The 72,089-nt window shown below is 42.8% G+C and overlaps 3 protein-coding genes across 5 annotated transcripts in view; all 3 read right to left on the reverse strand.

Moving 5' to 3' along the window:
• Positions 1-328, reverse strand: part of LOC306832385 (inactive dipeptidyl peptidase 10-like) — a 162,039-nt gene extending 161,711 nt beyond the window's left edge. Inside the window, exon 1 of the mRNA XM_079357035.1 lies at positions 1-328. This exon is cut by the window's left edge and continues 124 nt beyond it. The gene's annotated coding sequence lies outside the window, so the exon portion shown is untranslated.
• A 4,996-nt stretch (positions 329-5,324) lies between these two features.
• LOC306832396 (uncharacterized protein) lies at positions 5,325-40,732 on the reverse strand. 3 transcript variants are annotated; one of them, XR_013780221.1, is made up of 5 exons: positions 40,589-40,732; positions 39,491-39,605; positions 13,353-13,630; positions 6,968-7,277; positions 5,325-6,870 (listed from the first exon to the last, which is right to left on the reverse strand). XR_013780221.1 is itself a non-coding variant. In XM_079357050.1 (4 exons), exons 2-4 carry the CDS (start codon positions 39,495-39,497, stop codon positions 7,173-7,175), a joined length of 393 nt encoding a protein of 130 aa, XP_079213176.1. In that variant the 5' UTR covers positions 39,498-39,605; positions 40,589-40,732; the 3' UTR covers positions 5,325-7,172. The 3 variants fall into 3 exon arrangements, 1 of the variants encoding a protein (XP_079213176.1); XR_013780222.1 differs by having other exon boundaries at positions 13,353-13,633; XM_079357050.1 differs by having other exon boundaries at positions 5,325-7,277; positions 13,353-13,633.
• Positions 40,733-60,658: 19,926 nt separating this feature from the next.
• LOC306832391 (actin-related protein 3-like) overlaps positions 60,659-72,089 on the reverse strand; it is an 11,618-nt gene continuing 187 nt past the window's right edge. Inside the window, exons 1-12 of the mRNA XM_079357045.1 lie at positions 72,013-72,089; positions 68,034-68,089; positions 67,441-67,565; positions 66,457-66,567; positions 66,254-66,349; positions 66,041-66,148; positions 64,921-65,064; positions 63,021-63,194; positions 62,663-62,755; positions 61,722-61,847; positions 61,077-61,160; positions 60,659-60,919 (exon numbers count right to left, since the gene is read on the reverse strand). The exon at positions 72,013-72,089 is cut by the window's right edge and continues 187 nt beyond it. Of these exons, the coding sequence (XP_079213171.1) occupies positions 60,824-60,919; positions 61,077-61,160; positions 61,722-61,847; positions 62,663-62,755; positions 63,021-63,194; positions 64,921-65,064; positions 66,041-66,148; positions 66,254-66,349; positions 66,457-66,567; positions 67,441-67,565; positions 68,034-68,089; positions 72,013-72,056 (1,257 nt within the window). The 5' untranslated portion in view covers positions 72,057-72,089 and the 3' untranslated portion in view covers positions 60,659-60,823. The remainder of the gene's footprint in view (positions 60,920-61,076; positions 61,161-61,721; positions 61,848-62,662; positions 62,756-63,020; positions 63,195-64,920; positions 65,065-66,040; positions 66,149-66,253; positions 66,350-66,456; positions 66,568-67,440; positions 67,566-68,033; positions 68,090-72,012) is intronic.

The raw sequence follows: 72,089 nt of genomic DNA on the forward strand, positions 1-72,089 counted from the left end.
AAGCGGTTCCCCTCTACAACCTTACAGCATGGGATGATGAGTTTCTTTTTTCAGCCTTTGTTCGAGTGAAGCGCGCAAACGCATCTGACAGCCACTGTGTGTGCCTCGCGCCGCGCAGCGCGATAGGCATGTGCGAAAATGAGAGGTGACGATTGGTCGCCAGGGGTGCGCGGAGAATTTTCTGAAACGGGTGGCCAGGTCTGATGATGGGAAAGCTTCAAAGAGTGTCACAACTTAATGTCTGGAGAGTAAATGAGCTATACTTATATATAAGCATGAACACTAAAATGAAGAAGCCATCACCACCTTCCTAAAGCTAAAACAAACCGCTTCCTTAGACTATTATATGTCTCCCTGCTCCAACGCAGCTGAATCCAATGAGCGACTCGTTATCAGACTTCTGCAGAGCTTGATGACAACACACTGGTTTAAAGCAGGTGTGTTGGAGCAGGGAGACGTCTAAAAGTCTCAGGTACTGTATCTGGCCCTCAAGGACTGGAGCTCGACACCACTGTCCTAAAGTACTGGACCTATAAAGACCCTCGCCTCAATGCGACATTTCAGACAACAAAAAATAACAACAACTCTAATAGTAACTTTATTTATATAGTTCTTTTAAAAGGGGATACAAGTTTGACAGACAAAGCAAAGGCAGGAAGTCAGGAAAAAAAAAATCAACATTGAGGGACAGAGGAGAAAAAGTAATCATAAGAATAGAAGAAGACGTCACATGAACATTTGTAAAAGTGAGTTTTAAGAAGGGTTTTAAAAGAAGTCAAAGATTCTCCATGCCCCACTGTTAGAGCAAGAAGCTCTGGGTAAATCCTCTGCATAATAATATGAATGTATTTATACTTTTGTTAAACACAAGTCGCAGATCAAACCACGATGGCACAGTACCAAGTGAGCAGAGGGTGTTCTACGTAGCTCTGCAATACTCCACCAGAACATATCTGGCAATGCAGTTACTATATTTCGGATAAATTTCATTCTCGTCTTTCCCTTCATGCTAAATGTTGTAAATGTCAGAAGCACACTGATAACCAGCAGGACCTGTGGCATAGTTACATGACGATAACGATGTACTGTAGAAGAATAAATCAGGTCTAATGGCTCTTGTGCTGTTATTTATACTTATACAATGCTTAGTTCCGACCAAGCAATCTGATTGGACTAGATCCATTCCACGCATGTATTCCGAAACTGATTAAAAGCCAGCCAATGTGATGGCTCCCCTGAGCGTCTAGCAAGTGACCATGCTCCATGTCTTGATTTGAAAAGGGTTGACAGTTCAGGGGAAAACCAAAGGTGAGACCTGTCGTTTATTCTGAGCATTTTGATTTGAGACATTTGAGAGAACTTTTCTTTTTTTTTTTTCAACAATCTCTTATAGAAGCTTCTTCATTAAAATGTTTGAGATTTCTTTTTTTCAGACATCACTGCTGTGATGATCTTGGAGTAAATCACAGCTCTCACTCTCATGTGGTGTAATTCTACTTCAGGCTCTATTCTTATCTGTCTTGAGAGCTTGTCACATACAGGAGCAAATCTGCTACACCTACTGTATATTCTTCGGTGTATCATTAACTAGATTGAGTTTCTGTCACATCTCCCACTGCGGTCCAGTGCAAATCCCTGTCCATTTATAAAAATGCTTTGATTCCACAAGCGTGCACACACAATGACTAATGAGGCACTTAAGAAGAGTTGACAGTTATATACATGCAGGAGAATGGACAGTAATTACAAGCCTTAGGTGCAGGTTTAGCTCTGTTTGTAATTTAAGCTTCCCACATTTCATGTAGCGTCGCCGGATAATGGAGACAAAATGGATTCTATGTTGATAATATCAGCAATTCAAATTCATGATGGTTGCTATTTAGTCTCACAGCAGACGTGACGGAGGACCCTGTTACAGATGTTGACCATGAATCTCAGTTTGAAGTAATCATGCGGCACATAATGGAGAGTCAGGTTAAAGATTATGCTTCATACCATCGTGGATGATTTAAATCTCCGCAGCCATACACCAATGATGCACATCTCATTTGCATCTTCTTGTCAGTTTGAATTGTACTTTTAGTCTTTAAGTGGCGTGTTTTAGTGCTGCCCAAAGGCAAACTGCAGTGACTACATTTGTCCTTAAAATTGAGTTATAACTCTAAATGATTTCTTCATCGCTTGTTTGTGTTCTGAGCCCGTTTTACAGTTCGATTCTGATTTGTTTGGGAGAAAAAGAATACTACTCTGAGATCGCAATAACGTAACTGTCTCGTAAATAACACAGTGCTCTCCTTTGAATCCCTTTTAGCCATTCTTTCAATTTCACTCTTCAAAGTTAAGCTCCAGTAAGTAAACAAGTTCACTGACATTTAAATGCTGACTGTTTCACTTTAAATGAGTGGAGCCAGAAATGCAGAAGTATCTGATCGCACATGTTTATGAAGTCACAGATATTCTTCTTTGTTTCTGCATGTGTAGTTTTTGGCTTGAAGCTTTTTTTTTTTTAACTCTGTTATCAGCTGTTCCACTGAAAGACCAGAAAAAGGAAAATTGGCAAATGGTTCTCGCGATTAGAAATGTAATGTCCAGCTGTTGGATATCAGTGACCCATGAAACCATGTTGCTTTTCTGCACAGCAGTATCGTCTCTAAATGTGTGAAACAGAGAAACAGAGTGAATGGAAGTCATATCTCCTTGATAAGAGCCTTCAGAGAGACACACCTTAGGAACATTACAGTCAGATGGAAATCTCACCGCTCACATAATTCGCCATTCTCAACACTATGGGCATCCGTAATGGAATTTAACATTGAAAAATACCTTAATCAGAGACGGTAAGGCATACTGGGACACAATCTTATTACAGCGCAGAGGGAAAGTCTCAGCTACAGAGGAGAGGTGCTGATACGAGGTGATTCCACAGGCAGGGGGGAAATATGTTTCTTCATGACACACTGAGTAAATGTGTCTGCAGTGGCCTTCAGAAGCTGACAAATTACCCTCGCACGGCCCTCCGGTGTCAGGGCGTTTCAGCGTTGCTTCTTTGTCTTAGAGAACAGAGGGGGAGAAAAAAAAATGTCTCTCATCCCGTTTTTGTTTTGTCTTTTGTCTCATCGCTGTTGTCCACACGTCTCCCGGGGTTCTGCTTTGCAGATAGTAGCGTCTGAGTGTGTTGGATATGCAGAGGCGCTCCATTATCAGAGGACTCAGGGTGAGCTGAACAATTTGCAGTGCATGTTTTTTCCCATAATGTTTGTTATCTGGGATGTTTAACATAGAACCCTGTCTGTTTCTTTTACACCATTTTTTCTTTTCCTTACAAGTTCAAAACACGCAACAGACAGCCTTATCATTCATGTTTGCGTTCGTGTTATCTGGTAGTATGTTAATTAGCACTGAGCTGAACGTCATTTCAAAGCCTTTGAGTGAGAATAGAAACCAGTGGTTTGATGCTAACACTGCGAGGAGGCATCACTCAGTGGTTACACGTGGCCAAAGAGCATAACGTGTACACGCAGGTGTGAATGACTGTAAGTGGCTGCATGAACAGTGCATGTTCAGACTTCCTGCTAATCACTCCCCATGTGCTCGTGTGTATTGGCAGATAAATTAATAGGCTGTGTCGTGAGCTTGTTTTATAGAAGTGGGCGTGAATCTCCATCCTCGGGGCCACTTTCATGCATGAATAGGTGATGAGCGTATGGATGGATCATGTTTTCACATCGATCTCACCGTTTGTCACTCTATGATAGATACATAGATACAGATATATAACGCCAACATTTATTGCATGTCTTTCAAGTTAAGAGACTCATTTTAGAGTTCGATATCGCAGTTTTAGTTCCAAAGTTCCTTCAGCCTTCACGTTTAGAAAACATGAAAAGGTCAGAAATGGTCCCACCACCAGAAAAAAAAAACTGTGATCAGCTGTACTTTGCTTTTTCAAACAAATTCTTTTAACAGGAACAAACTGCCTGTTGAGACATTTACTTGTTGTAGCAGGTTAACTTAGCTGCTATATTAACACACTCTCTAAACTCTTTGTGCTCGTTTAAAAACGAGAAAGAGCTTGTGAGTGGATCAAAACTTCAACCTACAGCGCTGAGATGTACCGTTGTCACTCGTCAGTATTTCTTTCTTCAGATGCCTATAAGCAGAGAGCTGCAGGCGATGTGCATGAGTGAGCATCCATGCATCGTGTAAAAAGGTCCTTTCAGTGACTTCCAGCTTTTGTTCCATCATTACAAAGCAGCATTGTGTGCGCAGAGCCCGATGCACAGCGTGTGCTGGATGGGGCTAATAGATCTGCAGTACCTGCAGGCGAAACTGGAGTCAACCGATTAAATGAATGGCTGCCAGCCTTCACTTTAGACTGAGCATTAAAGCAGGCCATGAAAGCTCCAGAAATAAAGAAGACACATTGGGAAAGCTCGGACTAATGGATGTATATCACGATAAGAAGGCAATATTTCCTTCATAGTTGTCCATTAAGTGAAGAGTTACTATTTCTATCCTTGTTCAGGTCCGTCAAAGAACAAATATCTGATGAGCTATAGGAGACCAGCAAAAAGAGTCGTGTGCTTCTTTGAAGTATTGTAAAAAGGACCGTCATGTCCAGTTCTCAAATGGAAAACCTCCATTATGGAGCAATGTTCAACTCTTTCCAGAAAGGATTTAATAGCCTTTTGTGCACGACTTCAATTACAGTGAAAAGACATTTCAAGGCTGTTATAAACCATTTGAGCAGTATCATTATGTCCACACACCTGGAAATGCTGCCAATTATCTTCTTGTATCTTTGTCATTTTGATAAATTGCATACCTGCCAATCAAAAATGGTGTTCAAAGAATAAATCCTTATTTTCTCAGAAGAGAAGAAAGATAGAAGAAACGAGGGGTTTCCCACGCTGAGTCCACTGAATGGATTTAACGTCATCGCCCTCGCTGTTACCCGTTAGAGAGAGTACGAGCTGCTGCTCTCTGGTGAGAGGGGTCAGAGTTCCCTGATGTAGGCTGAACAGGTTTCTATCAAACTTTGAAATAGCAGTAAAAAAGACTGAATGTCTTTGCAGAGAAATTTACAGAACTGGCTCATGATTGGCTCATGTCAGGATAAACATTACTGCTAACCCATCAGCGCCATGCTTTTCCTCTGTCCGACAAATGAAGACGTCTTTATTGGTGGTCATACATGGTGTCCAATGAAGGTGACAAACACAGACCACCCTAAAAAATACAGAACATTCAAAAAGAGTTTCATACAATAGGATTTTTTAATTAAGAAAAGGAAATGAGAATAATGTGAATAAAATGTCCATGCATGTAAGAGACAGAAATTAATTCATCTACAGGCAACAAAAATCTTTTTCTGACGTCTGAAAACATTTCAGTCAAGTTTAATTTCAACTGTAAAGGTTAAGAAATAAATGTGCAAAAACCCCCCCCCCCAAAACATTAAGAATTCAATTTCTGCATGCAGGGAACTCTTTTCAGAAAATTGATGAATCTGCCCCCTTTGATCCCATTTTGTGTTTCTTTTAAATCTGTAGCTTTTTACATTCAAGTTTTTTGTAGCTGCACCTTGAAAATTCAATTTTCATGGTTATGAACATGTGAAACCTAAAAAAAACTACTAAAAAAAAATCACTGCACAGTTTGAAATTACAGCACTTTGAGATAATCTTTTTTTCTTGACTCCTGCTGACTGGCAGGGTGTTTGATATTTAAATTAAGATGATTACATTTTTAGATTTCAGTGAGTAAAATCAAAAATCTGTATGATGACGAACATTAATGTTTAATAAAGAAACCCACAGAAAGCAGTTTATAAATCATCATGTAAGACCAAATCAGATTGATGAGGGATGAAAGGGTTGACTTTGTCTGGTGATAAAAATGTCTGCTCATGAACACAGTGGGCAATCAATGTGAGCAATCGTTAGCTTTAGTGGGAAATTGAACTCATCCGAATTCAAACAAGCCCAAAGGATTTGATTGAACAGACTAATTGTCTTTCAGAGGAATGAATTAACTCGGTGCTCGCTGGGGACTGGATCACACACACAACAAGGGGGATTCAGTTGACTTCAGTGAGACGTTCAGTGGCGACGCGGCCTCGGAGAAACAGTCTCTTTGAAGCTGCACTCTCACAGAGGAAGGGACCCAATCGATTCTGTTCAATTTGCTTTGAAGGAGAAATAGCTTCCTCATCTCAAAAAGTCCATCACAGCTCAGCCGGACACAAAGACATGTCCCTATTTACTCTTTGTCATGAAACTCAAAGCTCACTATCTGCATTTTTTAAGCAGGCTGAACCACGTCTGATTTTCTGAATGTTGTTTTGTGTGCATGCAGACACTAAGTGTGCACTCAGGGTTTGTTAGACTTTAGTGAGTGCCTCGGTTCATGGGCTTGATCTCCCTGTTCAGTTGGAAGAGGAGTGCTTGGGTAACGTACAGTTGCACCTGCATGCAGGTACGCAAAGTTGACATAAGTTTGGTCCTAATCAGTGCAGCTGTTCCTTTAAGGCTACAGTGGGTAAGGTAAGTTGCGGTAAGTTTATTTATATAGCACCTTTCAGACACGAGGCAATGCAAAGGTCTTCCCACAGGCACAAAGAGCATTTCGACATTTCACAAGATAATGATAAAAATAACACACACATTTTGTATTCTTGTACAAGTTGAGATAAAACAAAATGTAGATCCAAATTGGTTTTATAAAGAGTGAGTGATCGAGACAAAAACACTAAAAGGGAAACGTAGAGGTCTGTGAAGTAGCCATGCTCGGGCCCGGTTGAGTCCAGAGCAATGTGACTGCAGGCCAGCAAGGTTCTGGGGGGGCAAGTTACCCTGTATCCTGCATCGGCTGGATGAAAACCAGTGAGTGGGATGATGTTTCTCTGCATCGTGCCACAGAATATAACAAACGTGTTTTTCTTAGCTGGAAAGGCTGTTTTGCTCACCTGCTTTTTTCGAAGGATTTGTACATTTTGTTCACATTTCCAAGGTTGAATTGAACATCTCCTCGGTCTTGCAGCCTGTGTGACCTCTCCCTTCCTGTTTTGGAGGACGAGCCTGGTGGACGCACCTTGATTTCATGGGTCATCGTTTCCTGGGTTTTCTCACCTTCTCCCGTGCAGCCGACTCCAAATGAGATTTTAACTCTTGTCATCGTTTCACCGACAGCATGGTGGTAACGGGGGGCCTGGAAACTGGATTACCTGTCTGAGTGTTCAAGGCCGTGAGCAGGAGTGTGTGATGCTCGTTGTAATCCTGCTGACAGGAGCGTGACAAAAGCACTATCAGGTGAAAGTAATAACAGACATGCTTGACACGGGATTAACTGGCAGCAAGAACGTGCATGTTTTTTTTTCTTCTCACTTTTCTCATTTGCAGAAGAGGAAAGAATGCAGATGGTGAGGAAGATATTAAAACATAAATCACATGCTTAAGTCTCATGTGCTGCCGTCGCCACATTAATGAGCCACGGTGAAATGAGCTTAATGACACATCCAAGAAGAAGAAGACAAGAGATTAAGAAGGCAGATTAAGAAAGCGTGACACAGCATGAAGCACAGATGGGTTTGCTTCGTTAACAGCCAATAAGACGACATGTTGAACAACATATGGAGCCCATTTTTATTTCTTACAAAGTGAATAAATAAGCATGTAAAGGTCTCATAAGAAAGAAGGGAAGTTTTAACCCTGCAAAACATGATCAACAGGAAGAAGGATGAGGCTCCGTGTGTGTGACTTTATTTATCATAGTTGGTACAAGCTTGTTATTTTGTAAAGTAGATCGCCTTGCCTCGGTCGAGTTGTGCCCAGGAGCATTTTTGAATCCAGGCTCATTCATTGGATATTAAATATATGATCATAAGTATTACTGGGAGGGGAGGTAGAAACAGAGTTCTAACCCAACTTTTTGAGCTATTCTCGCTTTAACAGCTTGCTAATAGTGATATCTGCCCGCACCAGCCGCTGTCTTTAGTCCTTTATGCATCCAAGCACACACAAACACAGACTCCAATAACACAACAGCTCCTGAGGCCCTGTAGCTCTTACCCTACATCCCCAACAGCCAATACAAGGAGCCAATTGTGAGAGATAAATTACCCTGTAAGCTCATCAACTGTGTGACTCACACTTCACACTAGAAGACTATGAGACCCCCCCTCTCTTTGGCTCTGTTCAGCCTTCACTGATCCCCTCTCCTAATTACAATAATACCCACAACACTGTCATCTCACAGAGCCATAATTTGCTCCGACAGGCCGGCAGCATCGGGCTTGCTTTCTTTCAAAAATAAGATATTTGCTCCCGATGATGGAACCCGTGTGGTGCAGAGCCCGTGAGGTAACGTGAGAGATGTGAAATCACGTTTGGCAATTAAACCGAGAGCCAACAGGGCCCTCCTGATATTAACACACTCAGAGAAACATCATTACATTTAATGTGTGTGAGTGGAGCAAACGAAGGAAGGAAATACACTGGATGAGACAAACTGCTGCTGCTGCAGACTGCACAGATAAAAACATCACTTGCATGTATCTGTGGACGGGGTCACAAAAAAGACAAAGTATGTAGTAATAAATACAGACGCAGAAGAACACCATATCACGTGTGGTTTACTTGCTGCTGTTTCAAACATGCACTTCCAAAACTTTTTCTGCAGCCTGCCCGTGAAATCTTCCTGAGTGTCAGGCGGAGCGCGATGTTAAAAAAAAAGAAGTGTCAAGATGGTGGAAGAGAAACCGAGTCTGACGCTCTGACAGGTTTTTTTATTCACATCAATTCTATGTGTAGTTGGAGGCAGTGACGCCCGCAGGATTGCATTTCATGGTACATACAAGAACCTTTCCAGTGCTTGTGAGTCACCTTCACCACTTTTCCTCAGTTTGACTTGGAAGGTTTTTTGTTTGAACATTTTTTAAATCACGTGTTTATCTGCCCTTTTGTGTTGATGCTTTGATGCCTTGTGTGAGGCAGAATAGAGAGAGAGAGAGTTATAGTGTTTTCACACTTGCAGAAAACTCCTGAAAAAACTCCTGATGTTTCCAGGAAGAGCTGCAGGCTATATGTGAACGCAAACGGGATAGCCTCCCGCTGACAGAGAGAGAGAGAGAGAGAGAGAGAGAGAGGCCATTAACGCAGCCAAAACTCAACCTCAAGTATCCAGACAGCTGACCTTGACTCATCCACCAGCTGAATGTTGGGAGCACTGATACATTAAAGAGTATCAGTTAGTATTGTGCTGTGTTTAGTCTGACATTCAGCGGATGCATCGTTATAAAGCCGGTGTCACCTGGAGGAGCTGAGCTAGCTCATGTATGGAGATAATATCTGAGTCTTCAGGGTTTGGATATGATGGGGATGTCTGCCATCTTAGATTTCTCCTGGACTTCTTCACAGACTAGCTGACTGCTGCTTTCTCTCCTACCAAGTGTTGATTTACCTTTTTTTTTTTTTTTTTTTTTTAAATTGAGGGTTTTTGTGATTTTTGTTTCATTTTCCTTAAGTATGTGTTCGAGGTTCAGGTGGCTCAGGCGTGACAAAAAGGATAGATTTTATTGACTGAAGGTTAAAGGTCATTGTAATTACCTGAGACACAAATCGATGTTTGACTGAGGGAGACGCACTCAGCAGTTCCTATGTGTGGTCACATCACAGATCTTTAAGGTCTGCTCCGATTCTTTTTGACGCTCTTATTTTCTGCTTCTTCGAAATGTATTTCTACTTCCTCCCAAGCCCTGAGCATTGTTCAGGTCCTGTCAGTGTGCGAGCTCAGAATAAACTCATCATCATTACACTGTCTGCTGAGGTGCACAACTTATAAACAGCCTCAGGCCCAGTTTGAAGCATGTGGAGGGATTTCATTCAAAGCCTGATTTTATCTCCTCTATGTTCATCTCCAATTGTTGTTTTCTCCTAATGATGCAGAAAAGTACCGTGAAAATAATAAATCCAGAGTTGGAACTAATTAGAATTAGTGCTAACGCGTTAAATTAATGTCACAATATCCACCATTTACCATTTTCTTATTAGCTTTCTGGCTGCTGAGTTGTCATTATTAAGTATTCGTCCTTATTCTATATGAGCTTAGTCTTTAGCTCATAGGTCATTAACGGAGACTTTACCCTGATCCATCAATCCATTATCTTTACCGCTTTTCCCACCCTGGGTCAGGGGGGGCTGGATCTAATCCCAGCTGTCATTGGGCGAGAGGTGGGGTTACTCCCTGCTCTCCTATAAAAATCTTTTTTTTTTTTTAAATACTTTTTTTAAGAGCTTTTGCTGTGAGGAAACTAAAAGAGGTAAAAGTCCTAATACAGCCGAGGTGAGCAACATGACGTTGTGTTGTCATGGTTACAAAGAAATCAAAAGTGCTGGCCTATTCCTAGTTAACCATTTCAAGCCCTCGCAGCCTCCTGCACTCATCACTTTCTGGTTGATGTCAATTAAGTACTCAAGGGCTCAGAGCGCATGGGTTAGGAAGGAAATCCAGACTCAGCTTCTGATGAACACACGTACATGTGTGTTATTATGCAATGAACACGAAGAACAAGACAGTGAAACACAGAGACAATCACGGAGGACTTCCTGAGTCCAGAAGACGTTTTAGTACTTCAACCCACGCTCACAATGAAATGCAGGATTCTTTAAACACTGTGTTTTGCAGAAACGTCTGCTCCTTTGAAAAAAGAAAAAATGTTTTTGGAGCAGCTGACACTGGAGTTTTTATCGTCAACATTATAATGAATGTAGCCTAATAATGCTTATTACACCTGCTGCAGCGTCCTCTGCTCTATTTCATGCTGCTCTTTTTGTTTAATTGTTGGAGTGTTGTCCTCCTTTCTGCTCAGGCTGCACCGAGGACGCTGGTCTGTCTTTATAAATGACTAAATGTATCCAGAGGCTGTAAATGTGTTTATCTCCTAGAGGTGACCTACATCACAAGGCGTGGTGAGGACGCTTACACATTTGGACTCTTCCACTCGTCGGTAAAGCTCGACATGGGACGGCTGGGGATCGGTGCTAGAGTCGGCTGTCCCTGAACTGAAACTGAGTTCGATTCCCAGCTCCTGCAGTTACATCTCATGTGTCCTTGATTAAGACATTTAACCCCGAGCTGCTTTGTCAGATGTTTTTCAGTCTCTCTAAAGTAACTGAAAAACATTTACAACATTTAATTATTGTCACAAATATCAGCTGGGCTGTGATCCATAAAAAACAATCAAACCTTCTCCATGTTCGATACAAGTTCAAACCTTCTGAGATAAAGCTGTGCATCTATTATAGTCTTTGACATATTATCATGTAACCTTTGGAGCAGTCTGCATTATCATCAGGGATTAAATATCTTCTATAGCTCGTCTACATTCAAATCAATGATCCGTTGTACATCTGAAAGAAATTCACATTAAACAGGCGTGTTCACATCTACACCCTGCTGAGCCTTTAATTCAGGTCCCTGATAGGCCGCGCCAATAAGGGAGGAGACACCCCACTGTGCCTCCAGGGGGCGTTAATGATGACCTGTTGAGCTGAAGACGTGGTCACTGGATACACGAGCCAGACGTGGTCACTAAATACACGAGCCAGACGTGGTCACTGAATACACGGGCCAGATGTGGTCACTGGATACACGGGCCAGACGTGTTCACTGGATACACGGGTCAGATGTGGTCACTGGATACACGGGCCAGACGTGTTCACTGGATACACGGGTCAGACGTGGTCACTGGATACACGAGCCAGACGTGGTCACTAAATACACGAGCCAGACGTGGTCACTAAATACACGAGCCAGATGTGGTCACTGAATACACGGGCCAGACGTGGTCACTGGATACACGGGCCAGATGTGGTCACTGGATACACGGGCCAGACGTGGTCACTGAATACACGGGCCAGACGTGGTCACTGAATACACGGGCCAGACGTGGTCACTGGGTACACGGGCCAGACGTGGTCACTGGATACACGGGCCAGACGTGGTCACTGAATACACGGGCCAGACGTGGTCACTGGATACACGGGCCAGATGTGGTCACTGGATACACGGGTCAGACGTGTTCACTGGGTACACGGGCCAGACGTGGTCACTGGATACACGGGCCAGACGTGGTCACTGAATACACGGGCCAGACGTGGTCACTGGATACACGGGCCAGATGTGGTCACTGGATACACGGGTCAGACGTGGTCACTGGATACACGGGTCAGACGTGGTCACTGGATACACGGGCCAGACGTGTTCACTGGGTACACGGGCCAGACGTGGTCACTAAATACACGGGCCAGACGTGGTCACTGGATACACGGGCCAGACGTGGTCACTCGATGCACGGGGAGTCTGCTGGTTCAGCTGGTTCAGCACTGTCATCATATCCTGTAAATGACGTTTTCATCCATTTGTGCTCAAAGACTCAGGCTGAAGTTTAAACAGAACCTTTTCAGTTATCAGACGGCGTTGGGCGACAATAAATCATCACTTTTTGATAAACAACAACATAATTAACCTTTTGCTTCGTCACAGATCCCCACTGTTTGATTTCTTTAAGCTGTGTGAAGAGTCCAAACAGAAGTAAACAGGAAGTCGTCCGAAGATTAGCGTCTATAAACGTGCATGAATTATTCTTTTTTTAATTTGTTTTGGAGAGCAGTCACACGAAGCTAATCTTCATGATCTCCATGAAAGGTTTATTTAATCTTTCAGAGCTGCTGATTAAACGCTTGAAGTGGAGAGTGTCAGAAATACAGCTTTTAAAGGAGCCCTTCATCAAACATGCATTTCCTTTATTTTTTAAGTGAATTAATCCAGAGTTTCTTTGATCTCTAACAGAGTCTGTTCAGATCAGAAGAAGCAGCAAGTCGGTGGGCAAAGAAACCAAAATCACATCGATGAAAAGATATTTAGACGGAGGGATTTTGGAGTTGGTAGGTAAATAAAAGGTGAGTTCTGGTCATCAATCAGTCAAGCGTTCTTTAGAACACCTTTCATATAAATCCAATGCAACTCAAAGTGTTTGACAGCCACTCAAAACAAGAAGAAACATTAAAGAGAGAGACCAATAGGAACACCAATAGGAATAACAAATGTGTTGTTAAAACATTAAAATAAAAGAAGGTAAAGAATTAAAAAAATAAGACGTAAAAGATTCACAAAAATATTAAGAATTGACATGATAAAAGGGAAAAAGTTAAATGAATAAAATATAAATAAAAGCATCGACTGATCAATATAAAGTAAAATTATAAGATGAGCAATGGAACTGTTTTTTCAGATGTTTGGTAGTTTAAAGGAATGGTTTGGTAGTTTTCTAAAATCTGGTAAAAATTACTAACCGTGCGTTTGTTTAATCCCGGCTGAGTTGGTCTGAGGCTCTGGTCTGGCTGCTGTCCGTGGTGCTGATCTGAGGCAGGCTGTAACATGCTCTGGTCTGGCTGCTGTCCGTGGTGCTGATCTGAGGCCGGCTGTGACGTGCTCTGCTCTGGCTGCTGTCCGTGGTGCTGATCTGAGGCCAGCTGTGACGTGCTCTGCTCTGGCTGCTGTCCGTGGTGCTGATCTGAGGCCAGCTGTGACGTGCTCTGCTCTGGCTGCTGTCCGTGGTGCTGATCTGAGGCTACTTTGGACGACAGGGCTACATGTCGAGTTTTAAGATTTACCAGGTGAGTCGTAGACATATTCACCCTCTCCATATTATAAACATGTTTTACTGTGTAGTTAAGCATTTTAATATGAAGCTCTGTGGGAATCAGCTCATTTTTGGAGGCGGCCTCAAGTGGCTTTAAGAGGAAGTGCAGTTATTATCAGCACTGCTGCTTGGTGAGGCAGGATGGTGAAAGAGACGGACAGTTTGGTAAATGTTTGGACTTTTTCCAATGATTGACAGTTTTTTATTTCAACTTTTCTCTTCAGACACTTTAAAAAAAAAAAAAAGACACTTTGAGAGAAAGTTTTATGAGACAACAAAAATGTTGAAGAGTTTTATTTTATAAGACATTTATTTCAAATCGAACTTCCAAAGAAGCTGTCAGAAACAGAGCAGATGTTATCGTACACAGAGGGCTGTTAGATGTGAGAATTATAGAAGAACATTTTTATTTTATAAGAGATTTTATTTTAAAGAAAGTTTGTTTAATGTCAGGATGGGGGGGCAGACGAAGCTGCAGATGGTATCAGTTATTTCTTTTGTTCCTCCAGATAAGCGAGGCTGCAGGTTCCTTCATCTGAACATTATTATACCTGATGTGAAAACTAAGTGAGAATAAAGATGCAGCGTTCTGCCTCCATTATTAAGCCAGTTTATAAAGATGATCTTATGGTTTTACCTCATTATAAGACGCATGTATCAAATTATACAATAATCCTTGAGTTATAATCCTTGAAGGAGTGTTCAGTATTGTAATTCAATGGTTTTGATTTATGTTTATTTTCTTAATTTAAACACTAGATGGCGATAATTGGTCATTACGGTTGAGTATCGTCGGGTGTTTACAGATAAAGGGTGAACAGGAAGTTGTCACGGTTTGTCCGCTTTATGTTTTACAGGAACATCATGGGTCGGCATCCGAGTACACACGACCCCAAAGTCTGTGTGAACACAGACTGTACCGTGCTCGGGTGCTGTTCCCCAGTCCTCCTGAAGGGGTCGTCTCGGGCACGATTCGTGAGTACTCGAGTACAGTCCGAGGGAGATGTTATCGCCTCCGTGCTTAAACAAGGAATGAATGCTGTCGCTTTAAAAAACCGTCCTGACCTTTTTGTCCCCTGAGCTGCACGGTAGATGTGTGTGTAGGAAGAAGCAGGAGACTCGTACTCTTTAAATATCTACATCATACTGCAGTTCAGAATCCTTCCTGTTTACTTTTTTCAAGAAACCAATCTTGACTACTTCATGCACACACTAACACACACACATCATCTGTGAGCAGTGGAGTGCTTATTTCTTCTGGGATTCCCTGTGAGCTCGGTGTCATCTATGTAAGAGGATGGATTAGGATATAGATTATTAATCTAAAGATGGATAGGGATGAAGAGCTGGTGAAGCCTCCAGGTTTCTGTCTCTGCCTCTGTGAATGCTGGGAAATTGATCTGCAGGTCGATGCCTGGTTCACCATGGTCCATCATGGAGGAGACATCCCTGTATGTGTCGGGGGAGCATTTATTCATGTCCCGGTCAGCTGAAGAAGAACTGCCATGTAGCGTGTGCACTGTTGGTTTAATAACCCCGCCTGAAGAGAGCGAGGGGGGAGCGAGGACTGCAGAGCGTTAAACACCAACTTCTAATTGCCACAAAGTGAAAGATGAGGCGTCAGGCGCTGATCTCTTTTTCATCTTGTTAGTCAGCATCCCCGCAGTAAGCAACTTTATTGGCTTTTTGGTTCGCTCGGTCGGCAGCGCTCAGCGTGTTACAGAACCACATAAAACAGTTTTTTTTTTTCATGAGCATTCCTCACCTTCCTGCTATACGCTCTTTCCTCATTGTGGCAGCTTTATTGTCTGTGGTAAGAAAAGCCAGAGAGTGGTTTCATTTGCAGAGGTTGGTTGAGAGAGAGTGGCCTGGCATTTGAATGAATATGTTTCTTTGACGAAACTCAGGAGAGTTGTGTTTCAGAGAAGAACAGGCCCACTATATCGTTAACAGAGAGTTTAAAGAGCACACATTTTCATAATGAAAGTGGAGGGGGGTGCTTATGAACAAGCCATTACAATTGGCTCAGGGACAAAGTGTGCTAACAGGATTTAAAAAGATCAGCACTCATGTTTTATGTTGCAGCAGTTAGAAGTCTGTGAGAGAAGCTTTGTTTGCAGCAGGTGCTCCGAGCTCCTTCCTGTCAAATACTGCAGTTTGATTTTCCTGCCTAATTATTCTGCAGGTACATTCAGGGGATGTTGTTTCATATGCATGAAAGTCTGCGTCTGGTGTCCTGTTGGGGCTGAAGGATGGGTCATCAACACAGAAGAAGTTCTCCACTTTTCAAGAACTAAAGTATATATTGGATACTTGTTTGTTTTTTTAAAATGATTGTTTCTATCTGTTGTTCCATCCATCCATTATCTGTGCTCCTTTTTCCAGTTCGGGTTCAATCCCAGCTGTCATTGGCTGAGAGGCGGGGTACACCCTGGACTGTACGCCTGTCAGTCACAGGGCTGACACACAGAGACAGGAAACCAGCCACACTCACGTTCACACCTCGACAATTCAGAGTAAGCAGGTAACCTAACGAGCATGTGATTGGACTGTGGCAGGAAGCTGGAGAGAACCCACGCCATGCACGCGCAAACTCCACACTCTCTGTGTGGCTCCTGTCAGACAGGGATTCAAACCAGGAACCTCCTCGTTAACCACTGCACCGGGCAGCCCAAGTTTACCCTTAATACACTGCTTATTGATAGGACGGGGTTGTACATGTATTCCTGGCTTAGTATGGCCCTGATAAGATCAAGAGAAACTAAAACATCAGTGATTGAGCTAAAATTAGAGCTCAAATAAGTGCGTGCTGCTTCATCTTGCTAACGCCAAAATGCTCATGGTGAATGATTCTAGCGGCAGCGTTTGTTTTGTTGAGTTGTTTAAATTGACTTTTAAAAAAATGACATTGATGACCTTGAGTGAGGTCGAGTTTAACATGACGTTTGTAACTAACAATGTCAAGTCTTTTAATGATTAACACCAGTAGTTAGGGGTAACTTGTCCACTGGTCCATGTATTGAATGGACGGTAAAAACATTTGTAAGAACAAATGAAACGTGAGTTAAAATAAAAAAAAAAACTCTTAATTGACTTTTTGAATTTCTTTTCAGGCACACTTTGACGACCCAGTGAAAACGGTCCTGCGACCCACTTCTAGGTTCCCGACCCACAGGTTGAAAACCATTAGAGACATTTCATTAGTTGCTACCGTTGGATAAGGAAAAAGGTTTTTGAAAAAGTAATGTATTGTGACTTTTTTTTTTGAGCTGCTTCTTTTAGTCAAAAAAAAAAAGTTAACAATAAAAACAAAAGTGATTGATGGTGTAATTTTTTTCATGCCAATAAGTGTCATTCTTTGCTCCTGTGTAGCAGCTGGAAATGAAACCCTGCTGCCTCTCTCTGGGAGTGTTGATATGTCAGTGACACTTGTAGCTCAGACAACAACAGCATTCCTGCAGAGAGCATTGCTCTTAGAGATTAATATGCAAAACAACAACAACTGAACTGATGCAAAAAAAAAAAAAAAAGGCAAACATACAAATGGTAATGATGAGGGTCATTAGGTTGCCTGAGAGTCATAGGAAATCCACTTATAATGCAGCTGTTTAAACATATTAAGCTGCTCGGTCTCAGTTCTTAATTTTACCATTAATGACTTCATAAATATGCAAATGACATCACGTAGTTCGACAACACATCCATCTTTGCAGATGTTTCTGCTGTATTTTCAACTCTGAGGAGTCATGATGGTGAAACTTCCTGGCTGACTTGGGATCATTAAAAATACATCACTGAGTTTGTCTGACTTTAGGAAAGTGAAAGATAAACCTGAGCGAGGCTCACTGACAACACGTCGCAGCTTTCTCCACACGTTTGTTCCTGCCGCGGCTTGTTTACAGCGTGATCACACGTGTTCAGTGTTAACACCAGTGTCAGGTGTTCTGTGATCACCTGTGGCACTCACACCTGTAGCCTCCTCTGATCACGTCTCCCTGCACCACTCAGGTTTCAATGAATTTTTCAGCAGCATTCAAGTAAAAGAACACTTCATGTGGAGACGGCTGCATTATTAATCAGAGTAAAGTCGCACCAAACCGCAGAGGAAAGCTCCTGCAGCGATTAAAAACAGGCTGCATGCAGCGTGCTCAGGGGGCTTAAACGTGAGATAAGTGCACATTTATATCATATAATATGTTAATCCAAGTCAAAGACACTTATTCTGTTTGTTTCTGAAGAACAGTCTTTGTCTGGGAGTTTTTCATTATCGGAATATTGTGAAATAAACAAAAGACAATTTCCTGAAACCCTTCTCTCATGAAGAATTGTGAAATCTCAGCGTGCAAACTACACTGCAGCGCTGGTTTAGCCCTCCAAGCATCGGCCCAGGTTCGAGTCCGATCTGTGGATCCGATCCTGCAACTCGTCTCTCTGACTCTCTGTCCTGTCTCTAAAAATAAACCTTTAAAAAAAGGAAGGTTTCATTTAGCCTGTGGAAACACATTTCCAGATGTGATTTCCAGATGTGACGTGTACAAGCAGGACATTTGGACCTCTTTTAGTTCTGTTCTTCTTCTTCTGAGTTGATCATCTGCTTCACTTCTATTTGGAGAATTTTACCGTAGTGTTACTGTTCACAAGTGGAGATTTTTTTTAATGAACCATGCATGGTTTTTAAAAGCTTTATCCTCGACACCGCTGACTTGCTGTATTCTTTGTAAAGTTGAGCATCGATAATAAAAATGTTCACAGGTGTTTCTCCACCAAAGCTCTTTGTCAGGTTTCGAACACCTCCGAGTGATCTGGTTGAAATCTGGATATGGAAGACGTACTCAAAAGAAATACTTTTGGTGTAAGCTGTAGGAGGATGATGAGGGGTAGATTTTGTTGTCAGTATAGATGTCAGACATTTCAGCTCGTTTATGTCCAATAGTCTTCCGCTGACTTGGGGAGGAAACTGGCTGCACTTGTGGAAGTATTCTTCCCTGTAGCTGTCATTTTCTTCAGGCATAAAAAGTCTTATCATCCCCGACAGAAACAATTCATCAGTCGGTCGAGACTGCCTCTGCAGTTCAGTGACAGAGGATCCTATTTCAGTCGTGGTCAAAGCTGTGGTGCTTTCAAAGCCCCCCCCCCTCCCCTCCCGCCCTCACTCCCACACATTGTGCATTATTTATTCAAGGTAGCCCAGCAGTGGATTCAGTGGCAGGACTATCTCTCACTGAGGCAGGCTGATGAATAGACCTGATCCAGTGCTCCATCAGACACCAGGTGAGCTCCTGCTTCTCTACGATTTTTTCTTTTTTCACGGGAGACCCCCCCCTCCCCTACACACACACATCCACACCCACCCCCTTGAGTTTGGTTCATTTATCTTTGCCGTAGCTCAGACTTCAACTTCTGCATATTTCTCACAGTAATGACGCTGATTATTAATTTATGAGTTTTCATTTCGTGGAGTTATGAAAGATGTTGCAAATGTGGTGTAAAAATGGTGCAAGTCTTACAACGCCTCGCCTGTCTTATAAATGTAGATGTATGTCCCGCATTAAAAAAGACGAAATGGAGTCGAACTGCACTGTGTACTTTGGAAATGTAAAGCTAATGGGGGTTTCTTGGTGCAGAAAAGAAACAGAGATATATAAACGCTTTGCAGCAATAGAATTCAAACAGCATTTAATTTTTCACTTGAATGAAAGTGAATGAAGACATTAAGTGCTCATCTTTTCTTAAAGATGAATTTCACTTTATTTCTCAATGTTTATCTTAAATGTGGAGTCAGTAGCATTGTTTGATGCAGCTTGTAAACACAACATTTAAACACAAGCTAGCACAAGCTAAACCCCCGTGTTTTTCTCAGTCATGATTTTTTCAGCCTGACTATGATTATACTTAATCTGTTGTTGTTTGTTTGGGGATTTTTTTTGTTTGTTTTTAACTCTGGGAATACAAGATAAATATGTTGAGATCTCGAGGAAACAGAAACCAGAAATGACTCGATCGTAGGGAAAATTTGAGAAAGTAAAATGCTTTAATTTTAGAGACAGGACAGTGAGTACAGTCAGAAACTGGTGAGCACGAGAGAGAGGAACAACATGCGGGAAAGAAGCCAGAAGTCAGATTCAAACCGGGGCTGCGTGCTCTGGAGGATTATCAGTCAGAACCTTAAGGGGTCCGGGGGGAGGAGGGGAGGTGGCGCTCTGAGGGAGACTGAAGAAATGTTTGTTTTGGTCTCAGACACTCACGGTGCTGAAGTGTGACTTCTACAGGGAATTCACAAGTCGAATATTACACCTCTAATAAGACACATGCAGGCACGGAGCCCAGAGATCACTCTTAAAGTCGCAGCGTCCAGGGTGACTATAAAAACAGGTATTAAACCTCTCAGCCTCTGAAGTCCCTCCTTCTCTGTGTGTCAGCGGCTTTACTGTCATCCTGTCCTGCCTGAGTAGCTTTGACACGGCGTGCTGTTGCTCTGTCACGGAGACAGGTCAGAGGACGGGCTCTCTGAGCTCAGGATGAGAGGACTTCAGCGCTGCCTCCTTCTTTTTTTGATTTCATCCTGAATGTACCGACTCAAATTGAATTTTTGGATGAGAAAAAGCTTCATGGAACTTGTAAGGCATCGGATGGATCCATGACTGATTTCCCCCTTTTCTCTCTCAGCATATTAAATGTTTGTCATTTGAAGATGTGAAAACGGCATGCTGCGGTAAGGTTTTAAGAAAGACAATTATAAATCAAGCATAAAGCCATTACAGAAGTTAATTAAAGCAATAAACTTTTCTCTTTTTTTTACGACAGCACACATCGATTGTTACGAGCTTCGACTTTATGACGGATTTGTTACAGAGCGAGGTGAGGTTTAATGGATCACCATGAACGGGTCCCAGCTTATCACAGTTCATCTGTTGACATTAAGCACAACACATCTTGAGCCATGAGTCACGCCGCAGCCTTCTGGCATCTTCAGGTCTCCTCCAGGCCACATGGTGTTTCATATCGGATGTGTTCCCTGACAGCGTCTCAGTCTGCTGTTCTTATTTAAACCCATTACTTCTCCTCCGCTCAGTCGCTAAGCAGAGTCTACATGTGCAGTGTAAACACACAGGCTTTTACATTTACAGCAGGTGAAGCCCAAACTACAGCTCAGAGATGTCTTATCATAAGATAAGTGTGAGGAAGTGTACAAGCAGTCAAAGCACACTGCTGATGTGGGATCCAAAGACTGACTGTGTGGATTTAATGAAGTGTTTCTTGCAAAAAAATCATTTGAATTTTACATAATATTTGTGCAACAGTTACATTATATTTATTTATTGGTTTGACAGAGACAAGGCATCTTCATAAACAGCCAAGAGGCAGACATGATGTGTATTTCTGTCTGGGAGCCGATTAAGAATCAAATCAAATGAAATCATTTGATTACTCAAGCACCTTTAAAAACAACCAGACCAAAGTCGGCTCAGTTGGTTGAGTCGGTCGTATCTCAGCAGGAAGATACTGCAGCTACATGTCCGATGTGTCCTTAGGCTGCTTCATCAATTCTGTATGAGTGTGTGAGTGTGTGTGTGTGTGTGTGTGAGTGAGTGTCTGCTGATCTGAATGAAACTGAAATGATTGAGGAATAATACGAAGGGGAAGACTAAATCAGAGCTTTGGGGCGGCTACAGCCTCGACCGAGGCAGAGCCAGGAGCAGCTGTCCGATGACCCTGAGAGGTCTTCGTGGTGCGAGGCGGTGGAGGAGTTTAGAGATGCACTTGCATGCCATGTGAAGCCTTAAAGAGCCTGTACTTAACTGGGAGCCACTGCATAGATTTAAGTTGAGCAGAGACGCTTTCTGTTCTGCTGGTTGGGGAACAAAACGAAACAATACAAGTGACGATAAACAGACAAAAATATGGAATAAATAAGTTGATATCACAATATCATTAAGATGGGTAGGCTGAAGATATATTTGCTTTTGATCAGGCATGCATTGGATGGTTGTCTCACGTCTCCTGCTGTTTGGAGAGCTGCCTGTGTGCATTAACTAAAGAGTACACTCTGCGGCTACAAGACGACAGAGACAGCGTACAGGTGCAGGGGATGTGGAAGTCAACACAGCAAAGTATTGAAGCTGAACCAATGAAGAACTGTTCACATCTGTTCGATGTGCCATTGCTGCTAAAAACGAACTGGTGACAGATACGTGAGAGTTTAGAAGTCGACGTGGACACCTGCAAAACTAGTGGAAACAAGTGTGGGGTCATTACTTGCACGAATGAAGATAAACGCTGGTGCAGACGGTGCTGTTATCTGTCCGCCTGAGCTGATGTTACTGCAGATTATTCATGTAAATATCGTCATCATGCTGCACGTAGAACTCCTTCATGTTGTTCACATCCCCACGTGAGTTCCTGTGAACACAAACACACCATCCAGGATTCTAAACTCAGGAGGAGCACTTCCTGGCTGATTGTTGGCAGAGAATTCAGCACTAATACAGCAGCATTCAGGGACATGTAAGGCCTGCAGCTGAATCTATAACTTTTATAAAGACAGAAAAAACACCTGAGTGTGTGATCATGTTGAAAGGTCAGCAGTCCTCGCTTTATGTTTTAGAACAATTTATGTTGTTCACCCTCGTGGAGTTTGTTGTGTTGTGACATATAGAGCTGACTAAAGGTCGGTGAAGTCGTCTGCTGCCCGTCGACACTGGGTGACATGTTGATGACTGAGTGATCAATAACGGTGATTCACTGAGAATCATTGCAGCCGAAGAAACTCCTTCCTTGGATTATGAACAAGTTGAGCAACCAAACACAGTATAAGATATAATCAATGGACTTTTAATGGAAACCTCAGCATCCTCGAAGGTTGAAAAGACGGTTTCTCTTTTTTACATTCTGAATCCATGAAGGACAAGGCTGTCATCTACAACATGCCTTTTCACAGCGCCAGATGTCAACAAGTATGAAACACACACTGAAGGCCAAATGTGTCTTTATGTGGCACGGATAGAAAAGGTGTTTTGTATTGTGGAACTTCACCCGTTTGACATTTTCATTAACAGACACAAACAAATAAATAATTTCAGGGCTGTAATGCTCATCTTGCCTCTTGTGTCAAGATACAATGGTTTGTATATCTTTTGAAAATGTATGCAACATTTTTCACACGTGAAAAGTATGGACCGTGGTAGAAAGGTCGTTTCAGCCTTGACATGTCCTGGAGCTTGCATGTCGAAGGTGACAATGCTGTTTGAACTGTGATGGCCATGTGGTCAAGTATAGAAGCTCTGCATGTGGTGGGCCATGAGAGCCAGAAGTGTCTCTGGGACACCAGGTGTCGAGGGACCAACTGGGCGAAACACCAGTGGACCCGACAACCCTGATAACATCCTGGATCTTGTTGCCTTTAAGTCTGAATGGTTGAGGGTGCCAGAAGCAGCATTATCACTACTGCTATGTTTGAAGCATTTGAAGACCAAATGTAGGCTGTCCACTTTATCTACCAGGTGGATAAAAACAGCAGGTTAGACTACAAGTGTGCTGTCACTATTAAGGAATTCATATGCAGATTTATTAGAGTCCCCTCAGCCCATTAGGAGCTCCTCATGCACTCTCTGTTTGAGACAGCTCAAGGCAACGAAGGCAACGAAGCACGAGTTGTCATTGTTGGAGAGAGAGAGAGTGTGTGTGTGTGCGTGTGCATGTGTGTGTGTAGAAGCAGAGAATCTGAGGGAAAAACATGGCGAAGGGATGTGAATGTGCAAAATGATAAATGGTAGAAACCAAATTTTCTTCTTAAAGCCAGAGGCAAGTGTTAGCTCAGTTAAGAGAAGGTCACATATTCCCCCCCCCCCCCCCCCCCCCCCCCCCCCCGTGTGTGTGTGTGTAGGTGTGTGTGTATCGCACACACATACACTGATAGTCTCACCTTTCTACCACCCCCCTCTTTAAAGCAGGTCTCCACGTGTGACTGAACTGGGTGAGACACATAGTGCTGTTAGACCTCATTCATCTGTTACCATCATGTGGTTATTGTCACACATGCTCGGGTAGAACACAGGGAGGAGGACCAGATTGCAGGTAAACACAAAAGATTTTATTTAAATTTAATCTGACAGATGAGAAAACAGGGAAGCCACCAAGAATCACTGAGAACACACAACAGCAAAATCCAACAACAGACTGGTACAAAAAAAACAAAGAACTGACAAGACGAGGGAAGGAACACAGAGACTAGGAGTAATCAGACACAGGTGAGACTAATCAGACAGGTGAGGACAATCAGGGTCATCAAGACAGGAGGGAAACCAGACAACACTGAGAACTACAAGGTAAAACATGGAACTAAAGGATGTAAGAAAACACAGAGACGGGGAGAAGACATCACAAAATAAAACTGGAAACACCAAAGACTAAACAAGTAAAACAGGAAACAATGTTAGAGACAACAGAGAAGGACACAAAGATACAAATAAACATTGAAGACAAGAATCTAAATCAGAAAACACACAGGGAAACATCAGGGGGAAAAATGAAAACAAAACAACAAAACAGGAAATCAAAACTAAATCACGACAGTTATTTGGTTTTTGCTTTGTCCGAAAAACTTCATTTTTGGAAGCCAGGAAGTTCAACATCATACTTTAATAGATGAAAAACTACATTTTGTATTCACTTGTGTGTGTGTGTGTGTGTGTGTGTGTGTGTGTGTGTGTGTGTGTGAGTGAGTGAGTGAGTGAGTGAGAGAGAGAGAGAGAGAGAGAGAGAGAGAGAGAGAGAAATGGAACATAAAAAGAGGGGTAGGACCAAAAACGGTGTTTTACTTCCTTCTATCCTTATTGAACATAAACTACATTATTTGATGTATTTATTTGGTGCTGAGGATCCTGTTTGTTTTTTCCCCCTTCTTATCTGTCTGTATTTATCATGTTCAATATAAAGGAAAAAAAAGAAGCACAGAACGTGGGTGTTTGCAGCTTGTTGTTAAACTGTTAGCATGTGGCGTATGTGTGTTTGTGTATTCAGGCTGTGGCTGAATGGCTACGAGCTAACCTGAAGGTCGACGAACCTGACGCATCACTCGGGTGAGACAGCTGTCTTCACCCAGTGAAGCTGCTCAACATGAAACGGTGACACCCATAACGATACAGCCGAACGTTACGTCTGGATCTGTTCTGAATAATGTCTGCAGGGAGGTTCATCATTCTCTGCTTCGTGCTCAATCACTCTCTTTTTCTCTTAGCTTCACCCGTCCTCTTCCTCGAGATCGAGATGACCCCGAATTTATAGTAAATAGGCATGGACATGGGAGTAGACATACATTTAAACTGTTTTTACTGTACAAATAAAGAGTCAGCTATGAAGACCAACATGTACTGTCATGTTTATTTCTGCTGAATAATAAGCATTTTAATAAGGGACCTAATTTGGATTCTTTGGCTGTTTGCGCTTCATTTTTCACAGCCTCATGTCCTCTCTCTCCCTGCTGTATCTCTGACCTCTAAGAACTGTGCGGACAGTTCCTCCCTGTTATGGAGGTCTCCTGTCTGTTTCCAAGTCCTGGCTGAGGAGCGTGTCAGGGTCCTCGAGTCTCTGGAATTATCCGCCTGAGGAAATCAGGTCGGCTCCTTAAGTTCTTTCCTGACACACTCTCACTGGTGAGCTTCTCCTGACTTTTCTTAACTTTGAATTTTCTTTTCACTGAATCGTATTATTTTCAAACATGATTTTCTTTTCCTTCCTTCACTTGTAACTTAATAACTTAATAGGTCGGGTCGTGGTGGCAGCAACCATGACTTTCCTCTCAGAAGCAATGTTTTCCAGGTCCTACAGGATGATTCTGAAGCATTCCCAGGCTCAACAGGATATATAATCCCTCCAGCAAATTCTGGATCTACCCTGGGGTCTTCTCCTCGTTGGGCATTCTTGGAAAAAGTCTAAAGAGAGGCGTCCAGGAGGCAACTTAATCAGGTGCCCAAACCACCCTGAGCTGGCTCTACGCGATGCAAAGGAATAGCAACTCTCCCCCCAAACGTCTGAACTCCTCATCTTATCTCTGAGCTCAGCTCCCCTCCGGAGGAAACTCATTTTCAGCCGCTTGTATCCTCGATCCCACAGCTTATTAGCACAGTTGAGGGTCGGTTTACTTTGCTGCCGCTTTGTGAATCACTGCAGTATGGATTGGGTTTTTTTTTTGGTTAAAGTGCTCTAAAATATTTGTTTTAGTGAGTTTTAGTGAGGCGTGACCACACGACCCTCGTTATAATTAGTACAGGAATGACATGACTCAAAATACAAGAAAGCCCATTCAGGTTTATTCTCCACAATCGTGTGCAGGATGTGGTGTTTAATGATAATGTGTCCTAAATGAACTAGTTTAGGGGACGGCGGTGGTGCAGAGGTTAGAGCACGCGTCTCCATGTATAGAGGCTATAGACCTCACTCGGGCAGCCCGGGTTCGACCCTGCATGGCCTGTGGCCCCTTTCCCGCAGGTCACTCCCCTCTCTCTCCTTATTTCTGACCCTGTCTCTCTCTAATAAAGGCATAAAAGGCCAAAAATAAATCTTTAAATGAACTAGTTTATGGAAAACTGTGGTGTTAAGTGAATGTCTTATGTTTATTTTTGCCTGGAGTCTCATGGATGAAAGTGATTTTCTATAATGTCGTCTTCAGAGTAAGATACAGTTTTAGATAAACAACTTTCAAGAGGATGCTGAGGGGAAGTAATAGCTTTGCAGCAGAAAGCTCATTATAGAATACTGAATGTTATTGTGGTATTAGGTTTATAGATGTGGGTAGTATGAGGTCTCATTCGTAATCAAAGACGATAAAAAAGAGAAAAGTACCCAGCACTAAGTTCTCTCTCCAAAGTGAGCCAGTCTGAAACAAAATAATGTTCTGCTGACGAGCCCTGACCGTTGGACACCCTGCTGAGGAGGAGCTGGTACATTTTTTTTTATGACAGCGTTCTGCTTTGTCACTCTGCTCAATTTAATAAATGACATTGAATTCTGTCCAGCACCATCCATCTATTTTCTTTTGCCAGACCAGAGAAGGTAGACGGTTTTAAGGCGCCCCCTGGGTTTGTCAGATATGAGAGCAGTTATCAGGTGAACAGGTGTTGCAGCGATGGAAGTGGGCAGTGGAACTGCTTCAGATAGAAGTGATTGTGCCCGAGCTAAAAAGCCTCTGCATGTTTCTAATAAGCTCCAGCAGCAGAAAGCTGCTCAAACTAGGATCAATGTTGGAGATGCTTTTGAAACATGGAGAGGCTTTTTAGGTCGGGTACAATCACCATAACAATAGAACGCTGAAGCTTCAGGATGCACCACATGGTGACCTGCGTGAGCATCCCCTCTCTCTCTCTCTCTCTGCAGTACCCATTTTAAACACTGGGTGTCAGAGTTACATACTCCTCCTTTAAAGTGAAATATGATAAGTCTACATTAAAGCATGAAAGAGCTAAAATGAGGTGACATATTTTCACCATGAGTCACCTTGAATTTCCCTCAGGATCAATAAAGTATCTATCTATCTATCTATCTATCTATCTTGAATTACTTTACAGCCTGAGAGCGTTCATTTCATCTCCTATTCATTCATTCATTTATTCCCCGTGCACCCTTTGTACAACATGAAACAGGTTTCATCTCTTAAATACTGAGGTAGGTGGTCATTATGATTCACATCAAGATGTTTATTTGCCTTTTCAGTGAAGGAACTGGAGATCATTTTCATGCAGAGATTTGTGTAAACAGATCCCAAACAAATTTCATTAATTCAATTTCTCCGACTTAAAATTCATTTATTCAAATTTCAAGGCAAAGTGAGTGATTACTGGTATTATGCTTTGCCTCGACTAATTTTCACGATAATTTATTGAATTAGATTCCATGAATAGGCGGATAAATTATGAATGGAAGGGCAACCTTGTAGAGTGTGAAGCTAGATGATGAATTGCCAATCAGCCGAATGCACCTAAATGTCAAACAAGCATGTCTTTGACTCTCTGCAGGCTGTTTACGGGAGCTAATAAAATGTTTATTAAGTACGTCCCCAGGCGCCACAACATTTATCAGTGTGTGTCAGAGTGTCAATGCTTCTCCTTTAACAAACTGCCAATGCAAAGCAGTGTGGAGATTTCTCGAGGGAGCTGCTTGATTGTAAAGCCACTGTGCTGCTGTCCCAGCTGGATCGATAGTGCGAGTGCATCCACCTCTTTAGGACTGCTTCGACTGCTCATTTTACCTCTCCTGCTTACACCTCGACCAACTCTAAGTACTCCTCCTCAGCTCATGGAACTATCATGGAAGTTAATTAGTCATTTTAATGTTTCTTCCATCTGTGTTTCTGTGTTTTTACACTGTAGGACAGCTGAAGAGAGACTGGACATGTTGGGAGTAGAGAGTTGGGAAATGACTTACAGCAAAGGAACCACTTTGGATTTGAACCCACTGAGTTCAGGATTATTACCTCCGTACATGGGGCGTCATAACCGCTTGAAGTATCTTCGATCCAGAGGTTTACTACCTTAGTTTAAAGCTAAGAAGCTTAAAAGGTGTATATGATGCATCAACGTTAAAACAAGCATTAGAATTGTGTAAATAATAGTAAAAAAATATATATACTTTTATTTTTGAACAGATTTCCCAAATTGATCATTCTTAATCAAGAAAATGTGCAGCAGTCAAAAGTGTTCATGTCAAACTCGTGACTCTTTCATTGTCACTTGTTGTCCTCTTCTCTTTATTCACACTAACTAAAACATGCAGGTTTATAAGTGTGTTTATTTGTGAATGACTGTGTGAGTTTGTGTTCCTTACACTGCAGAAGAAGAAGAAGAAGAAAAAGCAGTGAAATCAACAACAAAGGGTTGGTTTGAAGATATTCTGCACAGTTTTGGGTTGACCTTGGGAGAGGAAATCTGAAACGATTCCTCCAGCGCCCCTCAAGGGAAGCTCCCAGGAAAAGTAAAAGTGCATTGTTTCAACAGAAGCCGGCAGCAGCGCATTCTGAGTCAGACTGGTGAATAGAAGAGTTGGTTTGATATCTAATGAGAACGTATGCATTATTGTTTTGTGTGTTTTGTCTCAAATGTCCAGATTGATTTCAAATGAGTGACGTTCTGTGCTTAGACGGCTTTTAGGATCATGTTAAGAATATAACAGACTGGTACAATCACCTAGCTTACTTTACAGATGATGTCGAGAGTGTCGGGGAATCGTGGGAGTGATTCTCACCGCTACTCACCCTGCAGTGTGCAGTAGGTCAAAATGACCCCAAAGGACGCCAACTTGCCAGCTCCCCAGATAAATTGTCTATTCTACAGTCTATTTGGCCCCTCCAATCATGATAGATAGACAGACAGACAGACAGACAGACAGACAGACAGACAGACAGACAGACATCATTGCTTCTCCATCTCTCCTGCCCCGTCACCACTGTATCCGTCCTCTTTTAAACTGTAGAATAAGAAGTAAAGCCCGGTCTTTTTAGGCTCATTCACTTTGAATTTCACTTTCCCATATTTGTATAAAAACCTGAAAAATGACAACGAAAATCTTCCAAATAATTTTTTCAATCAAAAGTCTGCTGGTTGTTCAAATGTCTCATGTCAAGGTTTTTTTTTTTAATATATACTAAATGAATTTGTGTGAGAGAGAAAAACCCACAGCGACCGAGATGTGCAGAGAAATCCTTTATTTATGAAGCATGTTTTGATATTTGTGTATTTCAGTCATATTGAATCTAATGTGCGAATAAAACAGAGTGAAAATATTGCAATATCACAGCCTGATAGCGTGGTGTTATATATGTAACCAGAGGTCAAAAGCCACAGCATAGACAGAGCAGGCTCAGATTGATGAATTGTACATCAATTCATCAATCTGAGCCTTTCATCAATCTCCTGCAATAACATGAATCCTTTATGCTCTAGTTTTCTGATCTGCGCACAGATAAGACATTCTCCAACATCCTTTCGGAATAAGGTTCAACCCACAAGCCCAGCATGAACTCAAAGCTTTCCATGTGAATTTTATTTAAGGCATCTAATATTTAAAAATCCTCGACCTTCAGATGAATAATTTAATCCTGGTCTGTGTGTGTTAAAAGCTCACGTAAAGCCCCGTTCAGGGTCATCACTAAAAGCACTCAACACAGAGGAAGTCGCCCACATTTTTCTCCCACATATTTATTTAGCTACAGCCAAATACCTGATGCTTTTTTCCCCACCTTTTAATCTCTTTGCTTACATTACACAGAGTACAACATTTTCTCTGGGGGGGTGGGGGGGGTCTCCACCCAGAAAAAAAAAAGGTGTTTCACAAATGCTCGGCATCATCCGTGCTGTTTGCAGAATTTCTCTAATCACTTGGGAATCAGGGAAGCAGGAAGCTGACAATGACAGTAACACAGCATGATGGCTCACGCTGAGAGATCATCAGATCTTTTGTAAATGAGCAGATGGTGAACATCCATCAGAGAAGTGAAGAAAACGACCAATCAGAATCCATTTAGCCGACAAACTGTGATGTAAACAGTATTAGAAAAGACCAGAACTAAAGAAATGGTGGCTGGGGGGCCTCTTAGTTCCTAAAGTGAGGCCACGGAAGAAGTTCCTTAAACTCGTATCACTTCAGATGGCCAGTAGGGGGCAACTTCAAATCAAGGTCGACTAAACTATACAAGTCTACGGAAGAATGAGTCTACTTCTCACTTCAGTTTTTAACTTTGAAAATCATTTCTGTGCAGCTTTAACTTATGTACCGCAATCCTGAAAATTATTTCCAAATTACCCAGTAATTAAGTCGGGTGTATAGTCCATTGAATCAGTCAACAGCTGCCTGCTATGACTATGTGTGTCAGTGAAATCAGTAATCATCAGGTTGATAACATTCTTTGATATTTCCTGCTCACCTCAGTGGCTTGTAATGCCAGACTCTCACCGATATGCTCTCAGGCTGATTTAGGCACAACTCACGAGACTCTCCTCATTTTAAAGTCGGACCTAATTTAAGCCCAATCGGCCGGCGTCAGCTGTGCAGTGTGCACTGAGGCGGGACGGCAGATCAGCGCTCAAACAGCCGCTCCCGATCAGTCGGAGGAATTTCTGACACGTTGGACGGTTTGGTCTAACGTCTGCACACCGTCGCGCAGTGTGAGTGGAGAGCCAAGAGGGGACTCCAGGACTTTTTCCTCCTGATTCTGCCTGCACATGACAGGCAGCATCTGAAATCACCATGGCAACAGCAGGCATGCCATCATTATCTGCCCCCCCCCCCCATGAAATAAACAATGGAATAAATATCTGCAGACCTCCAGGTGACAGGGGACATGATTTACCTGCTTGTTAGCTTGTGTGTGTGTGTGTAGGTGTGTGTGTGTGTGTGTGTGTGTGTGAGAGTGTGAGCATGTTTTTGGGTACTACTAAAACTCTGTCCTGATTTCACTCATAGGTCTACAGTGTGAGCTCATTAACTGTGTGTCTGATCATGCATTCATTATGTCGTACAGTATGAGCTCTCCTGCTTTGTATTTATAAAAGTGTCAAACTGTCAGGACCTGAATGTTTGGAAACTGTTCGTACTTCTTTTAACATCCAGTTATCGTCACTAATGGCTCTCAAATCAAGATGACATCCGGCAAGATGCATCAAAGCTGCCCTCCACAAATCAGTGGGCGGAGTTAAACTGGCAACACGTACGTCCCCTTCTTAAATAAAGTTTCCTAATCTAATCTTGTCAATTCTGTGGAATAGATTATTGAAAACAGACTTTACATAACTCCCTCCAATCCTTGATCTATCCACATGTTCACATAGGCGTCCATATGGAGGAGCGTCTGCAGCTTCACATCGTGTTCCTCAGTCCCCGGAGCGTTTCACCCCTGAGGACAGCAGCAAAGGTCTCACCATCTATACTGCAGGCTCTTCACCACACAGTTTGTAAAGTAGGCCAGATCACTGCAGCAAATTAAGCGCCATCTCAAGCCCCCCCACACATCCTATATTGAAATCTATGTAAATTCATAATAAATCTGGAAAAGCGCCATCAGTGCTGCTGTTGCTCTCCGTGTCTGCAGCTCCCCGGGGGAATCTCGTGCTCGGTGACTGTGAAGCGGTTAAGGAACTCCCCGAGGGATCCCGGGAACTCTGACTCGCACGTAATTACCACAGTGACCGGCACTGAGGAGGAGGCTGTCAGGATGAGGAAGGGCTGCGTAAGTGAGGTTGTTTTAGACCCGTAGAGGAAGGGAAAAAAGTCGACTTAACAGCAGTTGTTTTTCACTTAAGAGTTTTAGGCAAAAAAAACAACTTGTGAACTAATGAATATTTACACAACTTCTGCAAGAACATGCACTGAAGCATTATCCGAACATACCTATACCCCGTTTTCTCGACTTATTAAAGCCGTTATCCTGAGGGAGCAATGCTGCTTATCCCAGGAAAACCAGACCATTCCTGGTGATCATGAAAAAATGACTGAGATGAGCTTATCACAGGAAAACCAGCGTTGTAATACCAAGACAACGTTCCTCGTTTGATCCATGTTCCATATTTTTGGCTTCACTTTTGGTGAGCTGTCATGTTGTGTATCTTTTTATACAGTCTATGGTTTTCTTTTTCATAAAACAGCAAGCCTTAATTTAACATTACTTTGTTTAGGAGTGATGTAATTCTCTTTCCCTCCTTTGCAGCTACACGTTTCTTTTTTTTCTGGAACACAAAAATACCACTGTGAAAATTAAGGCTGCAAGACATTCTGTTGGAAATCTAATTTCCTCTTTTATGTCTCTCCTTAGCGTCTCTGTGAACAGTGAGGCAGAGACGCACATCCCGCCTGCTTCACTTTGAGCTTCACCACAGACACAGATGGGCTCTGCAGGGGGGGGACGTCCAACAGCGAGGGAGAGCGCTCGACAGAGCAGGTGTGACATGAGCACCTCCACCTCTCTGCCTTCGGGCTGCGGCTCTGATTGAAACACGCTCTTGTAGTACCATGGAGCGGTGAGACACAGGTACCGCTTAGTCTGAAGAATTAGTGCCATCAGTGTCCCAGCATCCCGATTAATGAGAACCCGCGGTGCTGAGCCAGGCCGAGGCTGCTCATTTGTTTGCGTACCCATCTCCATTAAAGAGCAATAAGAAGGATTCATGGAGCTCCGTCAGAGCGTGGGGGTGCGCTGGAGAAATCCCCAAAGTAGCTCATCATGCTGTGTAACCTCCGACGAGGTTAAAAAGCCGTGGACATACAGTAAGCAATGAACAAGAAACACTCACACAAGCCTTTTGCTTCTCCTTTAAATCTCTTCACCGCCTTCCTTTTTTCCCCACTTTCCACGTTCCTTTCATCCCGCCGGGAGTGTTTGGAGGCACTGTCTCCTGGCTCTGCTCCTGTTGTGTGTATGTGCCAACGAGGCAAGTAATAAAAGATCATGTCACACACTGCGCTGGGATATGGACGAGATATAATGTGCCATATGGTGCTGAGCTGTTCTGTAGGAGTAATTATAATCATAAACTGAAATACAAAGGGAACAACTGTTACTGCGTTTCATGTTCACATTCATTCATTGTCCTCCTCTTCATGTGCCCAGGTTATGGAAGAAACAAATAACCGAGCAGGCTGTTCTTTTTGGCGTGCACTGTGACGCCGGCGTTATGTTCCTGCAGTTCATTGGAAGGCTGTGAAGAATGCACCAATGTTAGATGTTTCTTTGTTTTTAAAGACTTCAAGCTTGAAAAAGAAACAAAGGCCCAAAGCGCCTTGAGTAACTCTGCAATTGTATTTGGATTTATCGATTCGTACAGCTGACCGGCCTCTGTGTGAATTTGGGGATTTTCATGGTCCAGCAGATATAATAGAATCTGAGGGAGTAGAGGTGCACCAGCACACAAAAAAAAATCCCATTTAGAAACAATTAGCATGTATCATTAGGCAAGCTGAGAGAACAACACCTGAAAGAGGAGCAGGAGGAGGAGAGGTATGAGCAGAAGTGGAGAGAGACAATGAGGGTGATAGTTACGTCGAAAGACATTTGTGTCAAAGAGCCCCGCTCCCCTGCTGCTCTGATGATCTCTGCACGCCGCTGAAGGAAATCACCTCGTGTTTTAATGGTGTTAAATGACTTTATGATCCACTGTCATTACTGTCACGCTATAATTAGTTCCATTTTCTGTCCCAGGTGGCGATAAAAAGTACATAAAAATGCAGACAACACCGATGTGCAGTTTTAAACCGAGTAAAACTTGCATTTAAAATCAGATTAGAATAAAAGCAACGACTGTCATCCAGATTTACGTGTGGCCGAGTAAAGAGCGTCACTCACTTGGAAGCCGTGCAGCACATTTCCAAGTCATCCAAATCAGCCCCTCCCACCTGCCCAGTAGATTCTCCTCACCTGTTCATTACCAGTACACACCTGTTCCCTGTTGCACTGATTAACACCCAGCTCATGTAACCAGTTCACTTTCACTCACCCCTGCCAGATTGTCTCAGTGTGTTCACCGTTATCTCTCTCTTGCTTCTGTCTTAGAAAGTTTATTAATCTTTTGACCTTAGCCTGGATATCAGATGTCACCTCGGCTCCTTTAACTGTTTCTTCTTTTTGTCCTTGTACTTTCTTTGTCAGTAAAGGCTGCTGGGGTTTGTCTCACCGAGTTGTACGATTGGATTTATGACGCCTTGGAACTGTGACAATATGGCCATGCACTTAAAAAAAACTACAATCTTGCTATCCCTGGTGTCCGTTTTGCTCTTGCAGAGTTTTTGCAGTCAAGAAAGCAAGAATAAAAAATCCTGAAAACAAGTTGCACGCTCAACAAGAGGCCTCTGGGGGAACAAAGGTTTTCATCAAAAACATGTCTACGAGTTATTTCAACACGTTTAATACTTTCAGAACACAAGAATTATTGTATAGCATCTTGACTTTCCAACCTGTTTGTGTTCTGTGACGATATCAACCCGTCCAACCTGCTGTTTCTGTGCAGCTGGTAACCCTTTTTTTTTTATTATCTTCAGATTTTTGCATGTTGTGTTTGTAATGCTGCTAGTCTCCGGCACAACAGCTACGTCATGAGAGTGCAGCCTCACAGACACAAATGACTCAGCGTACCTGTGGTGAAGGCTTTTTTGCACCAACTTTGGAGAAACATGACAAAATACCTCTCTTTGCATTGTTTACTGTTAAATATTGCTCAAACCTGTATGGGATTCAGAACTAGACGTGGCTTTCTTATCTGTTATTCAACAGCAAATATGTAAAGTCCACTTACACAGTCAAATTACAGCATAAGGAGATAAGGTAGAGTAATAGGCTCAGTTAGGATTTACTTTCAGTCATCTTTCATTTTGCTCAGCTGAGGAATAATTTTGGTTTCCAGACGACTTTTTGTTTGAACTAATCTACTTTTGTTCTTTGCCTTTATTTGTTAAGATTACTGACGGGGATTGTGGGGAAGAGAGAAAGGAGGTGAGAAGTATGAAATGTTTGCTGATCACGAGGGAGTTGAACCCATCATCAGGCAGAGGACTGAAGCCTCTGTATACCAGGCGCCTGATCTACTGACTGAGTTATACCAGAGACCTGCAGCCGCAGTATTTGATGAAATGGGAGGGAAAAGTGATTTATTATAGCCATAATAAACCTTCTCACCGAGTTCAATACCAAGAAATAACTTTACACCAGTTCTCTGTACCTAAAACATACCCGTGTCAAATAATCCAGCACGGCCACTTTTTGTTTGTTTGTCGTGTTCACCTCAGACGTCATGAGATGGGTGAGGGCCAAAATGAATTACTGCATTTGTAAAGCAATGTGTCCATAACCTGCATTCGTTGTGGAGTTATGCACATGTGCACAAACCTCATTTCAACTCCAACAGTTAGCCGTTAATAGATGTGGAAACAGTCGAAGCAATCATTACAGCTGTCAATGAGACAAAGGATGCAATTCCACCGATAGCGTTGCATCAGCGAGGTTCTCCAGCAGCATCAGAGCAGCTGCCATCACTCACTGCAGGGGCCGAGCAGAGCATCCACGCCAATACACCACCCCGTGGATCTGTGGACCGTCACCCTGGTATCACAGGAACTCTCAGTCTCACAGATTTGTCAGAAATAATTCAACAACAGAGAGTTATTTTTATAAAATTTACTTTAAGTGCTTCACAATTCAGGAGCATTTCTTAAAGCTTTTTTTTCCCCTCAAAATCAACAAAATGAAGTCCGGTGAGGATGTCCTGAAAAGACCCAAAGGATAAGATTTGAGGCTTAATGCAGACACAAAGAAATCCCCATAAGGGCCGACGTTAAAATCTCACCTTCCACAGCGTGGTTAAATATGTTGACAGCCAAGTATATCTGAACAGCTCATTTCTTTATGGTTACATTTCTTTGGAAGTGAGGGAAAGTCAGAACGGTGACTGTCAGAGCTTTTAGAAATACCAAGCTGTGTTCTGTTAAACACTGATTGGGCAGAATTATGAACCAGAGGTCTGCTGCTTCACAAAAAAAAATAATAATAGGTCAGTAGGACTTATTTTTATGAAACTCTAATTTTAATAGATGTTTTGGGGTTGTTTTAAGGTTAACCACATCTTTTACTGTAATGATTCTGTGTTAGTCATACTAATTAGAGCGTTTGTTTACATCCAGTCCACGTTGTGTGGAATAAGATCTACTCTGATAAGTCACCTATATAAAAACCCCAGACTGTAAATAAAGATGGACGACACCTCACTGACATCGTCACCCATTGCTTTCTGGAAGCTTATCCATGGTGGGCGGCCATATTGGAAACAAAATGATTCCTTCAAGCTATCAGTCAACCAAACACCGGGCAGAAAGCTGCAGACGAGGAGACCTTAAGCCTCCTGACAGACCACTACAACACGGCCGCATGCAATCAGTCACACCCCTAACTATGTATAGCTCATATCATTCATAAAATCAAAACCAGCGAGTTATGAAAACATTAACCTCCCATACAGTTTTCACCAACAAACACATTAACTAACCAGACCAGAATCCTTATCTGCACCAGGCATGGACATTTTAATACAGGCTGTATGGGACTTTAAGGTCTTTGGAGCCAGCCTCTAGTGGACACTCAAGGAACTGCAGGTTTTTTTTGCACTTCCTCATTAGCCTAATTTCTCAACACTGCAGGATGCAACCAGATGGAAGCACTAAATAGGTCTATATTTTCTGACTTAAGTCCTATTCAGTAAAATATGCCCTAAATAAGCCACTTCATTAATATAAATGTAGTTTACATTATTAAGTTTATGGATTTTTAATGTATGAACAGACACATTGAATCATTAATCAGGCACAGCAGCGCAAAGAACGCTAAAAATACCTTTTCCAAACTTTTGCCTTTGCCCAGTCTAATGAAACAACTTTAATTATATGTTTGTATGGTGCTTTTGCAAATCTGGAGATGTATAATAAAAGTGTCAAGATCTAGAGAAAAACAAGCGGAAATCGCTTGTTATTAAAGGAAAACAGGGAGAAAAAAAATGTATGGATGCTTGTCCACTCAGGGCTGTAAACGTGTATTTATTGTGGTGGTCAGTATCTAACTGCTACCTTACACTGGTCACGACCTGATGCAACTGTTCGTGGTTCGGAATCACAAGAAGAAAAGCAGAGCTGGTGAAACTTTGGAAATGTTGTCGGGGGTAAAAGAGGAGAAGCATCAATCAGCTGTGCACAAACTCGTTCTCCCCTGGCTGCTTTTACTGTCAGTGTGTCTGATGGCTGTGATTATAAAATATGAACCGAGCTGAGTTCATCATGAGAGGTCCATTTGGATGCGTTCCTCCCACATAGGTCCTAAGAGACACCTTTGTTTAGCTATAACCACATACACAGAGGCAGAGAATAATAAATGACTTATTTGTGAAATATTATCGTGGGGAACACACACACACACACACACACACACACACACACACACACACACACACACACACACACAGTATGATTAATTATGAGTCTTTAATGAGAAGTTCACCAGGACACACACCACTGGAGTGTCAAATTAAACGTATAATGAAAAGCTCTGTGGATTTTATGAAATTCTGAACCTTGATAAGGTCAATTCGGATGCTCTACAGTGAAACTGGCATTTTCACCTGTCAAGTCATCAGCGCCCTGCACGTCTCTGCAGAGCATGTCAATGACGAGGCCGCGCTGAACCCCATTAGACTTCATGCTAATCAAAACTAAAAGTAATCTAGTTTCTGTAATGAGTATTTCGTAGCTTGACCTGTAGTCGGGAAATAATTATGAAATGTGAATATATGCAAACAAACAAACTCATATGTAGGCAGTACACGGCGGCCCACACAAACACACACACGCACGTTTCCATTAACAGGGCATCATCGTTAGAGGTGTTAGTACTGAGGCAGTTTCAGCTAATGTAATCAGGATTCTGGAGCTTGTGTGGGGTCCTAGGAACAAAATAATCTGCTTTTGGTGAAACGTTGAGATTCAGGTGAGTGTGCTTCTCTTTTCCCCAAACAGTTATATAATGATTCACACTGAGATTACCCAAAATGCTTTGAGACATGATGCTTCAGGTGCCCTAAAGCAGCACCAGTCCGAACCTTTTCGTCTTGCGCGACGGTGCCCAGAGTGGGGGTCGTACACGGAAATGACTTACGGCTGTCTTTGTGTAGGCCTGTTTCAATCAGGAGAGACTTCATTAAGTGTTTACAATTATTTATTTCACAGTTTAAGAGCAAACGGCAGAAATCAGCTGATCACATGAGCAGGGAGACGGAGGGCGGGGCTAAATTGAATGAAGAAAAATGTAATAAATGACCTCCCTGCTTGGACTTGCTGAGCTCTATTAGTGCATGTGTGAGGCAGTGTCATATGTTTTATATCTCAACCAGTTCCAGGGACAGTGGGGGCCCAGTCTCTGGCCCCCTTATCACGAGGGTCCAATCGCTCTAGCTCATAGTTTAATGTCCTTTGCTATCTGGACTAAGACGTTTAAACACAGTCTCATGATGATGGAGGCGCAGTTCACACAGAACCTCATTAGACTTCATGCTAATCAACAGTAAAAGTAATCCAGCTTCTGTAATGAACACATAAATGTCGTAGCTTGACCTGAAGTCAGGAAATAATTATGCAATGTGGATACAGTATATGCAAACAAACAAACTCATGTAGGCAGTACACAGCGAGCCACACAAACACACACATGCACATTTCCATTAACAGGGCATCATCGTGGGAGTTAGAGGTAATAGTACTGAGGCAGTTTCACATAATGTAATCAGGATTCTTTATGTCGTTTGGAGCTCATGTGGGGTCCCAAGAACAAAATAATCTGCTTTTGGTGAAATGTTTGCGATATTATATTTAATTGAATGCGTTTGTTTCCAGTGTAGTGCCGCTCTTTATATGCCTCAACAACCTCCAGGGATCCTCGCCTACTTCTTGCACCTTTACTCCGAGAGTCCCCTCACATAGGTTTTTGAAAACCCATTGCATTAGATCGTTTTTAAAAAAAAAGAAAATGTTATGCAATCCAGACAAAGAAGTTCTAACACAGCTTTATGATGATGGACGGAAAAGCAATGTTTTTCATCCAGGATTTAAACTTGACGTGAAACCGAAGGTCTGTTCAAGTCCAACAAAGTTCCCTGCACAGAGTGTTAACATCTGCGAGGGTAAATTAACTCAAAACTCTCGGGGGGGAAAGGCTCAGATTAAATGCAGTTCATCAGTTTGCAAGAAATTGACACGCAAGAGTACTAATCAGTCACTGACCTGGCATTTTCCACCATTACTGATGAAAAGCACTCAAGACCTGCCTGTTAGGGAAGGCAGGTGGAGAGAGCCTGGGTGGTGTGGCTGAGGTGCTGGAGCTTGGAGGTTGAAGCGACTGAAAGAAGAAAAGAAAAAAATCACTAAAAAAAAAGAGAAAGGAGAAACTGGCGTGAGAGCAGGAGTCCAGCTCGTATCGTGCCAAACTGAAGCGAGCAGGTCGTATTTTGAAGTGTAGGGTCATGCAGTCTTGTTTGAAAAGTTAAGAGTGAGAACAGATTGGCTGTAAATAATCTGTGAGGGTGTAATATCGCTGCTTTATACGTCTCTCAATGGAAAAGTGACCAGGGGTCCATGTCAAAAACATAATGGGGTCCTATAAATCCGTTTTTGTTCAGCCTTCAAACGAAGAAACCCACAAACCAGCTCGCAGGCCTTCACGCTGTCACACGCCAAGTTTCAATTCAAATGACGGCACAGCGTTCAGATGCATTACTCTGAAGGGCGGAGAAAAGCTTACACGATCGTCGTAAAGGTGCGTCTCGACTTTATTAGATCTGTGGAGAGGATGCATATTTTGAAATGGAAAAATAAGTTCCTCCTTAACATGAGAGCCTGCAGTGTGTCCTTGTTCCAGCCATGAGTGAATGTTTAATTTGAATAGAACAGACCTTCACACGTCCTTTTCTTTAGACAGGTGCGTATAGGAGAGCAATGTGTCAAATACTTAGACTCCCGCACAATGTCGAACTTGCATACAAACATTTTGGTGATCAGTCACCGTTTGCCTGATGAAGGTCTCGTATACCAAACGTTGTAATTATTTAAACAAGTCAAGAAAAAGGAACACTAACTAAAGCAGAAAGCCGTAAAGTAATTCCTGAAAAAACAGACGTAAATTTCCTGATGTATTTCTGAAGATTCCTGCCAAACCTTCTAGAAATGTCCCCCTAAGTCCACATTTTTACGAGTTAAAAGTATGTTTAAATCAAGACCACCACCGAGTGTCACAGACAGAGGTAAAAAAAACAGGGGAGGAAGACCTAATTGCAGTAAAAACAAAAAGGTGTATTCAAACAAAAAAGCAAAACAAAAACTTACTCAAAATAATAAATCCAAAAACGTCCAGAAAGGCACGAGGAGAAAAATCCAAAACCAAATAAATCCAGGGAGCAGAGTGAACACATGACAGGTTCAGACGAGGCATGACACTCACACAGACAGACTACAGACAGACTACACCAACAAAAGACAATGGACAGACACAGAGGGGGACAATGACAGAGACTAAGACATGAGGTAATCAGACACAGGTGAGACTAATCAGACAGGTGAGGACAATCAACACAGGCAGGAAACACAAGACCAGAACACTGAGGACAAGTACAAAGTAAAACCCAACACTGACACCACCTGAACCAGATACTACAAAATAAAACAGGAAACACTAAAGACTAGACTTAAAACACAGGAAATAAACTAACGGGCAACACAGGAGGACACAAGGAAACACACTCAAGACTAAAATAAACAAGACTAGGAAACATTAAAACACAGAAGGGAAACAATCAACTCGAGGAAACAAACAGAATGCTAAGGAAAGAATGAAAACAAGACAAAACACAGAACCAAACCATGACACTGAGAGGCTATTCACCATGTTGTCACTTTGATTTAAAGGAAAACGCGTCTTTCTGAAATAACAAATAACTGATTTTGATTTTTATCCTCCGGTCTGTAACTTTCAAAAAACGAGCACGATTTTGGAAAAAAAGCTTCCTCTCCATTCTCTGTATTCACTCCGCCCCTCCCCTCTATGCTCTCTCAAAAGCCCCGCCCCTCACTTACATGCACTAGCACCATTGGTCCAGAAGCGGATTTCAGTTCATGCTTTGAGTGTGGGCTCGTGCATGCACGGGCTCGAGAGGCTTGATTGGTTAATGAAACAACGAACCGTCGATCTGACATCGGTGGAAGTGTTTACAGGTTTACAGCTGCTACAGGTGACAGACTTTCTCCGTTCCTTATGTCAGAACTCTGGTCTTGGGTGTGTCTTGTTTTTGTGGTCTTGAACACATCACTTTCTGAAGTTATTAAAAAAGATCAAACCCTAATCAAACCCTCGCTGCAGTGAAACTTGCGGAGTTGATTCATATCTCTCATGCAGCCTAACAGCCTGATGCTGAACCAACAGCCTGTCACCAGCAGCTGAAGCCGCGTGTCGTCAGCTCCGAAGCAGCAGCAGCTCCAGTCTTCCATCAGTGTCACACAGGATGTGGTAAAGCAGCGCGCTGCTGTGCACCCAGAAGAGTCCTGACACTGCTGACAACCCAACACAAGATCAGTGTAGGAACATAAATAAGTCGGGAGAAAATACTTCCAGCTGTAAAAGAAGCTTCGCGGGGAGAGGTGATGTTACAGTTTGACTCATGAGACAAAATGGATTAAGAACAAATCTGCACTTCAAGGTGAACACGACGCACACAAGCACACGTTTTAAGAAGGATGTGATGATTCAGGTTGGAGGTTTGTGTTTGTTCTCCTGCAGGTATGTGAGTGGCTTCTCCTTCTGACTCCACTATAAGAAGCTGGTCTTCTCTCCATCATGTCCGGTAGTGTCTCTGCATGCTCCCTGTAGCTGAGCTCATAATCCCATTTGATATTTATTGATTTAAGGTTTGCACGTTTTGTTCTTACCTTTGTTTCTCATATCTGCAGATACGCCGGTGTGCCTCCTGCTACTTCAGTTTCCTGAGTGATCAGGTGGGTTGTTTTCCGGCCTGCAGCCAGCTCCCTGCCTTCCCTGCCTGCTTGTTTGAAACTTTAAAACTACTGTTGGACTTTTTAAGTGCAGTGTCAGTCTCTGTACTTTGGGGTCCAACTAACTGAGAAGACTTAACAAAAGAGCTCCAAACCTTTTAAAGGATAAAGGAGTCTGTGCTTTATGAATCTCTTAATATTCGACATGTTTCACTTGAAGGTTTTCCTCATTGACCGGTGGAGTCACAAATGTGCTGCTGGAGATCCCAGTGTTCACCCGGAACGATGTTAAATTCTATTCACTTACTTTGACTCTGAATTAAACAATGAAACTCTACTGAAACATGTTTTGGAGGAACATTTGGAGCACAGCTGGCTGTCAAACTTTCGAGGTGCAGAGTAATGTTTCATCTCATCTTGGAAAGTGGAAATTCCAAGATTGCAGTCGGATACATCATCCTCAACGCTCTCTGACGTCTGAACTCTGATAGTCGGAGGGACTTCAGTAACCCGAGCTCAAAATCCACAACAATAAAGTATAAGCTGCACATTTTAGTGCTTGTTAGCAACTGAGGTAGATTTTATTGTGATTAGATCAAACTGAACACACTCACAAGTAAACTATCCTGTAGTGTTGTTAGAGCCTCCTGTTACCTAACCCAACAGAGTAAGTACAGTACAAGCAGTAATCTTACACGCCACGTCCTGCGCTGAACTGCAGCGATGAGCCCATGCAGGAGGCGGGGCATCTACTAACATTACTGACTCCGCCTTTAATGCATATATTAAAGGTTGGAGTGTGGGTAAGCACAACAAATACCCAGCAGGAATGAGATGTGAATCATGTAGTGGTAAAAATATCAATGAAGTCAAGAGGAGATCTGAAAGCGTCATACAGAGTAAAATCAGTGAGCAGGAAGACTTCCTGAAAGACAACCGTCCTTGTGTAGGTGTCTGAGGATTGGACAAACACAAGAGACACCCCCATCCGACTTTGACTTAAAGGAAAAAAAAAAACAAGAGGATGCGTGATGTGTTCTTACAAACCTGTTTTTCAGGACTTTGAATAATAGTTGTTGTTCTGGAGAGAGACGCCTCGATCCTGCGCTCCTTTAGTCTAAATAAGATGTAACACCCATGTAATTATATATAGAACCATATAATGACATGTAATGGACCAGGCTGTAGCTTTGTAGCGGATCCTTGAAGAATAGAGCTCCCTTTGAACACATCACTCGAGGCCGTGATACTTGAAATGATTATTCGAATGGAGCGTAAGAGAGGGAAGGCAGGAGATGACAGACTGTGATCTAAGAGAGCGTCCGGCTCGGTGTTAGGGATACTGAATGCTGCATTAGTTTGAGAGCTCGGGGAGGCTTTTTTTTTTTTTTTTTTTTTTAGTTAATGGACGAGTGTTTCATGTTTCTGCAGGAGTTCGTACTGGTCAGTGGGAATATGAGGCTCATTTTACTGATGTGGGGAAGGAAAAAAAACACACTTTGATGTGGCTTCACGTTCAAGCACAAATTCAGCCTGAGTCAATAAAAACACTTTCAACATTTTACTGTGTGTCGGGTTGCTATGAGACATGCAGCTGCCAGATAGTGTCTGCATATCACTTTAAAAAGAGTTAGCTGTGTGAGTGCTTCTTTGTTTTTGTCAAAGCATCCTTGAGCAAGAGACGGTTAGAGGGGGCAGCACTTTGCATTTTAGTTACTGTTAAGTATGTGGAAAAACAACCTCGTCAATTTGATGCAATTTGTGAAATAGTCGAGAAAATCAGATGCACAGAATCATGTACAAGGACACATTTGTTTTTTATTGAGACATGAGTCGACTAAGAGCATCAAACAGGCTGTTTAGGAAACCACCCGCAACATATTATTATCCAACCAATCTGTACTGCATACTGACCTGACGCTTTGCATTGTGGGAAACGTTACGACTGGTCTGATGCACACTGTAAGAGACCCATCTATTCCTGCAGGGGGCTCCAGAGGCTCATCGGCAGCAGCCGCCATGCTGGAAATGCTGTCTCAACCTCACTGTCAAGCTAACGACAGGCTGAGAGCTGCAGCTGAGGCGGGTTTTAAGCCTCACTACATGGCGTCCACCTGTCAATCAGATCAGCCTCACTCCTAACTATGGATAACACGTCGTTCAGAAAATCAAAACTGCTGCTTTAGCAAAAAATTCCCCCCCCCCCCCCATACAGCGTGTGCCAGTGATGACAATCACTAAGCAGACCTGTATGGTTTTTGTAACAGGCTTGAACATGCTTTAGTTTAGCTCGTGGTCGTTCTGAGGACAAAGGATAAATACACAGACGGTTAACAGTCCGGCTGGAGCTCAATCACAAAGGACTGAAGGAAATCTGCACACGACGGAGAGAAATGTTACAACAAGACGACTTCGACAACCATTTAAAACATAAACATGCATTCAGTGAGTAACTGTCCCTTTGGAGTCTATACTGTATAGCTCATTTTTATTATATTTAAATGGTGCCGTGTTGCAGACGTTCAGAAGTTCACACAGTCATCTTCAGCGAGCTCATTTTCTAAAAAATCAGTCTAATAATTTCAATCAAGCTGTTCATGAGTTCAGTGCAAAATGAATAAAACACGCCAAACATTAGTGTTTCAATCAGAGATTTAGACCGTGTCATCACTTTCTCCTGCGCTCCATCACGCCTTTATTGCTCCCAAGATATTTCTATTGCTCCTGCTGGATTCTCCAGCAAGTTTCCAAATGCCAAGATAAATCTGAGAAATGATGAAAAGCTTCATTTTCACGGCAATAACGGTTCCACTCAGGCAATAATGAGCCAACTGCAGGCTTGCTGCATTTGCATATGTAGTATCATCTACTGCTTCTGTCTTTATTTGCGTCATTCTTCAGCCCTAACACAGCAGCAGGAGCATTAAGCCGACTCTTAGCTATTAAGCAATACTGCAGACCTTCCTGTTTATTGTTGTTACTGCTTGCTTTCTTGTCTCATTTGTGTTTTGTGTCTGTGTCACTGACAGTTTATGTAAGTCTATTAAAATGTCATCAACAGGGACAAAGATGGCTTTCTACACTAGAATTTTTCTTTTTTTGGTCGTTTTATTTTCTAAATACCGCGTCACAACTAATTAGATTAAACCTAATTAAATCCAGATTTTGCATGATTAGATTAAAGGAGTCTACTTTGCATTCTGAACCTCTTTAATTGCTCTGCTTTTATCCTCACAGGATCGTATATAAACACACACAGGCACCTAAATGCCGGTGCCATTAAATGAACTGTAGAGCCAACAAAGAGACAAAGTAAACAGTGCAGCCTGACGTGACCTGCTGGCTTTAGAGGGAACGCTCGGGATGATCAGAAGCTGCTCCGACTGAACACGGACCAAATCCCCACTGGAGAGCTGCACAACATTTGTTACTCTGTTTGTTTCTTGAAAATCAGGGCGAGACTCCCGTGGATGTTTGGGAGCAACATTGGCAACTAAACAAAGGGAATAAAAAACAGATCTTAGGATCTTTCAGAGGCATGAATATACAGTTATTTCTAATGCCAGACAAAGTGAACACGTTTCTAAAAAGACTTCCAGCATGTGATGCAGAATATCAAACATGTCAGAGGTCTGATTGTATTCACCAGTTCATTTTAAACTGGTACTACTCATTTTTTAACATGATTTATCCATCATATAAGAATTCTTAATGATCATAACGTTCTTTCAAACCTCTGCAGACGACATAAAATGCAGCAGCTGTTCATCTCCTTTCTCTGGCTCCCAGTTTCTGCTCGTATTAAATTTAAAACTCTGCTGCTCGCTTACAAAACAGAGACAAAACGGCTCCTCCTTCAGGTCTAAACTCCCTCCCTTCACCCACCACGCTCTGAAAGGCATCCGACCCAACCTTCACAACAGGATCCTAAAACGCAGACTCTTCTCATCTATCGCCCCCTGGTGGACGAACAAACTCCATTCGATCTGCCGAGTCCCTTTACGCCTTTAAGAAAAAGCTAAAGACCCAACTCTTTAATGACACTTTGGATGAAGATAATAATGATGATGAGGGTGGTTTTGTTTGATGCCGATTAGAACCCTCTAGAACAGCTGTCTTTGTTGTGCTCGGCCTCGGGTCACTTCCTGTCAGCACCTGTGTGTCCAATCACACTTAGACCTGTTTGTTTGAACTTCCTGACGTTGTTTCTTCTTCTCTTGATCCTCACTTCTTGTGTTGGACTTTATGAAGTTTGGATAAAAGCGTCTGGAAAAGTAGGATTGTATAATTTTCTGTTCTCATTTCTGTGTTGTTTACATCTCTGTGCTCTGTGATCACATAAACACCTGCCTTCCCTCTCCTGTTAGTCTCAGGCATGTTGTTTGCTTTCTGACTGTAGCACCTCTCCCATGAGAAAAACATTCTGATCAGTTAAATACCTTAAACGCCTTCTTAGTGAATGAATTACAATAAAATGAATTTGAGTTATCTGATGTAAAGATGGAGCTGAAGGAGGCGTTTGATTTTTTTCTACACCTTCATTAAAATCGTAAACAGGTGGGGAGTGCAATTCAGGAAAACACGGCTGTGCATCCTGCAAAAACTGGGCAGAGGAGCAAAAAAAACAAAAAACAGAGAGAAGTCATGTGACTTTTTAAAAAGGATATAACCAGCGTTTGGATTCTTATTGCTGCCTCACACGTGACTCTTAAACTCTCAAATCTTCTTTCTCCTGCTAACATAAATCACTAGCTGCTCTTACAAATCTGTGCCTGTGCACTCCCAATCGTTGGCTTGCTTAAATTTGTTTTGTGCTCTTAAATCTTTTGTCGCCATTTCACCTTCAAAGAGCAACAGAGAGATTTAACAGAAGCCCGGAGCTTAGCTTATTTATGCATCCAATAAAGAATGAATAAAACTGCTCAGTGAAAAAAACAAATCACTTTTTGACATTTGCGTGGATTTTAATCTCCAGAAAACGCTCATTACAATGGGAAGTTAAAAACGAGCAGATATAACACCTTGCACGGTGATAGATTAACATAAACCTTTTTTGAAAATGGCCTTTGCTTGACTCCGAATTTGAAATGAGGAAAAAATCACATTTCAGCGTGAGGTCAAAGCCAACAGGCTTAAAGGCTTTCTGTGAGAAAAGGTCCCACATATGGAAATGTGGGTAAAATCTGATTACCTCAGAGTGTTCTTGTCTCTCATCCAGCCTATCTGGAGGCCTATCTTATTTCCTCTCTCCCTGAATAAACAGCCCATATCTCTGGCAAAGAGCCACGATTGATTGAAACCGCACAGCCTCACTGCTCTGCCTCCTGTGACAGCATTCAATCCACCCCGACGACCCCGAACACTTCATACACGTTTAACCCGCACATGGTCTGACCGTGAACTCATGGTTTAAGAACAACAATTAGATTTGCATTTTTTCTGCATTATTTAAACTCATTTTTCGACCATGCTGTTTAGGAATTTTCTAATCGAAGCGTTGAAAGAAAAAAATCGATGAGGCACATAATCTGCTCTCCTGAGTTTCTTTAGGAAATACATCTGTGAGTATGAGTATACCTGGTTCCCTTGTGTCTCCTCCCCCTTTGTCGGTCTTATGGTGCGTTCATGTGGCATCAGAAACATCGGAAACACGAGGCTAGAGTTGTAAAATGAACATGAACGCCGGCTCAAGTTGGAACTCAGAAACTGGGAAATAATTAGTTGCCCGTCTTGACGACTTGACGTCATCACACTGCGGGTCAAATATGTTTAGTTAATGTTTACATACTTCATTAACTCACGTATTGCACATTGACTTTTTGCAATATAACTTGTAACATCGACAGTGTTTTCTGCTGTTGTTACAAAAATCTGACTTCTGGACTGAAATCACATGAATCCTCTTTCTGCTGTCGACTGTACGCTTCTGAGGGATCGTTGATGTTTGATCTTTAAGTAAGTTCATGTCGTGCTCAGAGGAAGGGGCTTGGGGTGAAACTTGCAGTCTCACCAGTTTGCTCCAAGCTTTGCATGTTCTGGTTTCAAACTTAGCTACGAGTGCCAAATGTCAGCCCTGGTCATGTGGTATTTTGTCTTTGTACAATAAAAAGAGGTGGAAAAGTGCTGTCCATGTTAATGAACAATCACAGAGGTTATAGGCAAAGTGGAATGAGATGAATCATATAAAGGTGAATGACCTAAATGTGAATGACCTACCAATAAAACCAGTCAACTCAATTTAGGCAATGACACAAAAAGTAATCGTTCACACTGCGGGTAGTGTCTTTCTGACCACATCTCATTTTAGTTCAAGCCTTGTTCAGTGTTCTCATCAGCCTCCAGCAGTGCCATATGATGCACATGGAGGAAAGTTTAGATTAGAGCAGGCTGGGGGAAAGGGCAGCAAAGCCTGACTTGTTTAGATGGAACTGTGTTCAATTTCCTGTGACTTTTTCAGGTCGCACCGGGTGACACGTTTAACACCTGCATCCATCACACCCTTCGTGTTCTATTAAATGCCATGCCGGCTTGTGTGTGGGTGGGGCTCCGCTCCCAGTGTGCACACATGTACAACTCCAGTTTGTATGAATATGTGTAATAACCATTTGTTCCTCTACATTTAGTTTCTCTGATTAAACTGAGTGGAAACGTCCCATTGTGGGTTTAATCTCTCTCTCTCTCTCTCTCTCTCTCTCTCTCTCTCTCTCTCTCTCTCTCTCTCTCTCTCTCTCTCTCTCTCTCTCTCTCTCTCTCTCTCTCTCTCTCTCTCTCTCTCTCTCTCTCTCTCTCTCTCTCTCTCTCGTTGGGTAACTTCAGAGCAGAAACATTGAAATAGCCAATAAACCCTGTCAACAGCTTCTGTATTGCAGCTTTTCTCTCTCTGTTCACATTTGCTGTTTTCTGCAGACGCTGCGTCCTTCCACACGACGGCGTGTCTAAGTCCATCACATCAACACGGCAAGACGCATCCTGTCCGAGAAAGCCTCAATGAACTTCCAGAAACTGAATGAGGAATCAGATAAACTGCATCCAACCTCTAATGTTTAAAGTGATCAGATTGTGACAGAGGGACAGAGCTCATGCTTTTAATCAGATACTCTCAGATTAAGTGACTGATATAGAAACCCACATTTAACCATGTGTAGGACAGTGTGCTCTCACAGAAATCCTTGAAATAACAAATGAAAAAGTAGTTTTGAAACATGAAATCCATTATTAAATTCACTTTAAAGTCTTATTAAGTGGAATAAAAAAACAGCACATTAAAGGGATACTTCACCCATTTACATGAAGCTTTGTATCATTAGAAACATGGTAGCAGTGTTGAATGGTCGTGAATCCAGCCCTCATTTTGCCCTGAGACGAGAGAAATATGTTTTTCTTCATGTGATGCAAAAAGCGTCATATTGCATCACATAAAGAAAACTTCCAACACTACTACCATGTTTCTAATGATACACAGCTTCATGCAAATGGGTGAAGTATCCCTTTAAAAGAGGGGGGGGGGGGGTTCACACAAACGCCGAGGGTCCAGCGTGAAACTGAACACAAACGTTGACTTATTTCATCACTAATGTAAAATCAACAAACAGTTTAACTTAAAGGCAGGGCCGCCCCCTCCCCTCTGTGCTCCCTTTGCAGATCGAATCTGGCTCAGCAAATACTTTGCTTTAAGTCTTGAAGGATTTGTGAAATGTTGAAATGGAACATCTTGTGGTTCATTGATCAGTTGTTTGAAACACTGCACAGCTTTTCCTCCCCTCTCTATTATTTGTTACAAGCTCGCATCATCCACTCACCGTCTGTGCAGAAGTGTCCTCAGAGGAGATTGCTCATCAGCTCTGCCGCCTTGCTCGTGTCTCTGTGGTCACAACAGAAGCCTTTGAACCACTGACACTTGTATCACAACCTGAGATCAGTCTGTGAGACACTCAGGCTTTAAAATCCATCTCCAAACAGCGGCCCTGACATCGCTCTCCTGCTGCTGCCCTCGCCTCGCTCCTTATTAGCTGCAAGAAGCATCCTCAAAGAAATCCCCGGGTCACAGACAAGGTTATTTACCACACCTGTCACCTGGTTAACAGGCTTCAGTCGTCGCCACGATAACTCTGATTCACCAGATATAAGGAGGGAGCTTCCAGGGGCTCTGCTGCAATCTGTAATTGTGATTCTTACCGTGTGGTACGGCGCCGTGCAGGCGCCGTACCGTGTGGTACGGCGCCTGCACCGTGTCCTGCCGTAAGACTCTGCAGCGCATCGTGAGAGTAGCTGAGAAGATCATTGGTGTCTCTCTTCCCCCCCTTCTGGACATTTACAACACACGTCTCACCCGCAAAGCCACCAGGATTGCAGGTGACCCCACCCACCCGTCCTACAGCCTCTTCAGCCTGCTGCCATCTGGGAAGAGACTGCGGAGTCTCCGTGCTCGAACCAGCAGGCTCAAGAACAGTCTATTCCACCAGGCTGTCAGGAGTCTCAACTCCCTCCCTGCCCTCCCCCCCTTTCGTCCACTCATCCCCTTTCCTGCCCCTGCCCCCATCCCCCCTCCGCCTCCTCCACCCTCTGCCCTCAGTTCTCTACCCTCCTTCATCCCTCTGCCCCCTCTGCCCTCCATCCCCATCACTACCCTCCCTCACCCCTCTGCCCCCCATCCCCCCCCCCCCCCTTCATCCTGCCACAGTCTGCCCCTACAGGACCTGGCATCACCCCCCTCCTCCACCCCCCGCATGCTCCAATAATTCACGCACCCTAAAAACTCTGCACAGCCGTTATTGAACTGTATTGACTATGCTATTGCACTATTGCACACTACCTCACTTTAACGTTGTATCTTTAATCTGCACTCTGTTTATATTGTTAATACTGAAATCTATCTACCTCATAGTAATTTTGCTACTTGCACTTGCACTATTGCACACTACCTAACTTTAACCTCGTATTTTTAATCTGCACTCTGTCTATATTGTTAATACTGTAATTTATCTACCTCATAGTAATTTGCTATTTGCACTACTGCACACTACCTCACTTTAACTTCGTATTTTAATCTGCACTCTGTTTATATTGTTAATACTGTAATTTATCTACCTCATAGTAATTTATCCACATTCTACCTCAAAGCGTAACACTCACAAGTGCCTTGTCTGTCTATTGTCTGTTGTTCGTTATTTGTTGTCCAAATGTCTTTAGTTAAGTTATTTGTTGTCTGTTGTTCGTTATTTGTTGTCCAAATGTCTTTAGTTAAGTTATTTGTTGTCTGTTGTTCGTTATTTGTTGTCCAAATGTCTTTAGTTAAGTTATTTGTTGTCTGTTGTTCGTTATTTGTTGTCCAAATGTCTTTAGTTAAGTTATTTGTTGTACAGTATTGCTAGTTTTTCTTTAGTGCTCTTTTATGCACTGCAGGTTTGCACTGGGGGGGGGGGGGAATGCAATTTCATCTGTGCTGTATGTTTAACATGTGGCATATTTGACAAATAAAGAACCTTGAACCTTGAACCTTGAACCTTATTGGAAATCAAATAATGTCCAACTTCGAGGTAAATCAATAATAATGAATGTATTGGATGACCAAAATCTGTCCTGATCAATTGGTTCTGCTGGAGGAATGTTTCGCCTTGGCTTCTTACAATGAAAACATGCAGTTAGACGATTTGGCTGAACTGGAGCGAGCGGTCTGATGTCCCGTTAAAAACCTTGCATATCAAAGCATCGTTTTCCAGACCTCTTCATTCTAAGAACATGCTGCTGGTTAACATTCAACCTGGTTTGACCCACTTTCAGAGCCGTGGTCTTTCTGCAGACTCCAGGCGAGCGCGTGTTCTGTGATCTGGTTACACTGATTAATCTATTTTAAAAAAGCACTTAGCATCCAGATCAAAGACCAATTAACTTGACTTTCTGAACGAGAAGAACAAGAAGAAGAACTGAAGCATGAACTCGCTCAGTCTAGAATATCCTCAAAAGCAGTTTGATCTGATCATCACTGCAGGATCTCAAAGTAAACAGAAAAATGTTTTTGTCATGGTTACGAGGCGGGGAAGTAGGACCCAATTGCAGAAACCAAAATTTATTTAACAAAAGGCAAAACAAAACTTATTCAAAAAACTAAATCCAAAACGTCTCGAAACACGAGTGACAAAAAAACAAAGTAAATCCAGAGAGCACAAAAAAACAAAAAACCACAAGGAGCAAGGAGACAAACCACAAACCACAAACCACTACAAAAGCCAGAAGACACTGAACTGACAAGATGGTAAGAACACACAGAGACTAACTAGACAGGGGTAATCAGACACAGGTGAGACTAATCAGACAGGTGAGGACAATCAGGACAATCAGACAGGCGGGAAACACAAGACCAGAACACTGAGGACAAGTACAAAGTAAAACCCAACACCGACGCCACCTGAACCAGATACTACAAAATAAAACAGCAAACACTAAAGACTTCAGAATGAAAACAAGACGAAACACAGAACCAAACCATGACAGGTTTGTTTTTAAAACCATGCAAACTTATGATCAACATCCCCCCAAGAATCATGTTTAAAGTATGAATGGCCCTCGTGCCCTGAGTCAAGAATGGTGCTATTTGTTTACGATTCAGAGCTTCACTCATATATTCTAAATAAATACTTTGGTATTTTATAGGTTCCAAAGTTTCAAAATGAAAAAGAAAGCAGCGGGGCGGATGATCGAGGGTAACTACCTTCAGAAAAACAGAACAGACTAGAAGAGAACCCTTTACTCTATTTATAAGAGTGACTTTTTAAAAGGTTTACTGCAAACTCTCTCTGACTGCTGCACGGTGGCGTTAGCATCTCCGTGGTTTAGTTTGCATGTTCAAAGCCCTTGGTACTGGTTCGGTTACCTGCTGACTCTAAATGGTGTTGTGAAGTGTAAATGTGAGTGTGGCTGGTTGTACGTCAGCTCTGTGATTGACTCTGGCCCAATGACAGCTGAGTATCTGTGCGACCCCAAACAGGAAAAAAGGCTTAAAATAATAGATCTCTGATTGCCACGGAGTTAGAAATGAGGAACAAAATTCTGATTTGTATCTTAATGAGATTTATTAACAATGAGGCAAACATTAAAAAACAGCTTTAATGCTGCGTGATGACGCTTTCTGATCGTGGATATTTGTGTGGCAAATCGTCCTGTTTTGGCACGGGTTCAAATGCCACATCCCTCATTACCCTTTGTTTGGTGAACACAGTGCTCGCTTTTGGAAGGTCAGCTTGACCATCTGCTCCTTAGTCTCCTCAATGTGTACATTTGCCAACCGACACAACACCTCCTGCAGAGGTTCAGAAACAGCCTCCATCTTATCTGCAACCTCCAGCCAGACATATTATCATCCTTATGCAAATGTATTCTCTCCTCCAAGGATATTACCTTGGCTGTTCTGTGCAGCTTTATGGAATAAGTGAGCACTCTTTTAGTGCACACGTACAAACAGCGTTAAGTTTTCACCAGTAGAAGTTATAGTGCTCTTTAAGGAGAGTTTTCTGAGGTCACATGAAGACTCATATGCTGTGTAGAATCAGCGCTTTTCTCCTTGCTGTAGCGCCCACATCAGTGCATCCGAGGCTTTTCTCAAGGAGATAATCTCGACATAGATGAAAGAGGCCATGACGAAGAGAATATGGCACATCTGCTGCGAGTCGCCTCTTTTCTTCCCGTCTCCTGATTGCTCTCAGCCGCCAGAGAAGAGGATCCTCCCAGACTCCCATCAGCCTCCACATCTCGGCCCGTCTCCTTGATACGTCCTCCTGGACTCTATCTCATCCACTTCTATACAGCCCTCAGACTTCAGCCGCTTTTATCTGCACCACTCTCCCCTGACTCGATCTTTCCTGACTCCTCCAAGTTCAGCCCACAAATGATTAAAAAAAAGGCCGAGCAGCCTTGATGTCCTCCCTCCTCTCCGCAGCTTGACCATGCTCTTTGTAGTTCACTGACGGAAAATCGACACAAAGGAAGATCAGACAGAGGCCGGCCTTTGTGGTGTGACAACTTTAATTTAGACCAAGACTGTTCCTGTAAAGGCCCTTAAACCGAAAAAAAGGAGCTGTTACTATTTATCAAAAATTCAATATGTTATGATTCCTGCCTACACAACTTTACTGAGAGACATTCAAACACGGTCTGTCTGCTCTGATTCCATTTCTTTATTTAGCCCACTACATGTGATGTAATAATAAGTGGACTTTACTCAAGTGGAAAAGAGTATCAGAACTGTTTCTTTACTTACAGAAGTGTACAGAATTTCAGACCGGGGGCGTCAGTGGCCTAGTGGTTAGGCTGCGTGCTTCATGTGCAGAGGCTTTTTATCCTCAATGCAGACGGCCCGGATTCCCACATCCAGCATCTCTCCTTTCCCGCATGTCATTCCCCACTCTCTCTCTCTCTCCCTGGTTTTAGACTCTATTCATCATGCAATTGCAATCTATGCAATTTTGGTGTCTGCGAGAAATACAATGCACTGTGGCTCTCAATACGTCCAATTGCGGAGCTCGCCAAACCGCCAACTAATGGCCTAAAATAAAAGTTCTGAGCTGATGCCAAATAATATAAAAACCACTACATTGTTGTATTATTAATAATAGATAGATAGATAGATAGATAGATAGATAGATAGATAGATAGATAGATAGATAGATAGATAGATAGATAGATAGATAGATAGATAGATAGATAGATAGATAGATAGATAGATAGATAGATAGATAGATAGATAGATAGATAGATAGATAGATAGATAGATAGATACTTTATTGATCCCGAGGGAAATTCAAGGCATCCAGTAGCAGTATACAGACAGGCAGGACACAATACATTAGTTACAATACACACCCGCTGTCCCCCCTCCCCTCTGTATACAATAATCCCCCAAACAAGATTTAGCAGCCCCTATGTGACTAAGAGTAAACATAATTATATGTTAAACCTGTGCAGTTAGCATTAGCAATTAGACTTAAAACTTATATAGCATAATGTACATAACCTGTGAGGAGAGAAAAACATGTGTTGGTTATAAGAGACCTGTAAACAGTTAAAGAGCCTTAGAAACAAAGTGCTGACCTTCTAGAAACTAGTTACATGTGCATGTACAGAGGTGTTTGAGATAGTGCCAGAGGTGTGAGTACAGTCGTTAAACAGTCGTTAAACAGTCAATGCAGGAATGTAAATTGGCTCACCAACTTAAAGGAGCAGTGATTAGCATTAAGTGTCCAAGACAATATGGTGAAACCAGGAGTGATTTGGGTGATTATCGTTAAGTACCCAACTATTGAGGGGCAGATTAGCATTAAGTGTTGAAGACAATAGAGTGAAACTTGACCTGATTAGGGTGATAATGAAGATTTGCATTTTGTTGTGGAGTTATATTTAGTTTGATGGTTGCTCGGAGCGGAAGTACACAGTCATGTGACCTGTATTGAAGTACGTTGTTATTGGCATACTTACAGTCGGGTCAGTATCGACTGTAAATGTTAAAAGATGAAGCCTGTGTAACGTCAGCCGTCTGTTCCTGCAGGGGGCGCTGGAGGCTCATCAGCAGCAGCCGCTGTGCTGGAAATGCTGACTCAGTACAACTTTGAGTCAAGCTAGCAGCAGGCTGAGAGCTGCAGCTGAGGCGGGTTTTAAGCCTCCTGATAAACCTGTCAATCATGCCAAACTACGGATAAAGGATTTTTCAAGACTGGAGGTTTCTGGAACATAAACTTTGGTCAAGCAACCCAAACTTTTCCTGCACTCTTCCTTCTCTGTCCGTCTCCATGGTTACCATAGCCCACTGTGGCCTACTCTTGACTGTATGCTGTCATGCAAACAGTGAAATGAAAAGCTTGCATGTGATTCAGGGGGTTTTAACAGACGGATCGGTGAAGACGAGCTCCGTCTGTTGTGATGTCAGAGGATGACAGTGTTCAGTGCAGTTAGCCGAGGCGAGGTGAGCCGTCTCTGCGGCGATGAACTCAGCACTCGTCAAACGTCTCGTAGCAAATCAGAGAGAGCGATTGGCTGGAGCTGTTGTAAAGTCCTGTTCTGTCTCCTCACACTGAAACCTTCATTCTAAATGTCGAGATGGAACTAATGAATTCAGTATTTAAACGGGGAATTCTGCACATTTTCAAATTGATCTCCGTGTGACTGATTTGGAAGCCGAACTCTCGGTAAGACCTGCAGTTATTTCTCTTTTTCTGCTGCACAGCTGCTAAAGGACTGCCGCCTCTTTCTGATTGGATTTCTCTCAGTATCCTTATCCTCTGAATTGCAAACTGGCTGCAAAACGAAGCCACGAATTGAGCAAATGGAATCCAAATCTATGAGTTCAGAGGACGTTCATGAACCACGACAGATTGCAGAGTTTTGCTGATGGGATATTCGACCATATTTTTGAGGTGAGAAATACCTGCAGCAGAGAGAGAGAGAGAGAGAGAGAGAGAGAGAGAGAGAGAGAGAGAGGCCGAGCTTCCTGTGCAGGATGCATCCTGAAGGTTCAGTTAGCTATAAGCCGCTTTAATTCACTGCATTAACCGCCATAACTGATGAGATGCTCTTATAAAACATGGTTCGAAAAAAAAGGCTGCCATTAAAATGAAAAGCGTGGGCGCAGAGATTTCCAGTCAAGGGCACTCGAGAAGGACAGAGCGCCGCAGAGCTTCAACAACAACAAACGTCTGGCTGAGACTTTATGAGCGAGTAGTAAAAGTTTATACGGAGCCTGCGCCGCTGCTTTAACAGGCCACAGCCCTCTGACAATATGAAGAATAACTCACCTTTACTACTGGAGAGGTCCCACTTTTGTAGACTCTCCATCATTTTGATCATTTAATTATGAGGTCAGAGGTCACAGGGTGACGATAAAACAGGAGGAAAACAGACAAGCACACATTTCTCCAGGTAAGTTCAGTTCTGATAGAACAATTTCAGTCAGGAGAGACGTAATTCAGAGTGAACAATTATTCATTTAACACTTTAGGAAAAGATAAATATGCAACAGCTGATTACTGGGTGATAAGAGTCCATCATACGGTGGCCGGGAAGTTCAAATGTAACTTAAAACGTTTTATAAAGTTTGAGACAAATTTACTTTTTGAAAACATTTTTTACATTTTATTAAACAAAATTATGAGATGTGAAACATTTTCACAGGCGTTGAGACAAATTTAAAGAGCTTGCCAGAAAGGGAACGTACCAAACACAGAGCATAGAATTCAGTATTTAATAGATGAAGTGTGGACAGTGAGAGTGAGATCATGTGTGTTTTTTACATTATCTCTGTAGGTTAAAATAAAAATGCCATAAAACTCACTCCTTCATAACAGGTCAAACTTACAAAATCAGCAGGGGATCAAATTATTATTTCCCCCACTGTGTATCTGGCGTTTTTGTGCTGCATGAGGCGAACCCTACCAGACCAGTTTCGATCGTCTCATCTCATTTTATCAGCTCATCATCGAAAGAAAGAAAAAAGATCAACCTGCCCTCTACCAATCAACCCTTTCACATGCATGAAATATTAAAGCAGAAATCATTCCTACATTCAGCCCGTTCACTCGCTGCAGTAAAATCGTTTTTGAGTTTTGAACTTCTCAGAAGCTTTGTGTCTGTTCGGTCTCCCGCAGAGAAAGACTCCAATTTCCCTCCGATCTTTCTGCTCCTCTACATTCTGGGATAGAAAGTTTAGACGAGTTTAGAGGAGCGCGTTAAACTTTTGAAAGTACTTAAATCCATTAGGCTTCATGGAGATTGAATCTGCAGTAAGAGCCTCGGTGTTTCTGCAAAGTTTCAGGAAGCTGTGATTGAATTCAAAAGAGCGGGCGGTCTAACTCTCTAATTGGAGAACATTAGTCAGATTGTACGAATGTTACATAAAGCTCCTCGTAGCTGCTGAAAATGACTTCTTTTACCCCAGCTGTTTGCAGCGTTTTCATTTGGACTTTGCCTCATTAGTCTCATTGTCTGTATTCATGATGAGCACACAGAGTTCTGACATCTTCAAATCACACGTCCTCTCCTTTTCAGTTTGTCACTTGCATTCACACCTCGGCTGCTTTTATTTTGATCAATGTCATCGAGGTTTAATTTTTGGTTTTATAATGATAAGCACTTTTATTTTTGTTTCTCCGTAAAGCTCCATCAATTAACTTTTAGAGTTGATTTGGCCCCCACTGAGGACAAAGTTTGATGACTTGTCTCCGCTCATCCGGTCCTGAAAGAAAAAAAACAATAAAAAAAAAAACCTCATCCTTGTTAGATTTAAATATATGATTTTTGACCCTGATGCAAAAACAAATGCATCAGGTTTATTACCTCATCTGACACTGACTCTGCAGCAGCAGTTTCTGGCATTAAAAATAATAATCATCATCATTATCATAATATTAATAAATATTCTTCAAACTTGTCTCTTTTTTTTCCCTTTCCCTACAAGCTGGGTCACAACATTTAAAATGCTTAAGTGTCATCCTGTGATTGGCCCTCACTCAGGTGAGCCCACATCTGATTTCTTTTATTAAAAGCTCATTATTTTTCTTCTTTACAGCACAGTGCCCTGTACTCACAGCACTGTATGTGTGATGAAACGGATCAGAACATGGTGGCAGTGTGGAGTGAAAGCAGCACAGATTGAGGCTCCAGAAGGAAATGTCCTTTCAGATCGATGTGCCTGCAGTGACATATCACTATTAAAACTTCCTGCAGTCTCTTTGGATGGAGTCTGAACATCATTTTAGCCTCTGTGCTGCTCTGCAAATCAAGTCCTCCCACTCCTGAGACCTTTCACCTACACCGTGTATGGAAGAGGAAAATATGAAGACCTGCGATGACATCCAGTGGTTTTTATGTGTGTCCTTCTGCTTAACATGTAGCTTTCTGACCCAAGTAAATACTTTTTACAGTAGGATGCATGTGCAAGTAAAAAAAAACCCAACGGTGGGTAGAAATGAAGGGATGCTTAGACAGTGGCATCTGCTGGACAAAAGGGGAACTACATGCATGAATCGAAAAATGTAAGTGTGAAATCTTTAGCTTGTACAAATCCAATCATCCAATCAACAGCACATGTATTTCTACTCACAACAAATGTATGACCTCTTTTAAGATCAAGATGTGAACACAAATACAGCGTCAGAAACTTAGTTTGTCCTGTCCGCTCCCTGGCTTCCCTCCACCTGAGCAGATCACCTGTTTCTCCTGAACATGATGTTAGACAGGTATGGACGTTTTCCACCAGGTGTAACGTCTGTGCAGGTGTGTTTTCCCCGAAACAATCTGATCTCTTTTTGGGAACGGACAAAAGTCAGAGGTGAACAGAGGAACAGATCGCCCCCTGGTGGTCATTTCAAAGAATGCAACCTGCATTGGCTCTACTTTTGAACAAACCTCGACTTCATAAAAACAGTCACTTATGCATTGAGCATATTATACATAGGAAAACTGATCATTACTAATCAGAGACCAAAGTCTGATGAGATCTTCTATTATTGATCCTCCGAGGAGAAACTCGTGCATGAGTGAAGACAATAGATTAAAACAGTAAAAGTAAAGACCAAGAGTCCATCGTTAGAAACAGATTTCAGCCTTTATTGGAATGTTACAAGGCATTAAATACACAAACCCCATTCTTCTTTTAATGTTTTGGTATTTAATAATAATACAAACTTCTATTCTAACAATACTGGTCTGACAGTCTCTCCTGTTTCATCTTTTATAACCTCTGTAAGCCCGCTCTCTCTCTCTTTTCTTTCACTGCATCATGGAGGTGGAATCCTGACACTATCCGAAAGTGAAAGCAGGAGTGAATTCAATGTTTGAGGAAGTAAAGGGCGGATAGCGATGATAACACGTGTGGGGAGGGAAAGCACCTTAACTAACACTGGAGAACCTACTGCACGTCATCAACGCTTCATCATGGGGTACAAAAAGTCTCTGAGATCATTGTTTCTTAATCACCCGCTGACTTCCCCAGTTTGACATATAAAAAAAGTTTGTATGAAATATAAACAAGCTCTTGTTGAGTGTATATGAAGCTGGGAAAATAAATGGATCAATAATATGTTCTAAAAGTGTCAATGATCTCCTGTCTGGACTTTTATAAACTATAAAATAATATGTTCTGGTGTCAGGAAGTTACTCTGAATGTTTGAACTCATAATCCACCAACACCTTCTTCTTCTTCATCATCATCATCATCATCATCGTCGTCGTAATCATGTGTCATCGCACGCCGCTCCACACATTCTGGAAAATGTTCCTAAGTTTGTTCGGCTTGCAAACCGTTTTCCCTCAATTTCGACAGGAACAAAGAAAATAAATGAAAGTTAAAAAAAGGGAACATTATCCATGATACGTTTTTTAGCCGCTCTGTGATTGGTTTAGCCTCTTTTTTTTTTTTCCAGTCTGGAACGCCTTTTCTCCCTGAACAAGCATTTAAAAAAAAAATAGAAGCAGCACCATCCTCCACCTCCTGAGCCTGTCTGTCATCAACACATCACCACCCCCCCACCCTGCCTCTCAATATCACAGCCTCCGCCCCGCCCATGCCCCGCCCATTTCTGCCAGACTCCAAAGTTAAGACATGACTCCAAAGACGGGATTGTGGCGACAGATGCTCGGTCCGATCTCTTCGTAGTCTTTTTTGGTGTGACACACCTGGTAGAATTCAGGCTGAGGAGACACAGAGAGCGTAAAGTGAGTGTAAGGATGTAAACAAAAACATGTGTGTGTGTGTGTGTGTGTGTGTGTGTGTGTGTGTGTGTGTGTGTGTGCGTGTGTGTGTGTGTGTGCGTGTGTGTGCGTGCGTGAGCAGCTTTCATGCACTTACAGTTGACGCTAACATTGATCCTCCAAACCAGACTGCATATCTCTGCATGTGATGAGTGATGACTTGGACATCGATTGGTTTGGGCTGCGGAGGGAGGACAGAGAGGAGGAGGGTGAGAAACAGTTTCACTTAAAGTCCACGAGGCACTCGATCATCTTTGGGCCTGAACAACACCGCTGATATAAACGTGCACAGACACACTTTCACGTCTGTGCTGCACACCTGTGAAAGATGTGTTCTGATCTAAAAGGAAGATTTACTGGATACTTCGTGACAGATCGTACGTGTTGCAGAAACGTGGGAGTTTGTAACTCCGCCTGTTTCCTGTTAAAGTTGTTAACCCTGATTAGCTTTACTCACAGCCTGTTTCTTAAGAGCCTGAAGCTGAAGGACTGAACGTCTCATCAGCATGAATCACAGACACAGAGGCAGGAGAGGCTAACGTGAAGGTGAAACATTTCACCTGCAGTCGTTTGGCTCCCATTAGGTTTCTACTTTTATTGAAATCCACACATTGAAATTCCAGACCCATCAGAATGAACAAAACAGACTTTTCTTCTCCGTTCCATTTGGACGCAGTCTTTGTGTTTTGTTGAGCCTTATTGATCTCCGCTGCATTTATATAAATCAGTCTTTTTCTCTCACCTTGAGTTTGCCTCCACTCAGCTCCTCGCTCATCTTCAGCCGGGCGTCAACAGTCCTCTTTAAATCTCTCTGCAGGCGCCGACCGAAGTCCCTGAACATGGTGGAACCTCCGGACAGAACAACGTTCTATGGAAGAGAAGGTGACGAGGATTACAGAGCTGCCCAGTGAGAGGCACTTAACACCTGTGACACACCTGTGACACAGCTCAGAAACAAGCGGACAGGTCTGAATGTAAAGGTCACATGACGCAAATACACTTCACCATCTTCCTCTAACTCTAAGTTGTGTCTCTAGTCTGTCTGCAAAATCACAACCCCGTCTTCTGTCTGCTCCACTTTTCAGAAAATGTGTGCTCAAACAGGCCGTTTGGAGATTTTCCCTTCATGACATCACAAAGGGCAGTAGCCCCTCCCCCAGATGGGTGACACTCCCACAGCTAGGTGTTTGTTCTGCCCTCTGAGTCTGCCTTCTCACCGTAAACAATAGGAAATGGAGCGAGAAAGCAGCGAGTACACCCGAGCCCTTCCAGAGAGGGGGCGTGGTCAGACACAGCTCATTTACATATTTAAAGCTACAGACACAGAAACAGCCTGTTCTGAGCAGGGCTGAAATAGAGGGGTTTATAGACATGATCAAATACAGGATCAGAGTGGATTTACAACAACATCCTGAATTTCCCTCGGGATCAATAAAGTATCTATCTATCTATCTATCTATCTATCTATCTAACACACTTCACACACATGGAGCTCTGATACTTATTTACACTAGATGAAGAGGAGGAGAACATGTGACCTTTAAAGTTAAATTCTTTGTAGTAATATGAGGTTCTGTTCTAGTTGGAGGTATTACTACTCCAGAAGAAGAAGCTCATCCTGACTGATATTCATAAATCTCCTTTTTCTTTCCTAAACAGACGGCATAGAGAACATGTGCTCACCTTGTAGAGAGGACGTCTGACATCGATGGGACAGTTCTGGATCACCTCGTCCACAACCTCAGAGATGGGCTGGGTGAAGTCTGGGTTGGCAAACTGGGACGGTGAAAAAAAAGAAAAAGTTGTGATAAAGGCACACACTGTTGTCTAACTGAAGTCGTAGTTTAGACATGAAGCCCTAATGGACCAAGATGTCAGGTGTTTGTGTGGGTCCAATGACTCAGTTGGTACCTTCCTTTATATTTAATTGCACTTCTTTCTACAAACCGTTGACTTGTTATAGAAGTGCCGTCTGGTCTTTGTCGGGTTCAATAAACCTACATAGAGTTCCCTGCTTTGATTGAAGCCTTTATTGACAAACCTCTGGGTGGAAGAAGATCTCGGGCCCCAGGAAGCGCTCGTAGCCCACGTCGATGGTGAACTCCTTCTTGCTGATGGAGTTGATGCCGGTGTACTGTTTGATCCACTTGGAGCCGTCCGTGTCGTACTTGTTGAACTCTTTGACTAGATCGGGGCAGACGTAGCTGTACCGCTCCTGGTGGGGAGACATTCACAAACAGTTTGACAACAGTCCTAGTTTTCCATCTATGTGATGTGAACACAAACACCATGATGGTGCCGAAAACAAACAGGAAATATGATCTGCTAAAGGACACACACACACACACACGCACACAATCTTCTTTGTTTAACCTGTACTATTTTATACACTTTCTACCTGCGCCAGATTTTCTCTTTTTTTCACTAATCATATCATTCTACATTCTCTTACCTCTGCAATATTTACACTTCAGCCGAAGAAAATTACAGAATATTTAGATGATTTTACTTGTGGTCAGTGACGAATGGTGTTTATTAATGGGGCCGCAGCAGATCAGTCTGTAGGGACTTGGTTTGGAAACTGAAGGGATTGTTGGTGAAGATCAAATCTGAAATTGATCTGGTGGCTGAAGAGGTGCCAGTTCACTTCCTGAGGCACTGAATCCAACCCCTCTGCCCCAGCAGCTCAGGAGCGCTTGCTGCAGGCAGCCTGCTCACTCTGCACGTCAACCGGATCCTGTTCATGCATGTGAATGTGTGTGTGTGTGTGTGTGTGTGTGTGTGTGTGTGTGTGTTCAAATAGAATTTCCTCTAACCGGATTGATGAAGTAAATATTCTTCATCTTCTAATTGTGAGCTCAACATAAAATAATCTTAATTGCACATAGCCTGGATAATGGCGCACCATGTACGGAGGCTGTGGGTTCGAATCTGACCTCTGCCCTTTGCTGCATGTCATCTCCTGCTCTCTGTTGAGCTGGTCGATATGATAATTAATCCTGATAATGAGTCAAAAACATTTGACTTGATCAACTTTAAATGAGACATATTGAAGCAGCACGGCGGTGCAAACATGTGATGCTTCAGTCTGTCGACATCAGGAGTCCAATTTAATGAACAGACACATTACGTTAGTGTCGGTGTTCTGTTACCACATTTCCCTAATGATAATGAGAAGATGTTGCTTTGTGTGTGTGTACCTTGCAGGTGCTTTTTTTGCTGCTACTTAGGGAGTAATGAAAACACATTGAATTTGAACATTAACACGAGTGTGGACGGTAATGGATTTGACTGATGTGCCGGTGAATCTGGACGTGCAGCGTGTAACAGGATGCTGCTTTTACAGGGAATGGGCTCCACGCTGAGAGAGGTGGAATTAGTGTTAGCAGACTGCATGAGCGTGCACATGCACAACATGCACAACATGCACAACCTGCACCCCCCCCTCCCTCTCTGCTGATGCTCATTATTAGAATTCACATTATGTCTGTGTGTCTCGGGGTGCTGAATGGTCCTCGACACACACAGAGAGTCTGGGATATTGAAGGAGCTGTTTAACAAACATGGAGGAACAAAGGTGACTCACTGAAATGTGTTGACTGACAGAACAACCACGAGACAAAACACAACATGAAGTCGTTTCTATTGGACATTTGGAAAATGCAAAAGATTTGAAGAGATAAAGCTTTAAATGATTTTTTTTATGTTTGGGTTGTCATGCAAACAAAACCCTGAATAAAACAGGCAGACCAACAGCGCCACCTCCTGTCCACATGAAGAAAACACCAAGTTAATTAATTATGAGCTAACTTCCTCCAACTGTTGTTCCTGTTCACTAAATATCCAAATGAACTACGTGTTCATCACTCTGCGTCAGTTCAGACACAAGCATCGTTTCAATCATCCCGCCCAGCAGGGGGGGGGGGGGCTAACGGACTCACCTTGACTGACTTTGCCGTCTCCAGAGACTGCTCCGGAGGGATCCCCACCTCCCTCTCCCTGAGGAGCTGCTGGGTGAAGTAGGTGATGTCTCGCCCTGCGATGGGGATGTGTTTTATACAGCTGCCAATGACATAACCTTCAGCCTGGGAGAGACAGAACGATAAATACAGTTTAATCATGTGACAACATATTTGAGGTTTTCCTCTCAGCTGTGTGTCCTGCGGGGAGGACACACAGCTCCACGCCCCCCCTGCTGTTGTGTTTGGCTTGGTTTTTGCACACATTCAGCAGAAGCTACAGACATGCTGATTCAGTCACACAGCCACTAAATATATTCTGCAAGCACATTTCCTCAAGCTGAGTAAGTCCTCGGCCTACTTCTCAAACTGCTGCAATTTCCTGTTACTGCGTGAGGAGAAAGTGGAAATACAGCTTTACAAATAGTTCTTACACGTCTCCTAATCATGATGAAGCGGTCTGAACACAGCCCATCCACGACTATTACACACACACACACACACACTCGAGACTTTACAGAGGTCATTCCTGATATGGCGTGCAGAGGAATGTTTTACTTTCTATCTAAGACAACCAAGCATGCTGTCAGTAGAAAACTGGATGCTTCTGTGTTAGCTCGTCTGCACCTGGACATGTCATTTAGTAGACCTGAGACATCCTCAGGTGTTTCTGCCCCGTGCTCGACGCACAGCTTGGCTCTTTGTCTCCAGGGCTGCTGACCTGCGAGAAGGCTGATCAGTGGAATGAGGCGTGTCTCAGCCTGCCCACAGGTCTGCAGCAAAGCAACACGACTGTCACAACAGCACACAGCTAACCCAAACAGGACACTTCAAAGAACTGGCTTTACCCAAATATAAAAACAATACATCTTAAGAACAGTGTACGTTAACTTAAGGAGAGCCAGAACTGTGTTAGTGTAAAGATAACTTCTTAAAGACTGACCATGTATATCTCTATGAACTTAGTTTACTGACTGACAGAAAACTGCATCAATAACGAGTTTCTAGGAAGAATAAAAGGGGCAACATGTGGTTGACCATGAATGCATTCTTGCTGATTCTCCACAGGCGACGAGGTGTGCATGTCCCCCAGGTAACTCACCACAGGGATGACGTGCGTGACACCGTCTCCGCTGTCGATGACGGTTCCTGTGAGCGTCCTCTCTCCCACCTGTCTGGACGTCCAGGAGGCGGCTAGAGCCAGCACAGCCTTGAACACACACACACACACACACACACACAGTATTAATGAGAAGAAATGATTGAATCAAATGTGTGCGTGTCTGAAGGTATCAGGTGAACACCATCATCTCACCTGCACGGCGATGTAAAGCCCTGGTACATTGAAGGACTCAAACATGATCTCGGCCGTGTACTCTCGGTTCTCTGGTGTGTTCAGAGGCGGCTCGGTCTGAAAATAATAGAAAGGAAATGTCACACATAGGACAGTTACTCTGTAAGGTGTGTGTGTGTCACACTCGGGGAAGAAAGCAGAGCATGTGAGGAGTACGTTCTCACCAGCAGGAAGTAGTGGTCTTCAGGTTCAGCCCTCAGGTACTTAAAGATGATCTGCTCCATGAAGCGCTCCATCAGGTCCCAGTCCTCGACGATCCCGTGACGGATCGGCCACTGTGTGCACACAAGAGGTCGGCTCGTTAGAGAGCAGCACGCGACATAAGATGACAGTAGAATGAAATGCGTAAACACAGACTGGCTGTGAGGATTCGTTGTTCTGGGACGGGAAAGGGAGGAAGAGAGAGTGCAGGATGAGATTCTGTTTTTTTAAAGGAGGGAATTTAAAAATTAAAAAAAACTAGAGAATGGAAAAAAGAGTTTTCCGTTGTATCTTTCATAACTAGAAGTAAACTGGATCACACACATTTACAGTGGGGGATGAGAACAGCAGCAGGAGAGGGAGTGTGGCCTCAGTACATGGGACGAGCGAAGGTGTTAAATCCTTACTGTAGACAACAACGATCAAAGAGTTTGTTATGAAACAGATGGAACCTAGAGCGAAAATACATGAGCAGCAAGAGGCCACGCTGTCAGCGGGAAGACGCTCTTTGAGTTTCTGGTCCTCCATGTTTCTCCTGAGAATAGACGGTGTATAATCCCTGACTTCATATGCAGAGAGGTCGAGGCAGGAAAAGTGCATCTCATTCAATCTGTGTCAGCACATTGTTCCATCCGTATCTCACTCTTATCTTCATCTTATCTCTCCCTTAAAATCACATTGTGTAGATGCATCAAGTTCAACCCTCCTGCTAAATAAAACAGCAGGCCGACCTTTCTCCCATCTGAACACGAACTTAAAAGACTGTTAGATTGATGGAGAAGTACAAGTTGTTACTGGCGATATCATCTTAAATGTTTAGAGGTTAATTAAAGGGATTATAACCATCATCAAACCCCGTCAGGAGTCTCTGAATGTGTTGCTCTCTTTAGTGAATGATTTAGTGAATATGGATTCTGAGGGTGTGCAAAGCCACCAGGGTCACAAACCTTCGTGGAATATGAGGGCTTGTCTACTGCTTCGTCTCCGATGTAGAAATCCAAGTCATCCACCCCCTTCATCATCCTCCTCTGGGCCTGGTCCCCGACCATGGCCGACTCTTTGATGGCGATACCTGACAGGAAAACAGAGAATTCAATACAAGAGATTTCAAAGACAAAGTGAAGATTTCATGAGTGCCAGGAATCAGTCTGTCAGGGTCTGTGATGTATCGATGACCAGCGTGCACGTTTTCACTCCCAGCCTGTCACAGAGTCTGTCATGGAGGCAGCTCCTGCAGACGCTATCGAGAGTTGGTTAACAGTTTGAAATTGTTTTGCAATTTCTCTAAAAATGTAAAATAAAAAAGAGACATCAAGATTAAGTCTTCAGGAACGATCATAAATTTAAGTCTTTTTTTTTTTTTCAAAGATGACATTAACAAAGGTCTCCTGACAGGACAATTATTTTCCTCGTTTCAGGATGCATCATTGCAATCGTTGCCATGGTAACTGGCCTGCTTGACTGGTGTAACTGGAATCCAACACACACACACACACACACACACACACACACACACACACACACACACAGAAATACTCACATGATGGAACGATGAACTGCGGCTCTGTGTTCCCTGCATAGCCCAGTTTGGTGTAACTGAAAGACAAAGAACACACCGTACTTTAATATTTCACTTTTTATTTAAAAAAAAAAAAAGAAATCATTTACACTTTTTGTTTGGGATCAATGCTTTGACTGTCTGTTAGCGGGTTGGTCAGGAGCCAACAGCAGCAGCTCTGGAGTTTGTAAATGCGAGGCCATAAAAGGAGTCATTCAGGAGACCAATCATATGAGTCTACAGAGAGACAAAAGATGACTTCTGTTTAACCACGCTCAATATAAACTGTGACCTCAACACTGCTGTGTTCCTGATTTCCTACTTCTCTTTACAAACACAAACCACGGGCTTCTGCTTCTGTCTTCTTATCTGCTCCGTGTTCTAAATGTTCGACAGGTTGTGTTTGGTAAGATTGTAAGAGCGGTTATGTTTCAGTCCACAGAGACTCCAGACTCCATGATAGAAACAATGATAATGGGAGTTCCTGGTCCACCTTCCTCTTCCTGTTGAATTCTGATTCGTTTGGATTGATGTGTATGACACAAAATCACTCCAAATTAAGAGATCCATCCAGACAACATCTGGTTTTATTAACGCAGTCTGCTGGCTTTGAACATACAGCCCAACGCAGTGTAGCCCGCGATCAATTAAGTTCAACCAAGAAGCGCAAAGGGGCCCTTTAAGGTCTGATCAGTACCCTCTGCACCCCAACATACGAGTCCCAACTTTAGACGGTGGAGGCGCCAATAAATGGGATATCATACCTAAATGAACTGAACTCCTTGGTGAACAGTTAGCATAACAATCTGAGACTGTCACTTGTCAGCATAAGAAGAAACACTTCCTGTCTGCTGTGATAGATTACGTTGCAGCATGTAAAGCTGTCAGAAACTAGCTAAGTCTTTGGATTAGTAATGTAAAGTCCAGAATAAGTAAAAGTACAGCGGAGCCTGTGTTAACAACAAAAGAGTTCCTCTTGAAGACGCCCCCTTTGCATCAAAGACTTAACAGATTGGTCCACGTCTCTGTTTCGTTGGGCATATGCTAACCAGATGTGGTCCTGACTGGGATTGGCCCAGACCAGACTCCCATACTTCCCGCACACACGGCCCAGGGGACTGATAGAGGACACTGCTGAAGGCTGCCAAAGCACTGTGGGCATAATAGACCACATCCTGGTCTTTGATTTTATTCAACAGAAGCTGGAAGAGACAGATCAGCAGTCTTTCAAAGAAAGGAGCTCTCTGACACACGAGGCTAACCATGACCTCCTCATGAGAGTCAGAGAGAATAACTCTGTCCACTTACAGACACAACTTCTCATACTCAGTTTGTCTGACCGCTGCGACTCATCAGCGCCTCGTACGTGAGCACACAAACAAAGCATCTTGGTTATTCTGCTCAAACTGAGACTTTCTTTAGAAACACAGCGGCGTCTGACTGGAGTTATATCATCTATTCAGGCAACTTCACCAATCCATCAATATCAGTGGGAAACCAGCAGAGCTGCCAGTGTTGTTTTTTCAAGGTAGAGCCAGAAACAGGAACAACATGCAGGGGATGCTCGAGTACAGAAGACATTTGAAGGAGTCGTTTTTGCAGGAAACAAAATCCTGATATCTTCCATTTTTATGGTTTAACTTTGTCCTGCAAAAACAAAATCCCCAAAGAGATCAATACTCCATACTTTGTAAATAATGGCTGAGATACTGTTTGAATCAATCAAGACCATTCAGATATGTAAGGCACTCTGTGATGCTACACCCATCAACACTACATCACACAGGAATAATATGAAAGGATCACTCGCAGAGGTAGAACACCAAACTCTGCAGCAGCTGCCTTAAAATGCACGAGGAGTTTTAGCATCTATGAGCTCACTGTTTCACTTCCTGTTGCACTCTTTAAATCCGTTTTGTGTCTGATTGCGTGTTACACTCTGTGATTAGACTCCAGCGTCTTAATGTCACTTCAATCCAAAGACAGTTGAGTTGGTGCTCGGTGCTATGAACAGCTGTCTGACAGCAGCGCTGTGAACACCTTCATACCACAGAGCGGTCCCAGCTTGTCTTTCTCTACCAGCCTCAACAGGCTGGAAACACACACACACACACGTCTGAGCTGCATATCTTTGGTTCCAAACACAATCTACCTTTTGGCAAACAGGTCTTCTTCACCTGCTGATTAAAAGTATACCCACTCTAACTGAGGCTCTCTGATGATGGCAGCCTGAGGTTAATCCACTGACAGCACTTACAACACGATTTGAAAAGTTTATTAAAGCAAATTTAGAGGATAAAAAAAAAAACCTAATTGAACTGATTGTTTCATTGCACGGTTGAGTTGTCCGTTCTATTAATAGCAGTAAGTCTGCTTATGAAAGCGTTAAAGGAAGTGGAGTTGTCACTTATTTGGACATCATGAGCATGACTCAGACAGCTGTTGAACTCCTTCAACATCTGCAAAAGGCTAAACTGCAAAGCCACAGCGTGTCAAGGTTTCCACATAAAACACCTCATCATTATGAACAGCCTTCACTGTGACGAGGCGTTATTTTATAAAACTCACCCATATCTGAACATATGTGCTCTGACTTCATGACTTGGCCAGAGAGTCAAAGCCATCTGCTTGATGATTAAAACTAGAGCAGGCAAAACATATTCTCAGCCACACTTCTTGTGCTGTTTGCAGATCGGAAGCTGCAGACTGGTTAGCAGTGTGAAGAGAGGAGGAGGAGGAGGAGGAGGGGGTGGGGGGGTTGAATGGAGAGGTATGCAATGTGAAGAGTGAGGAGCTCAAGCCTCTACATGCAAGCAATGCAAACTACTTGCCCCACAAACTCACTGAGAATACAAAGCATGCCGAGTAGTATATTTGGAGGGGGGTGTAATAATAATTAGTTGTTGTTGTTTTTTATTTTATTTTTTTTAAAGGGGTGTTTTCCATCCTTACTCTTTGAAATGCTTAAAAAGATTGTGAAGATTTAACAGATGTGTCAAATACTCTTAATTCATGATAGTAAAGGCAGAAAGCAAGTAGTGCACAATGATCATCTAATGCTGCAGAAGGAGCCTGCAGGACAAACAGTGATTTATCTGCTGAATACAAACAGCACTTTAGGCAAAAACAGACCATCATCATCATCACCTAATGCAGGTGAGAACATGTGGTATGGACAGTAACTGTTATCATGGCTAGCAAGAGAAACTTGAGAAGTTAATCAAAAAAAGCACGCTCAGAAGAAACGACCATATATGGACTAAAAAGCGTGAATGAGGAAGTGTCGGCTGTTGTAGGAAGTAGTGATGCGCATGCGCAAATCTGGACAAACGAGCAAAATTATTTATGAAAATGAATTTACCCAAGGGCACAGTTATATCACCACTCCGAATACGATGTACGAATCAGTGACAGTTTTTTTTTATTAAAGGGAGAGTAATTAAACTAATAATAATGATCAACAAGACAAACGTGAATGGAGCCAGCTGTGAGGGTTCAGTTTTACAGCCTGTATTCGATCTATTAAACACGAAAATCCGGTGATGAAAGCTCGGGCTGCTTGTGATGAAACTCGACAACAAACGGAGATGAAACCGGGGGATAATAACAGCGACGACTCGTATCGGAATGCCTAACAGTGTTACGGTGAAAAGAGCGACCGTGTTAACTGATGGCTTTCAGCCCGAAGGCTGTTGGCAGTTTAAACAGTTCGAACCCGACGCGCTCCGTAACTACGACAACCACGCAGCGACGCGTTCGAAAGTCACCGATTCACACGGTTACACGTTTCACCATACACCGGGAGAGTGTCCCGTTTGGCTGTTCGTTAGCTCCATGGTTGGCTGTCTGCACACACACACCCAGTTGATGCTGCTGACACTGACAGTCGCTAACCGTTCTCAGCCTCTCGGTGACACCCGAGCCCCCCTGTCTGCACGGCGGTCCGGTTTGAAAAGCTTACCCGGTGCCACAGTCGACAACACACGCCGGTAACCGTCCAGCCATCTCTGCCTGGGTCTCTGCTGCTAAGCTAGGGTT

Source organism: Symphodus melops, assembly GCF_947650265.1.
Source record: "Symphodus melops genome assembly, chromosome: 12".
Classification (NCBI taxonomy): domain Eukaryota; kingdom Metazoa; phylum Chordata; class Actinopteri; order Labriformes; family Labridae; genus Symphodus; species Symphodus melops.

What these genes read in the sequence shown, in the direction of transcription:
- LOC306832396 (XM_079357050.1), bottom strand. An exon ending in CGGGATTAAACAAACGCACG is followed by an intron (nt 7,278 to 13,352) that starts GTTAGTAATTTT and finishes TCCTGTCAGCAG; the next exon opens with GATTACAACGAGCATCACAC.